The 72,089-nt window shown below is 42.5% G+C and overlaps 1 protein-coding gene across 1 annotated transcript; it reads left to right on the top strand.

Moving 5' to 3' along the window:
* The first annotated feature begins 200 nt into the window (after positions 1 to 200).
* ptp4a2b (protein tyrosine phosphatase 4A2b) lies at positions 201 to 22,983 on the top strand. The gene is made up of 7 exons (XM_086193609.1): positions 201 to 349; positions 18,097 to 18,390; positions 18,718 to 18,826; positions 18,915 to 19,007; positions 19,125 to 19,255; positions 21,386 to 21,460; positions 21,930 to 22,983. The coding sequence occupies exons 2-7, from the start codon at positions 18,386 to 18,388 to the stop codon at positions 22,039 to 22,041; spliced, it is 525 nt and encodes a 174-aa protein (XP_086049735.1). The 5' UTR covers positions 201 to 349; positions 18,097 to 18,385; the 3' UTR covers positions 22,042 to 22,983.
* Positions 22,984 to 72,089: the final 49,106 nt, after the last annotated feature.

Consider the following 72,089-nt stretch of genomic DNA (forward strand, 5'->3'; position numbering starts at 1 on the left):
TCACTAAAATTCTTACATTTTTTGTACCACTTTTCAGTCTTGTTTTTAAGTGATAATGTATGACCACACACTATTTCACATTTCTCATTATGAAGATGCCTAAAATCAAAAACTAACTTGGACAAATACACGTTGAAATGTCGCGTTTGGGCAATCGAGTTAAGGCGCACGTTCGTCTCCAATTTGTCCGATATCCGTGAAGGCATCGTCAAACTGAGAAGACTCCTCCCCAACAACAGTTCGAGCTGCCACATTGAAGAAGAACAAAAAGGCAACCTGACAGCGGTTTCTGCACTCCCTCCACTTTCTCCGGGCCAGTCACGGGATTTCAATGTTCTGCCTGCTCTTTGTAAGTAGAAAATGATTTACGTAGCTGTTAAACCAAAACGGACTTTTTTCACGATATTTCTTATTTGATCATACACGACAGAAACACGTAAGAGCTGGGTTAAGTACTTGCGTTACATATTGCTGGGAGATTAGCACAACACAAGCTAAAGTAAGTTGTATGCTACGAACAACGCTTGGACAGCTCGGCAACGTAAATTGTCACTGGATAAAATTGTTTGAACGGTTATTGGAAGCAACACTTAGAATGTTGCCGGCTTGGGGTGGGGTACTACGATGTATCGAGTACTAACGCATCTTACCCCTGATCTGCCAACTAAATGTGAAATCAAAGTGTGGGAGCTGAGCTAGCCTTCATGCTAAGGTAGCTAGCAACATTAGCTTGCTATCTGGGCTGAGGCTATTTCCTAGACGAAGTACTGTAACATTATTCAGTGCCTCTAATATATGCTCTCGTGGGGTTGCAATTTTAATTTACGGAACATTTCATCTTAATGTTGGATATAGCCGTGTATTTTTAACTGGACGTCGGGTTCAATTTTAAGAAAATAAGAGCTAGCGAAATGTTAGCTATATGAGCTATCGGTTTAATAGTAAATGCAGCATTTGCCATGGAAAACAACTAACAAGACGTTCGCAAAATATTTGATTATGAACCGTGCGTTTAGCTACGAGTGTGGCTCTATAAGGATGTTTTTGAATTTCAAGGAGTGGTTTGTGATTTTCAGTATTTTTATCCATTTATTGGTGCTCTGAGGCAGACGTCTGTAGCTTTGAAAAGCTTGGGTTGAGGTACATGGCGACAGAGCTAGCTGCCTTCCGCCCTTTGTGACTAATCTTGACCCAGAGCATGATTGACCCATTTCATCTAAGCTATATGCCGTTCTAATATTTTAATCGCAGCGTTTGGACAACGCGACACTTCCTGCCTGTTGATCAACGTTGCTTTAACCTGCTTTAGATGTCCGTGTGTATGTGTGGAGAAATTGTCTTTAACCAATAAGGGTTTACTCGATAAAGATGTCGACCTTCCGTGCAGAAATATAGCCAACCCTGAGGTTAGCTGGGTCTATAATTTAGCCATGTCTGGCTTCCTAAAACAGAAAGCAGCTAACCATTTAGCCATGTGGGTTGAAGTGAAATGAGGAAATGCACTTTGGGAGGAAGTTCACTCGAGCAGCTGTGACACTAAAGGCCGCAGCACATTCCCATGCCTCTCAGTTTTCAATTTATGACCTTCCAATGGTTTCAGTCTCCTCTGTGGTAATCATTTCCAGCGTGTAAAAAATACAAATGCATGGCTTTGAACACTCTTAACATGGGTGAATGAGTCAATGAGTAACTGGTGTAACAGTTAAGCTAATTATACATTCCTGCTTATGAATCACTGCAAGGTGACCTAATTTGCTTGGACAGACTATAGGAGATGAGACCTGTTATTATAGACATCCCAGAGTGGTTCTATGTATAGGAACAAGAGCCGATCTGTGGGTATTGTTAAGGAGTCGAATTAGTGAAAATTAAGCTGATCGAAGGTTGATCCTTTCATAACTGCTCTTGTGTTTGTCGAGTACAGCCTGTTAGTGTTGCAGTTGCAGTATATGCATTTTTCTTAGAGGAGTGAAAGAAAATGCGTGTGTAAATAATTACTTGGGCAACGTTGTGACTGAGTTCAGATACAGAGGTTGGCGAAATGCATTGATTCGCTGTGCTCTGGTAGCAATCAACAGCAGAGCAGGGTAAAGAAGCCTTCAAGTACAAGCTTCTCAGTTAGTTCCTACGTAGTGTTATATGTCACTTGGCATTGTTGTAATCGCATGATGTTTTTTTTTTTCATCAACATAGGATAAATGAAAATGATATTTGTCTCCTGTTTTATAGCTATATGCTAAAAAAATGCTCATGATGAATAATTGCCATGTGCTGCTGCTGGCCATTGGTATGTTTTGTGCATGCCACATCAAAAAGCTGGGTATCACACCGCAAACCGCCAGGTATGCAGATGTTTGCACAGAATTTGGGCATACACTTGCTATACATCTTTCGTGAAGAACATCTATAGCCACCATGAAGCCCCACATGCACACAGTTAGTAACAGGGCTCTCGTGCAATGTTTCCCATACATTCATGAGTTGTAGCAGCCCACCTCTATCAGCATTTACCGCCACATATACTAGTAAACTGAATTTTTCAAAAGTTATCACAATTCACATTAAGGCCAAGTGAAGAGGACTCCCTGCTTAAGCTTATTTTATAAACAGGAATTCACAACACTCCTGTCAACGCTAGCAACTTCCTGGACAAATCTTTAGACTCATTCCACTGGCCAAAAAACCTGCTAACACTCGTCTTTTTTTCTGCAATGAGAATGGCTTTCATCAGCATTCACTCCCGGGTCAAATGACCCTGCAGTAGACATGGGTATTCATCAGCATTGATGGGATCACAAAACCCAGGTGAATGCAGTAATTTGCAGCTGGCCTCCGAAGCTACCAATGTTGGATACACCTACTATGAGCAGTTGCTATCAATGATACACATGTAAGCCACAACATTTAAAAAATTTTTTTTAATCTCAGCCAGATATTCAACTCGTGCTCCAACAACATTCAGTTAGCGTGTAGTTAAAAAAAACAAAAAAACAAGTTGGAGCCAAAATAAAACCATTCTGCTTTTATTACAGTTACCAAAGACCTTATACAAGCAGAAGATTCTACACTGCTGTTGTTTTCACAACACTGTTGACTTTTTTTCTGGTGAGATGACTTCCTTGTTGATGGTCAATGTGAAGCAACCCAAAATGTTTAAGATTAAACCCTTTTCTGCAGTGGGAAAGGGGTTTCAGTGACTTTCCCCAGAATCTCCCCCACGCTGTTGAGCTAACTTATACCCTTTTCCCACTGCACATACCCACATACATGCTGGTTTTTAAACCTGCCAAAAAAAGCACTTTGACCCCTTTTCCCATTGTGACTTGATGAGTGTCCTTTTTGTGTGAGTGTGTTTGTTTTCCCCTGTGAGTCACGTTTGACACCACAAACACAAAGCAAAACTGGGTACATAAACAATGCAGTAAAAAAGCAGCATGTAGAGCAGTGATGGTGGTTAGACTCATATTTTATCCTTCGCCTCAGTCTGATTTTCAAATTCATCACATGCTGAACGATATTTGAGTGCTGTGGCTGATAAGAAAAAACGATGGCAGAAGTTCCCGGTGGAGGCATCAGGCTCTAATCACTTCCATGGTGTATATTGTTGCTCATAGAGCCCTGACTGCTCATCCTATGTGTCCAAAATTAGAAGCCAGCTTCACATTAGAGTTCACTTGGGTTTTGTGTTTGCAGTAATGATAATGATGATGCTTCATACCTGTTCTGCTGGTATGATATAAAATGTAACCAGTTTGAGATTGTGTTGTGGATTGGACACAGAAACCAGAGCTCAACTCACTTGTAGATGGCGGCCTTAGAAATATGCACTCGTCCAGAATGCAGAACCTTCTACCTATAATCTGTTTATCGCTACCAATCCAGATGCACCTGCCCAATGAGCGGAGTGGACATTCTCAAATGGTTTGTAGTAATGACATGAAAGAAAACCTGTGTGGAAATACTCAAACTTATCAACTGAAGCAGATGGGAGAAAACAAACTCTAGGTGGGAGAATTCCCTCAGAGCAGTTCTCAGCCCACAGCCTACAGCTGAATACCAGCCTATACAGTATAGTTTGAGGCTGTCATTCATGTGATACCACACTGCAAGACAAACTCCTCCTGCCTGTGTGTCAAGTTCCTGAGTTCTGCTTATTTGTGTATGCACACTATGAAAGTGCTCGGTTGCTCTCAGCTTTCATATTGCTACGTATTTGCCTGATGAATTATTTTAAAAATCTGCTTCAAACCCTTACTAATGGAGTCAGTGCATTTTGGATTTACGGTTTTGTGCATACAATTGATGTTTGGAGTGGGAAGTGTGTGTGCTGGTCAGCGTAAATCTAACTTCATGTCCACACGATATTTTACACCAACAAAAGGAGGGTGGTTCCTCTGTCCACCAGCGGTATAAAGAAAGTCAGCGTGGGGAAGTTCTCAGCCTTGGTTACCGTAATGCTGAAAGGTGAACCCAGTATACTGTAACATGACGCCAATTTACCAGGGAGGGTTACTGGGGTAGAGGAACACCTATGTTGTATCCCGCTGGCATACAGCCCATCTAGCCACAGGGTGGCTGTGCATGTTGAAAGGTAGGGTTGTCTGTTCCTCAGTGACTAGCTTAACAGATTTGGTCAATTTAAAGTGTAATTATGCCCTTGGCTGTCTGGTTGTGCTGAGAAAGTAACATAAGCCTTGGTTTTAGTTTGTTTTTAGCTTGCTAAGATGCCTAGCTCCAAAACAGCTAAGTTTTGTAAAAAGTAGAATGCCAGGATTAGATACCCACACTTTATTTGTTCTCACTTCTAGCCAATAAGTGAAAAGCCATGCATAATTATGCACTAGTAGCCATGGGCACCTCATGCGTTCCTTGTGCTGTGTGTTGGTTAATGAATCATGCCCTTGTCGACACAGTGTTCGTTTACGGTTGTTGCCACAGCACTGGAATAGAGTAAAGGGACAGCCTCTGAGGCTCTGGCAGTCTCTGACAGATTGACAATTCTTCTAGATACTGCGACAAAGCTGCCTGCTGAAACTATAGCAACAGGTAGGAATATGATCTTCCTTTTGTCGTCGGTGTTTACAGGTACCCTGTCTAGTTAGAACTGCCAGAGTTACAAGAGCAGATGAAAACAGTACTGTAGTAGAAGTGTTATTATTGTTATTGTTGTTCTTAGAGCCGTTGTTTGTAGGTATTTTGTGGAAGTTTACTGACTTGTTTGAACTCTACTGACCTAGAAAGTGGAAGAGTTTGGAGGCAGCTGTAGCTTAGAAAATGCCAGGTTTTTGTACATGAACAACCGGTGTTTTCCTATTGTCCAAAAAATAGTTCTCAATGTGTAGCTTTAAATACGCCAGCAGCCTTTTTAAATGCATGAAATGTGTGACTACATCTCCCAGCATAACGTCATGCTGCTCATTCTATCTGTTATTTTTAAAAGACTCGCTACTGGCGGCAGCTGATCTAAGATCATAGGCTCTATTATTGTTACGCTTCTTGTACACAAATTGGATTTTTAAAGGTTAAAAAGTTTCTTGATACGTGCACATGGGCAGCCATTTCCTCTGAACCATGACCCTCCTCAGTGCTGCCTCTCATACTGTTTCTTCAGCTCTGCTCTGTGAATGTTTAGAGAGAGCACCGTTGCTTCTCTGATCTCTTCACATGAGACACCTAAATTCCCTACAGGAGCTCTTGTTGCTACTGCTGAGCTTATTGTTGGTATAGCAACGGGTATCCCCAGATGCTGTCTTCAGAAGGCCAAGTTTGTTTCTATATGTCAGAAAAATTGATGTCACAGTGGGACTCTGCACCCCTCAGCAGAAAAATGCGAGCGGGTATTCTCCCGTCTGAGACTTGGACTGTTTCTCCTGTCCTGAAAGTTGATTGTATTTAATACTTTAATTAAAATGTGCTTATTTCAGTCACACTGAGTATATACTCAACTCTAGTGTATTTGGGCATTTGAATACCCGGATAACAGGAAATGGCTGTCAGTTATTTGCCAGCATGGTAGTAAATGTAAACTGGAATGCGGAAGGAGTCTATACTGATTGACTAATTGGAATACACAGCAAAGCAAAGTCCAAATCTGTCAGTGTTCATTTTCCACATTTTTTTTTTTTTTTTTTTTACATGCAAGGAGATCATGGAGGTATTTTAATATGCCATTTCTAAAATTGAAGAGATTTGAAATGGATGACAATAGACCCTTTACCCACAGTCACCCCATTTAATGAGAGTAAGAATCACATTATTATAAACAGCTTTGTTTGAACATACAACCATTTTAGATGTGAGTGTTAAAGGGAAATATGTGACACCAAGTGACACCCTCTTCCTCTTCAAAAGCTTTACCGTAAATGGTGAATTGATTGCAACATTGTATCTGTGGTTGTTCTGAATGGATGAGCTTCATAAGTCATTTAGTAAGCTTAGGTTAAGCAGGTGTTCCAAGCACTTTCACTGGGGACATCTCCCATTAAGTTAATTTTTAATATGTAAATGCAGAAGTTAAGTAATTTGGTTAGATTTTACAGGTATGGAATGAATATAACCTTCTTCATATCACACTGTGACCAAATGATTTAATTGCTCTTCTATTACTCTGATTTTGATATTGATACCACTGTGTTTATGCATTTGTTGGTGTTGCATTTTTAATCCTCATTCAAATGTTGGTCAGATAAAAGTTATATTACACTTTGTTTCAATTTCACATTCACTAATTCAAATGCTGGTGTTTAATGTAGGGCTGTCATCTCCCAGTCGACTGGTTGATTTATTAGTCAATACGTTCTGGTTTGACCAAAATTCTGATTGGTAGATTTTTTTTGCCATGTTAATTTCATCAGGAGGAAAGTACCAAGTTGTAATGGGGGTGTTTTTCAAAGCACCCTTGTTTTACAGACAACAATCTATCTTTGAACACCCCCCTTGTTTTGCTTTTTTGGACTCGCCCGATCCGCTAGAGACAGACAGACTGAAGAATACTAGGCCAACGTCTGGTGGTTTGATGAATGTATATTTAATTTTGACCGTTTCATTTAAAGTCAGTCCTCGTCCACCATGTCAAAGACGTCTGCAGCGTGGCAGCATTTCATGAAAATAGATAATGGAAAAAAAGTCGAATGCAAAGTTTGCAAACAACAGTTTTCATGTCACAGCTCCACGACAAACACGACGAATCACCTAAAAACGGTAAGCTAACTTGTCCACCTTAGGTTGGCCCATCAGTTTTGAGTATATGAACATATCGGAATTGACATTTCAATGTTTTCAATTGTTTTTTTTATTGTAAAAATTCTTACCTTGGACTTGCCTTTTGCTTGAGTGTAAAGTTTTAATTTAAAAGTCTATTTGTGTCTCAGCCGCAATGCCGAGCTCCTCTGTTCAGTCTCGCTCTGTGTGCAGGACAAATGATAGTGTCGGTCAATTATTATAACGTGACGAAAACAATTGTCTAAATATTCATCAACAGGTTTTGTGTTAATAGTTGACACAGTATATTTTTCATATATAAAATTAGTCGATTTTTAGTCGAAATTTGAGGGCTTCAGTCGACCAAGAATTTCTTTGGTTGATTACAGCCCTAGTTTAATTTTGTGTTACGTGTAATTAAAAGTGCAACTAGGCCACATAAGGGATAGAATATGCCTTTGTTCGGAGATATGATCCTCTTTCCATTCCTTTCTTGTGTAGTGAGCCCAGGTCTCTTTCAGTCCTTGTTGCTCTCGCTGTCTCCCCTGAGCACTATCAGAGGCCTTTGATCGTCACGCTGGTTATCTGTGTTCACTCAGAGGCTGCAAAGCAGTTTTGATAAGTGGGCTATGCCGTGTGTGTGTGTATGTAGCAGGGTGTTCATCTGTTCGTGGAAATACGGGGGTGGTGGGTGTTGCACATTCATTCACCTCCCCTCTTCAGCCCCGTGCACACCAACATAAGATGCCTGAATAACAAGTTCTCTGCGGGAAGATGAGCTCCTCTGGGAGCTGAGACAGAACTAACCTGTTGTGCTGAATGAGAATTGGAATGGAGATGGCCTTTTACCTAAACATCAACCACATTTAGTTGCACAAAAAAAAAAGTGCCTTCATGACTATTTTGCTCTTCCAAATGTTTGACATTTGTCTCATTCTGCACAAAAACATGAGCTGATCGTAGTCTCATGATACATGAGTGTTGTTCAAGAAGTAAGAGTCAATAACACAAATATAATATGAACTTTTAGTGGTGAATCACAACTTGACCACCACAAAACCACAAAATGGTGAGGCAGTGTAGATGAGGAATATAGGAAGTGTCAAGTTGCTGTTAATAAGGAAGATGTAAAATTAGTGCTTGTTATGTAAATGTTAAACATTATCATGTGGTGATTGTTTTTCTGTGTCAGCGTTGACAAATTGCACAACAAAACCATATAATTTTCACATGACATGCTTTCAGACACAAAAGGCAGAAATCTGTGCTTGACTTTGTAAAGGAAAAAGCAGCACTGTCCACCATTTTGATATTTCAATTGAATGGAGTTTTTATGGTTTGGATAGATGCTCAGCCATAAGACATATTAAATGTAAATGAAAGACTAGGTAGGATATTGTGGTAAGTCTTCCTACCTGTGAAATGTCCTGTATGTCCATGGGAACTTGTAGGCAGCCCTGTGGATTTTTGTCTGTTAGTATGGAGTGTCTCCTATGTAGACATGAATGGTTATTCTTTACTGCTGACCTATTTCTAGGCTTCATCAAATATACCCCACTCACAAAAACGCTCTAAGAGGCAGTGGTGCAGAATTTTTAACGATAACCTGGCATATCCCAGGTATGTTCTTTTGGGATTTTTGCCACATTAGAAACTTGGACCGAGGTTGCTTGATGCCGTCATCCATAAAGAAGACTGTGGTGCTTTGGTGTTATTTTAGGTCCATTTTATAGTAGCCCTACCCTTTTTGAGGAGCTGAGCCTTGCTCAGTGAAAAACACAGGTTTAGTATATTTTAAACTGAGACTACCACAAGCCTGAGTCAGACTATTACTCAGGTAAATACAGACATCACCTGTTATGACAAACTGAAAAAGTGAAGGGGGTTATTCTAGGTATTCTAGAGTGCGGGGTTTGGGTTTTTGCATATTGCACAGACATATAATGACTACATTCTAAGAAATGCTTTGGTTGCCATATTGTCAAGTATTTAGTCACTTGTGCACAGTGCCACTTTGAGTTCCACGTTCCCATTTTCAAACCCCGGGAGTGTTCAGCTCTTGGGAGGCACAGCAACAGTTGGGATCTCTGCTGAAGTTGAGTTTTGCATATAAGCCTCAATGCTGTCTTGCCCAGGCATGCCTGGTGATTTTACTGTCCTGCCTTTTACACTAGATAAACTCGCGAGGCCCAGAGAAAGGAGCCTAACTATTCTGGCTTATTCTGTGTGAGTCTGTGCTCACGGGCCTTCTCGCTCGTGTGTCTTTGTGTGTGTGTTCAAGCATGAGTGGCAGTAAGGGAGACCTCCTTTTTGTGTGCACTGTTTGCTGAATGCTGCAATGACCTGTCACCATACCCCACAATGAAAAGCCCTTTTAAATTTGGACTATGCCCCTGAAGGTGCCGCTTTGTTGTACATTAAACTGTTGCTTTGCTTTCATTGCACTTATCCTGACTGAAGAATGGTCTGTTTCCTTCTGTGTGCAACAACTGATGACTTGGCTTCAAGTCTGCATTTTGGGGCTTTTGATGATGAATCCAAGGGGACCTCATCAGCTGTTTTAGAGGTGAATCACATGCCAATTATCTGGCCCCACACCCAAAGCTTTCACACTAAATCAAATGTACTCAGCTTTGAGAAAATGTGTCTGTCAAGAAAACCCCTTCAAATGGCAGAGTTGTGAAAAATGCCGTAAAACGGTTGTGTTAATCAAAAGTCTGTTTCAGAATTTTCTACTTAACGTTTCCTTGACCCACAACCAGCCTTAGTGCCCTTTCTCCCCACAGTCTGTTTGAAGTGAATGAATGGGTGTGAGTGCACAGAAGGGTTGAGGACAGCACCTCCCCTTTACTATCCCAAGTGTTGACGTCATTGCAAGCAACCAGCTGGGCCATTGAGCAGGTGTGATCCTCAGCTTTATCTCCGCTGCAGTTGTATTGAAACTCTTGGCTTCTTCCCTCAATCCTGTGTCATCTCTAGTTCATTCCGTGATATAATGTTGCTCATTCATTTGTCGTCATAGCCCTGTGATGCATTTTCTTTACATTTTTTTTTAACCATTCCTTTATCCCTGTCCTCCTTGACTGTTCAAGCATATCATTTATCTTTTATTGAACGCCCACAGAGGCCACAGGAATGCAAACATGCCCATGTGATATTTGGCCCCATTGCTTTTCATACTGATGATGTTCTTTAGTCTCAGATCAGTGATGGAAAAACAGGCTGAAAGCTGAAAGGAAACACAACACGTGTGTCACCTTTTTATATTCATGTAGTGTGCAAATATGGTCACCAATGCCGATTGTATGAGTAAAATGTCTGAATGAGACACTATAACTACAAGTGTGTGTGTGTGCTAGGTGTAGCAAGCAGGTGGTTATGTGGGCCAAGGATGTCATAGCCTTTATCTATCTAGTACAGCCCAAGCTGCTCCCACTCTAAGAACAGGGCTTACTTACTCCTGCCCCCCCCTCACTGTCCATCCTGCCATAGATGACAAGCGCTCCCCTTCGCTCCTTGACTCGGCTCCCACACAGCAAATTAGCCCTCCAGCTGCTTAAAGGCAGCACAGTCTGGTCATGCCCAGTCTGGCTCCAGACAAAACATGAGCGAGACGCAGGCACAACCTCAGACCACCGAACAGGGTTGCATGTAATACTAACATCTTTCACAAGGGATGAAGAGGATGGACTCAAATGTTCCACATTTTGAGAAAAAAAAATATTATGATGTTTTGCCACTATGGCCTTCCAATTTTAAGTATCCCATGTCCAGACATTTGTGTGTGTGTACGTATGTTTTCCTTTCTAATTATAGAGTAATCCCCTCAGCCTTGTGGCAAATGCACTGCCCCAGTCAGATAATGACTATCGACACTGTGTCATAGGTGTACATAGTGTAAATGTGTTACTGGTGGGAGAGTGATACTCAGTCCACGTGACGGCTATCAGGTGTCCAAAAGAGCTACACCTGGCCTTATCTCTACAATTATGCTGTCTCATTGCAATAAAATGCCCCACACAGATTGAGTCTTTCAATTAGCACTCCCACCATAGCAGTTTATTCCATCTCAACGCACCTTAGCTGTGACCATTTTACAGCTTCCGTTGGCAGTATTCGTATGTATTACTGGGGTGAGGCAATTCAATTGAAATATTAAAATGTGCTGACTATGATATTGGACTACCAGGAAATTAATTGTCATCAATACCAAATTCAGTACAGATGTAGTAGTCTGCATCAATGAAATTAATAATTCCAAATTAATTTAGAGTCGTCTGGTCAGCTTGAGAAAGCCTGCGTGACTGCTTACCACTTTTTAGCCTGAGCATTTTGCAAGCAAAGTACAGTTATATGGGTTAGCATTTACTCATCAAAATATGTCTGAGTTGTACCAAAACAAGTATGAATGGTGGTAGTCTTCCTTGTTGATTCTTAGTAGTAATGGTGGGGGTATATAACAAAAACATTTTGATATTTAAAGTTACGGACGCAACTTTGTAAATAACGGAATACAACATCAATCCAATTTCCCATTTGGGAAAAAAATAGTCTTAAAAGGAAAAAAGTATTTCACATTTACGTTTTATTAAAGGTATTTTTCTTCTTTTCGTACTTTTTAATTTTCATTAATGTGCATTCTTTTGAGGTTACCGCCTGAGAATATGGTCTGCCCCCCTCAAGTGAGTGTGTTAGTGTTAGGAACAATTTCAGTCCTGGCTAACTCTGCATGCAGAACATGGCAGCTGGACTGGGATTTGAGGAGTCAAGGCTTCAGCCAGTGACAAATGTCACAGACGGGTCTGTGCGTTTGGTGGCGTCACATCCGTTGTAATTTTACTTCAGACATCAACAGAGCCTCAGAATTGTTTGGGGTAGTGTATCCCTCACTACACGTGTAAAAAGATCCTGTAACGTTACTGAAAAGGCTGCTGTTAGAGTCAGACCACAACAACGGTAGAACCATGATACTGAAATATGTTGTTAAACGAGTAACCACAGCATCTGCACAACACTGCTGAACACACCAGCTGTGTTGCCACAATGACAGCTGTATCCTTGCAACCAGTATCACACAGACACACGGTCCTTTAAAACATTTGCTACTTTTCAAAAATATATCTTCATATCCATTTCTTTGACACCTTAAAACACTTAAATTTGCTTTGGCCCGGTGGTGAGTCTATGAACAAGAGCAAGGACGAGCAAATAGTTTGATTTAACTGAGAAAAAACAAAATGTGTCTCATGTATGAGCATAGACCTGCAATGAATAGAATGTGCTCTGTAGTTCGTGGACACTTTCTAATCCAGTCCGTGTTTGTGGTTGTTTTTCCACAAGCATACTTACTGCTGAACCTACGTTTGCTGCCATCATTCCACGTTATTAATGGAATTCGCAGTAACTTGGAAAAAGTCACAATTTAAGTAATTTTGCATCAACTTGTTACTAAAGTTTTTGCTTCTTGAATACCTACATAATGAACAGCTGTATCATTGCTTACACAGAAATCATTTTACAGTTGCTCTTGTAGTCTTTATACTTTCTGGAATAAACTGCTGAAGCATCCTAAATTGATGAGTTAGCAGTTGCAGGATACCCATGCCCTGGTTCCCATTCTGTCGTGACATTATCACCTGTTTAGGTTTGCATGTCCTTTTCTGTGCTGAGATACTGTGGTCCTTATCAGCCAGTACAGCCTCTTTTTGCTCTCTCTGCCATTTCCCTTTCTCTCTCTTTTTCTGTTCTTTCTCTTCAGTCACTGTAGATTCTGTTAGAGGCCAGCTGATTTGAGAGAAGTCCTCCGGAAACTATGCCCCCCCCCCCCACACACACACACACTCATTTTCCCCTCCCTCCTCTTGCAGCACAAGTCCAGCATTAGAGCACATGGTCAGGACCCAGAGTACCAAGGGAGCTTTCTCTGAGCCACTGCAGGGGCCTCAAGTGACCTTTGTCCCAGTTTTATATTTGTACGTAGGAACACATACACAGAAGGTCAGACATAACCCAAATGTACTTTCACAGAAAATTCTTAGACATTCTTGTGGCAAAATCAGTGTGTAAACTGAGGTAATACTGAAACAAATAATGGGTTAACTGATAAGTCATTGTTGGGTGATGGGATGCTGCTGCACATGGGTTTTAAACAGTGGCAATTCCTGTATTTGGCCCTGTTGCAGGGATTGTGGCATGGAATTGAGTTGAGTTGAGTTTACATTTCCAGACAAAAGCAGGAATGGGGAACGTTAGCCGGAGTCAGGGCTGTTAATGCAATTACTGAGTTGGCCGATAGTCAATGGTAAATGTTTGATTGAGCTGAAGGTTGTCTGCAGTTTTCAAGGCCTTTATTATATACACCGCTTCTTATTTCCTATGTGGTAAACCTGTATTTACTTCTGCAAACAGAACTGGTGTGTGTCTATGTGTTTAGCTTGAGTTAACTGCAGAGTCGGATTGCAAATTTCATAGTAATTTGCATGCGTTCCAAACACTGCTGTGATGGTAAGCCTGATGTTACCACAGTCGACTCACTTCCTCATTGACAAGCTCATTTAAGAAGACAGAAGGCCTGGGGTTAATTTGTTACAGTAAATTTTAAAATCGTATTACAGCGTATCTCCTCTTGTGTACCGTAAGTGAAGCGTGTGTTGGCTTTTAACTTCTTAGCGTGTGAGGAGGCTGGCAACAAGTTCAGGTGTTGTTTAGTCCGACGCAAACTCGTGTGCAGTATGTTTTCCTACCACTTACTATGCTTTTGCTTTTTCATCTGCGTTTACGGCTACACTCAAGGGTTATCATTGTCAGTTATTCTGCAGGAAAGCAATTGTTTGATGTATAAAATGGTTGAAAGTTAAATCCTCCCACTGTAAACTTTGTGCAGTTGTTTTCCTCTTTGGCTTTTTATGAAGTCATTTCATGCATCTGGGCAACCATCCACAATCTAGTTGTTTTTCATCTCTTGGCATAAGTTGTCATTGTGGTGTCCTTGGTGTGTCTGGTTCTTTTGTTCCACGCTTTTCCCAGTTTTTATCTGCGATTGTCTGAATTTATGGAGTTTATGTCTCCTCCCTTGTGTTCACGGTAGCGTTTAAACAGGTTAAAAGTACATGTTCCCCTCTCTCCCTGTCTCTTCTGACCACCATTTTTATTTCTGGAAGATAAGAAACTCTTGAAAAGACTGGTTTAACTGCCCTTGTGGCTGTTGCCAAGTATAAAAGATGGAGGGGAGAAAATAAGGCAGATCAGACAAAGAGAAGAAATTAAGAGTGAAAAGTAGGTTGATGCATACCCTTTACAGTGACACATTGGTTGGCACAGTATCTAACTCAGAGGATAAGTGACAGCGGGCTAGTGGGTGGGTGGGAGCAAGAGGAGAAGCGGAATAGTGGGGTTTTGCTTCGGCCTTGACGGAAAGATCTGTCGGCAGATGGGATGGAAAGAGATGATAGATGCATGTACCATCACCACCTTGAATTTGACATTTAGAGTAAGTTGTGACAGTTTGGAAGTTGAATGCAGTGTTAAGATTTTTTTTATTTGAGACTTTGGTGTTTGTCAGTCAAATGACAGGATGGTCCTCTCCTTTACTAATACACATATACTTTCTACTTTTACTGCACTTTTAGAGTGAACTGGAAGTATTTTACACAACCCCATCTCTGGTGCACACACACACACACACACACACGCATTCAGGCTGTAGTGTCTGCAAAAATGGCAGAACAAAATTTCCCTCAGGATCAATAAAGTACGTCTAAGGGTGTGATTCCACTGGCTGACCTCTGCTCAGGTCGAGTGGGGTCTAGTCGGTACGGCTCGATATGGGTGTGTTTCCAGTCGCACTGGGTACCACGTCAGCTTGGATGGACTCACCAGCCGAGAGTTCCCCGACTTAATTTGTGTGTGACACAACAACAACAATGGAAGACATGGAGGCAGCGTGATGCCTGTTGCTCGGTCAGTGGTTTTTGTTTAAACTAAAAGTGAGGGACGACAGACAGGCAAGGCTTCCAGTGGCAAAACAGAACAGAAAAGTTTAAAAGACTTACCAAGTTTCCGACCAGTATTCTGCTGAGGCCAAGATGATACGAAGTAGACGACGTAAGCGGGTAAGTTATCCAATCAGTGCCCCACTATGTGTTTACGTCACATTTTAGTCCCCCCTCGGCTCGCTTGGAACCCCAGCGGAGCAGGGACTAACATGGTAACGGTTAGTACTGTGTTGGGGCCAGTGGACACGGGGCCAAACCGTCCCAACCCGAGCTGAAGTGAGCCAGTGGAAACATGCCCCAAGTCTAACAGAGTGGCGTGAGATTGTCCACCTGTTAATTAGTCATGGATGACTTTTTTTCATTCAGATGGATCAAAAATGTCTGAAATGCTCAAATGACTTTACTGTGATGGACTTTGAAAAGTTGAAATCTATGTATTTACAACTTACAGAATTTCCTTATTGTGATAGTTTGCTTGAGTGAAAGCCGGGAAAGGTTAATCTCTCCCTTGAACTACAGGGAAAAAATGGTTGGGTTTGAAGCAGTAGTTGTTCATATCACATTTTATGACAGTGTTATAAATACTTAAATAGCTTCCAAGTGCTTTCAGTTTGGATGCAACCTGTTTATGGATCCCCTACAGATGATATTGCTCTTCTGCTTACCTGATACTTAATATGTGAACCATCTTTAGCTGAAAATGTTGCTTGTTTTCCTTTTGCTGTGTGTGTTGGCTTTGTCTCCATTTTTTGCAGGACCTTGTGAGTTCGTGCGAAGAGTGAAAGTGGGGGTGGGGTTGAAGCGTGGAGAGAGAAAAGATGCAGAGACTGGCATGGTTTTACGAGAGAAAGGAGTTGCGTAACACAGTTTCAACACAACATCCAACTCAATAAAAACTGGATTGTCTCCTCCTATATCAAGTTGTCAAATATCCCAGTATATCTTTAAAAGTGAGTTCACTGCCCAGCCCCACCTGGAAAGCTCACCCAGGTGTGTTATGTGTGGGAAACCCTGGAATGGAGAGAGACATGGTGCAGAAAGTCCATCTCAAAGAGGTGAAAATAGGGAGCGTGGGACTAAAATGCTTTGCCTGTTTGAAGCTTTGCCCACCCTGTAATCCTCAGCTTGTGACTACTGCCTGTGATACAGTGCTAAAGTCCAAGCCTTTTCTGTTTCCCACCTACCACCTTCTGTACATAGTCTGCGTTGCAATAACCAGGTATCATTGTCCCCTTTTCCTCCACTCCTCCCTCCCATGTTGCTGTCAGACAGTTCCAGCCAGTCTGTGGCGGCAGGTTCTAAACTGTCAAGGACTTGGCACAGTTCAGACTGTTGCTCCCTGGCCAGTTATAAACCAGACATTACCTGTTCTGTAAGTCTCTTGTGAAGTGTTGGCTATGAGTGTCCTCCATACTGTTCACAAGACCAGCTCTCATATCTGTGACAGTGAGGTAACTGAAAGGTCTTGTCAGGTCATGACAGACTTGTGACAAGAGCTTAACAGCTACTCAGGTTTGGGGCTGGTGTGGACCCAAACCTTTTCTCGTGTTTAGATTTGGCAACACTGTTTCGACTGCAGTAGCCTTTTCCCGCATGATCCCTGTTGTCTTACATTATCTTGTGAATCCAGCTCACAAGGTATCTGGGCAGACATGGATGAGGAGAGTGAAATTGTTAATGCAATCCACCCTAAGATGAGGGAGAGGTATTTGGAATGTTAATGAAACTGCAGAGGATTTTTTTGACTGGCCGTGCATGCTAACAGCTGTGCTTGATGGAGCTTTCAAAAAAAGCAGGATAAATGAAAGTCTGTGTGGGACCATTTCGTTTCAGGAAGACGACAAAGTCACGTAAAATGTTTGATGCCACACCCCAGTTTATTAGTATCACTAGTTCAGGTGTAGCAGCCAATGTGCTTTCAGCCTTAAGTGTGGCTACCTGCTGTGGTGGAGACTCGGTGTATCAACGGCCATGTTCTCAGTACTCAATAACGGCAGATTAAAATTGCTAGTCAATGTGTGTTAGACTGTTGTAAAATTCACCAAAATGACATTGTTAGTTGGTATTTACATTTCAAATGAGCTCAAGAACTTACTTTAAAATGTATATGCCTAGACTGCATACGGTAATACCGTGAAATGTGGATACGGCACTGCTCAGCCCTCCCACACCATGCAGTGCTCATCGTTTAAGGTGCAGAAGCCTGTGACATTTTAAAACCTCCTTAACCATCTCTAATTTATCTGTCATTCTTTCTGTCGTTTTGAGTCACTACCCCAGATTTCAAAGTTGGCATTGCACTTTGTTCTTAAGGGTTCGTGCTTTTATCTCAGAGTTCTCACTTTGATATGACTTAAATCATTCAAACCCACTGACCTCCCATCAGAATCCTGATGGTCAGGACCGTCACTGTGACTTTCACCTCAGATCGTGGACCCTCAGACCCCCAGAGACACGATATGAGCTAAAGTTGCACAGCTTGTTTCAGCTAATGAAGACTGGAGTGTGTGCACAGGTTGATCAGAGGACTGTGACATTAATTAGTTGTCAGTAGTCTGAGGAAAATTTCTGACTGCATTTTTTTGCAACAAATAGTAAAGTTAACACTTTAAATTCCTGTTCTTGTGTTCTTTATAGAGAAAGCAGCAGCCAAGTGTTCTTGTGTCCCATCTCCCAGAATAAGTCGTCCTGTACTGCAGCTGAATAGGTTGTCTTTTCAAATCAACAGCTGCAAGCTTAAACTTGTACAAGCTGAAGTTTGTTTTGACACCTAATTCTGCAATAAGAAAAACAGAACTTGCAATTTAAAAACTGTGATTTCAGACTGTGTGTCTGTGCGTGAGAATTCATTGAAATTCTTAATATATGTCCTCACTTTGATGTCTTTGTTGTCTCTGCACAGGGTTTCTGTGTCGACTTGAGCCGTACCTATATGGCGTGTGTGAGCGGAGAATTTTGCCAGGCACAGCACCTCACCTCAGTGGAGAAGTGAATCGGCTGCCCCCCGAGGGACTACGCTACCCAGAAACCTCCCTGACTGCCAGCATACTAGGAACTGCTGACTCTTCCAAAGGCCACTCTGGGATATTGCGTAGTCCTTGGCCAGACCGCCCTGCCTTGTCCCAACCGATAAGAAAAGTCTTTGGTTTCCACTTTCTCCTTGAACAGCCAATCACAAACAGCTCTCCTGAATGGGGTAAACTGATTGGATGACTCCTGGATAGTCTCTCCATCCTTTTTTTTTCCCCCCTTTTGTTATTCTTCTAAATCTTTTGGTTTTGTGTAATTTTTTTCTTTTTTTTTTTTCTTTTTTAACATCCCGGAGTACTGTGGACTAGTTTATCCTTTTTGTTACCCTTCTCTGTGTACATCATCCCCATAGCTGCCCCATCCTTCTCCACGTGTTGTCATTTTTATTTATTCAACTATTTCCTGAATACATAAAACATAAATCTCCTAGCAGTCTTTGCTGACTTCTGAGCCAAAAGTTTTGTAAGAGTATTGTATTGTAATTGTTTTTAAGCCGTCTCGCCAACATGAACCGCCCCGCTGCAGTCGAGATTACCTACGAGTGCATGAGGTTCCTCATCACCCACAACCCCACCAACGCCACGCTCAACAAGTTCACCGAGGTATGCCCTCACCCATCTCTGCTGGTATGTCAGTGCATCTGTGGCTTACCTGTTAACCGCAATTCCTCTTTTCATTGATGGCCAACAGGAGCTGAAAAAGTTTGAGGTGAACACACTGGTGAGAGTTTGTGATGCCACCTATGATAAGGCTCCAGTAGAGAAGGAGGGGATACAAGTCCTGGTAAGAGTTGACATGCAAGCAGAGAGGGTTTGCCTTTAGTTTACATGTATGCTCTCCGGTGCATACATGCAGACACATACATAGCCTTACCCTGCAATTTCATGAATGTGACTGCAGGACTGGCCCTTTGATGATGGCGCCCCTCCACCCACCCAGATTGTGGATGACTGGCTCAGGCTGCTTAACACCAAGTTTCGAGAGGAACCCGGCTGCTGCATTGCTGTGCACTGTGTGGCAGGGCTTGGCCGGTGAGTTGAAAGCATTCTCTGGCTGATTTTTCTTTTTCTTTTTTTTTGTATGGCATCGTCCTCTTTCCACCCAACACCCATTAGCCTGCTACCAACCGGTTGGTTTTTAAAATGGTGTGACATACGAGGGGAGCTTCACGCCTGGCAAATGAGAACTTGAGTAAGTGGCCACCAAGTTTTTACCATTAGCAAAAGGATGCAGGCCAACAAGCGGTCATTGAGGTCCCATGTCAGCACAGCAGCCTGCTTCTTGGCGAGGTTGTGAAACATGCACAGGCTGTGAGTGAGGAGCATCCTGGACTGCTTTGTCCAGCACTTGGTGGTCAGAGCTCGCTCACCTAGTAGCTTAAGTCACCTTTCTAGGCCTTGTTTTCAATGCTTTATGCCCTTGCTGTTGTTAGTGGCGAAGCGTATTCTGGCACCAAACTAGCTCAGTGCTGGTTCTGTTTTGTTTTGGTAACCAATAGACCGCCATGTATAACTCAGTAGGTAGCTGGTTAACCGTTGACATCCACAGTGCTGATTACAGTCGTGATGCTCCTGCTCGTGAGCTGAAACTTGGCTTGGTTACAAAAAAATCCATCGGCAGTCATGCCAGCTTTGATGAAAGACAGGTGTACAAACATCTGATCTGAAGATTATGCATACACCCATTCATCCATTTCCTGCTGCGTATCAGAATCCCAGTCACGGAAGCAGCAGCAGGGTAAGCAAATTAGCCAAAGAAGTCTTTCATTCCCAGCAATGTCCTTCAGCATTTCCTGGGGCATCCCAAGGCATTCCCCAGCCAAGTAATTCCTCCAGCTGCCTGGAATACCTCCACAGGGCCGGCTCCAGATGGTGCCGAACTTGCTGCTTTGCTTATTTGTAAACAAATCAAATCTGCTACGTGGTTGCCACATTTGTTTGTATTAAACCTGGTTGTCAGAAACACCTCCTGAGAGGCAGCGACACGCATAATCAACCGTAACACCAAGGTTGTCCATATTTCCGCTTATTCACTCTGTAACATAACCCAACTGACCTAATTTGGCATGTTCCTCCGTGCGTGATGCTGCGGTCGGGATGTGCTCAGACTAGGGTCCGTTTCATTTCCCCTGCTTGGGAGCGACTCCAGAGAGATGCGGGCTCAGCGTAATAAAGCTCCACTCACGCACAGTGGTCTCTCTGTCAGGCGTCCCAGAACGGATTTATCAAGTGACACTACAGCGCTCGTTCGCCTCCCCTGTAATTTCTCCATTACCGTCATGAGCGACGAGCGTGCAGATAGACACGGTCCGACGCAACAGTGAGTTAAAGCCGAGTTATGCTGGATAACAACATACGTGTGAAAACAAAGAAGGCAGAAGAAGCACATGATGTGGGCGAGCTAGTGTGAAAATGACTCTCCCGACCACAAAGGCACAATAAGCCAATCAGATCTCTGTGGCTTCCAGCGTTTTGCATTGCTGTGGTATTCTAGAGGTTTTACGATGCCCACTATTGGTCCAACCGGCATTTTCTCAATTCATCTCCTCTTCCTGTCTGTCCCCTGTTTACTGCAGCAGTGCTGGGTCACTTCTGTAACACACCAGGCAGCTTTCCTTCACTGTGCAAGGCTGCTGCTGCTGTTGTTTAGCCCTTGATTAACACACTGTGGATGTTTTGTTGTTTTTTTTTGTCATCTCATTTTTGAGATAACCCCGCACCACCACCACCACCACCACCCTTTTCCCACCATGCAAATTTCGTGTGAGAAACTGGAGGGCAGTGCTTTCGGCGTTGAGATTTGACCCGCCGAGTGGTGTAGAAAGTTTTCATATTTATTTATTTTTCTCACCTTCTCTCTGGTGAGAAAGGAGATAGTTGATTTATTGTTACTTATCACTGTATCGTGTGTGTGTGTGTGTGTGTGTCTGCGTGTGAGAGGGTGTGAGCGCAGTGCCCCAGCAGGGCTGCAGTGAACTGCTGCACCCCTGTTGATTTCCCAGGCCTGTTTCCCAGGTTGAAACACCCCCTCCCCCCTCCCCCATACTACCATACTACGATGGAACCATGTGAACCATGGCATTTAATCTCCACTTCTTCTGTCCTTCTTTGATTCTGTCACTGCCTCCCTCAACCGCTCCACTGGATTCTTCTCCATCTCAGGGCTCCGGTCTTGGTAGCCTTAGCTCTTATTGAGTGTGGGATGAAGTACGAGGATGCCGTGCAGTTCATAAGGCAGTAAGTACGCCTCTTGATTTTTAATTTACCAGTTTTAATAAACAGAACACACACGGTGTGTACAAACAAGGTAATATCCTTGAGGTAAAATGAAGCCTTAAATGCAGTCTTCTTGGTGCCCACTTGGATCAGCGGATAATCTGAAACCATAAAGACGACATATTGCACTCAACTTAAGCACCCTTTGTTAAAAATGCTCTGTTGCACGACCAGTGATCAGAAACTCTTGCTTAGAGGAGTAAACGGCACCATTTATGTGCAGAGAGGACGCTGCTTCTGTGTTACTTGAAGGTTATGATCAGACAAATCTGCTCCTCTAGGTTTTTTTAGTCTGTAGTTTTTTTAGAAGGGTAAAATCCTTGCAGTTGTTAAGCCTGAAGCAAAGCTGGGCTGCTCAACAGAACCTGCTCTTTTGTGGATGTTTGTTTTAACCCCCCCCCCCTTTTTTTCACCCCCTCTACTTTCATAGGAAGAGACGTGGAGCCTTCAACTCCAAACAGCTGCTTTACCTCGAGAAATATAGACCCAAAATGCGTCTGCGGTTCAAGGATACCAACGGCCACAACTGCTGCATGCAGTAGGCTCGCCCGTCAGTGCATTCGTCTATGCACATCTAGTGAGGGGGAATCCTCTTTCACAGGGGGAGAAAAAAAATGAAGAGAGCGCTATCAGTAATTATTGTGGTGATTTGTCAATACTGCGTCATGGTTAATTGATCAAGAGAGAGCAAGCGAGTGAGCGAATGAATGAATCCAGATCTGGGGAATTCACCAGCCGAACCAATGAATGGAAGGTCAAAGCACACAGATAGGCCCGCCTCCCGGTTCTACTGTCAACCACGGGCCAGAATTGTTTTCAACTCGAGTCCATCCTGTTTTTCTCTTTTTTTTTTTGTTTTTGTTTTCTTTCACTTGTAATCATGGGATAACATATTACCATTTTGTGACTTTTTAATTTTACACAAAGGTGATGAAAAGATGTAATATTAAATGATATTCAGATTTTTATTTCCACACATTATTGATATTATGATTGGGGCAGAAACATGTATCTTTAAAAAAAAAAAAAAACATTTTTAAACTTTGAAAAACGTATTGTGACTGTCCTTTTTTTGGTATTGGGGTGTTTTTTTTTTTTTTAATGATTAATTTTTAATTTAATTTTTTTTCACAGACGCTCAAAAGGGGGGCCACTTGACAATGCAGTAATGTTGTACCCTTCACTCGCTTAACGTCACTTTCAGTTTAGGGGTTCACAGAGTTTGAAAATGTCTGCAATATTTATTCACAAGATGATATGTGTGTCATTTAAGGCGTTTGGGAGGGGCCAGGACACTGTTTTCCAATAGTTGTGTTGTTTTTCATCCTTCGAGAGCCATGTCTTTTCTTTTCTTTTCTTTTCTTTTCTTTTTTTTTTTTTAAATATTGTTGGAGTGCAATAATCTGTCCACCTCAGATAAAGCCCACCAAACCCCGGTGACATCACACACACATAAAATACTCATCTAGGCTGTTCAACAGGAAGGAAAAAAAAAAAAAGAAGAAGCAACAAACGTCTGTGATCGGTACTTCTCCTGCTTTCATTCATTCTCCTCAACAGGGCAACAATAGGACTTCCCAAAATAGGCTTATTTAAACTCAAACACACAAAGAGCCTAAGATCCAGTGTGAAAGGCAAGGTGGAGAAGAATGAAAATGGTCAGTTTTTTATAGTTGTACCCATTTTGAAAACATCCCCAATTCGTATTGGTTCTTTAAAGATAAATAAATTGAAATAAAAAGCAAAAAAATGTCTTCTCTCTCTTTTGAACGTGCTGCTTTGAATGTTGTGGTTTGTAAAGGGGGAAGTCGGCCTACAACGCTGCTATCTAAAGACAAATCAGCTGCTTGACAAGCAAACAGGTGCGCTGGTGCGTTCATCTTCTCTGGTTTCAAATCAGCTGCGCCAGTTTCTCTCCAGCCTGTTTCTAACCAGTTCTGTGCTTTTTTCTTCTTTTTAACCTGCTCATCAACAGGATGGGTTTTCCCCAGACAGCGTGCGCCCATTAAACATGCCGGCTAAAGCTTACCCTATACATCCTTTCCCCAGCGGATGGTGACTCAGCACCACGTGGAAGGCACAGGACACCATAGTACAGAGAGGTGACTCACAACCACGGCTGGTAATCAGGACGACAGTCAGTTCCCTAACAAGTGCTCAGACAGCCCCCTTCTGGCCAAATCTTGTCATGGCAATAGGAATGAAATGAGCCAACAAGGCAAGTGAGTGCCACTCACGGTACAATAAAAAGTACATGTACAGCAGATGGTGATTTTAGTGTATCTTCATACAGATTCAGTGAGTGGAAAGAAGCCAACCATATGGACATCTGGTTACTAAATGAGCATAAAGCATTCAAATGTCTTCCACTCAACGGTAAGGTCACCAAACGGTCGTCAATCAGAATTTGTTCAGTCTTGGTTGCTACAAACGTCATTCCACTGATGCGTCTTTTAGTAGTTGGTCACAACACCATTCCTACATGGAACCTCAAATTCAATGCTAGGGATAAAGAATGGATGAAAAATAAAATGAAACTCTAACTTTGTTCAAATATCACCTAAGCTTTTTAAAAGTCTTGTATTCAAGTGTTTAATAGAACCTGAATTGCCACGCCGATCAAATCCCCCTAAATGCTGCAGTTTTGTATCAGTTAGCTTTAGCTTAACCGATCAAAGGGTGCTGAGAATGTTCCATAGGTTTGTCCTGCACTGAGACCATCTTAACGCCTCTCATAGACGAGCTGTGGCTCCACTTTCTCGTGATACAATTTTCCATATGGCGGTTTGTTATTTTCACTCCGTTTGTTTTGAATCTTGAGTCTTGAATGAGTTCATCTTCCCCTCACACACGTCTGCTACACCAACTCTCATCTGGGAGAACAAGCGTCACCATCAGTTCCATGTATGTTGGACACATACGATATTCCTTAATACCGATGGGTTATTAATGCCACACTGTTGCATCCACTGCAATGTGCACTGTGCCCCAGTGATGCTGGTTGCTATGGAAACCATTCAGCAGAATCATTGACATCTTTAGTGAAAATTCTGAGTATATTCAAGGCACCTTGGTTCACACCAGGTCTCATCTGAGGACGAGGGGGCGGATAAATATGCAAATCATTCAACTTCAGTCTCAAGATGTTCCAAAGGTAGCGTTTTCCAACCAAGGAAGTCTAGTTATACTATGTCATGTACGGAAATCAAACTCCTTTGACTCTGCAGTTGAGTTTTCTGATTCAAAGCTAAGCAAACATACCTTAAAGTAGCATTCTAGCTAACGTTCAACCAGCCACAAAGACGGTCTCGTACATCTCTCTGAGGCTGTGACAGGTGAAACGTTACGGCTGATCTCCGAGCTTCAGGACCTTCGTTCCACTGTTTTCTTCTTTCTAGCATCATGGACGACACAATCATTGAATCCAAGCCCCTGTTATTCTTGGAGCAGCCATTTCATGCTAGCTCCCTCTAGCATTAATGGACGGCACAATGGACTGCAATAGAGAACCGACGCTGCTGTTTCTAGAAAAATGTGAGCGGTGTGTGTGTTATTTTGAGAAGTCTTTTTGTATCATCGGTATTAAATCAAGAATACAAGACAAAGTCCAGTCCGGATCTGTCATCAATATTCTAGGAAGTCTGAAGCCCCCCATTTTCCAATCAAATTTCCAACAGTCGGACGCTGTTTCTCCTGTTCCTTCAGATGGATTCTACACACATCGCAGTAAAAGGTGTTCACAGCATGTAGACTGAGGAGACATTTTGTATCCAGCAGTCAAAAAATATTCATACTTGTCAGAAATATCAACGCAAAACTGAAGTTTTTTTTTTAGTTTTTTTTTTTACTTAAAGGCATGAAAACCGGGATCATATAACTTATTGTACACACACGATTGTTTTCTCACAAATGTAGTGGGGCTGTTAACCAGCACTTCACCTTCACCAAGACAATTCATCCACCTGACAGGTGAAACAGCAGGATTCTAGTGCAGGTGATTGGAGGACAGGTGCTCATCCCACGTTCTGGGGCAGCGCGAAGGGAGGAATGAGCTACTTGCTGTAAGCGCGTGATGGAGTCCTTCCTTGGCCCGTCCTTCGTCTTTAAATAAAAAGTGGTAGTTTCTGCTGACAAACACCAAAAAGACCAACTTCCCACTGAAGCTACAGTAATCATTTAAATCTTTTCATTCCCATGAAAAGTCCTGTTTCGAAAATAAAACTAAACGGATGTGGCCAGAGACAGCGTCTGTGAACCGTGAAGTGACCGGCAGGGAAGCTCTCAGTGCTGAACTAAAGAAAATAAGCTGCTAACAAGAATAACAAAGGGTGAGCCAGAATTTACGTAAACGTATTTTAGTATGATAGGGAATGTACACACATTGAGCATCATTCAACAGAGAATGCAGAAATAGACCGCATTAGCATGTAGGTGGAAACTCTTGGTACAGCTGATCTGAGAACTGTCAGGAGGATTCATTGGTAACCGCGCTCTATACTTTCCTCCTAAATACGGCCAAAGCTTTTCCTAAATCTCTTCAAGACTCTGAATTGCATTTAAGCGGTCTTACGAAAGCCCATCACTACTTTTGTGTTTGTGGTAGTTCATCGTAGACGAAGGAGAAAATAGAAGGTGTTCTAAAGCCTTTCACGCGGAGCCTTGATCTCCTGCGTCTCTGCGTAGCGGATCTGGGCCACACGGCGCTACGCCGCCTTCGTGAAACGTGGCGCTTTTTAAAAATGCATGTTTGCTCTTGGCTCTGTATCTGTAATGAGGTGTGTCTGAAATATTTGATAGCCTCGCGCTCATTTGAAAAACAAATACGTTTATTTTCATTAATATTTGACACGGAAATGAATATATGTAAAACACATACATTAATTAGTCTGTTTTGATCAATTGTCTCTGTCTAATGCAGACAGTATTTCCGCACAGTAACTCCCCACAGGCTACGCTGCTGCATATCATTCTCTGCTGCTTCTCACTAAAATGATTTCATTTTCAAAGTGGGATTTAACAACTTCCAACACTTTGTACATTCAAAGAAACGATCGGCTTCCACAATTATGGCGGAAAAACTTGTAAAGCGAATGCTTTGTCACATTAGCATGCGTTTTTATTCTGCATTCACAATCGGTGGTGTCACTGCAGACACTTCAGCTACTTTCAGCAACATCACTTTTGCACTCTGTAATCTTTTTGAATGTAAAACTGCATATTTTTCTGCAAAAATTGCTGGGCCGCGATCCGAAATTCACTTCCCACCAAATTTGGTGCGGGCTCTTTAATTGGTGCAGTTCAATTTTCCGAGTCTCGGTTCTTGTCTACCGAACCGACTTGCGTTCTTTCAGCTGACCCGTTGCGTCATAGACAGTGATTTGAGATGCTGAAGAGATCATATCTGCAGTAAAGGAAATCCATGAGAGAGCAAGGGTGTATTCAGCTTCCATCAACTGCAATCACAACCCAGCAACATGTGACGGACAAAGGAGGTGCACCGAGTAGTGGGAGAACCTCTTGTGTTTAGCCAACCGCATCCATGTTGTCATGACTGATCTGCAGGTGTATCTGATGTCCATGACTTATGATGCCCTTCCTCATGGGCCAATCAGGGCCAGAGTGTAGTCCGGTCTGTTCCTATATGGGCACCAGCTTCTCTAAGGTGTCGCAGACAGAATCTACAGTTCAAACCATCTCGTGTGTCAGCAGGGAGGCCGAGACGCCGTCTAGCACGTTGTGATTTCTGAGACGCCTTTCTGATTGAAAAACGACCAGTTTACTGCCGTGGCTGGACTTGACGTGCCGGCGTGCGACGTGTCCCCTCCCTGTTGACTTGTGACATCTGTGGCACTGAGATGTGAGAAATCTGACGGATATCGGATGACCTTTAATCGACCCCCTTCCTGAGGAACACCTGTGAGCTGATGACGGCCATGAATCAGTATCTTCATATTCTGCACCTGTGCAAGTGATGGCTTATCTCTGGAAAGAAGAGAACGCCTGCAGTGACAGAAGCATTTTGTTGTGTGATCAGGCATCGGACAAATTCAGTTAAAGCAGTTTGACTCGGTGTGTTCTGATACTCATTGCCTCACTGCAGTCAAACAGAAGAAACAGTAATGTCCTCTGTCACCACCAGATGGTGCTGGAGATCTATGTGAGGTAACTTCCAGCACCTGTGTTGACCACAAGAGGGCAGTACTACGTCACAAAGCCTTCAGATGCCACCGGTGAGCAGCAGCGATGAGGAGAGTGATGTATACGCTCTGGCAGCACCTTGGACAGCACCAGTCTGGTGACTCATACTGCCACTGTGTCCAGGATGTGTGGATTCAACAGCAGAGTAATTAATAACCCCGCATTTGTCGAGCAAAGGAAGAGGGAGCATGTTCAACTCCCTCGTTACTCACCCTCACCCAGCTTGGCAGTGGATGCCATATCAGTGGAACGCAGGGTCACTCTGCATGTGGAAGTATTTATCATAACTTATACATGCGTGCTTCTTGAACACAACCACCCAGAGACAACAGCAATTTCAGTATTGTTTGTTTATTTCAGAAACGGTTGACACAGGTCTCAGATGTTTTGCCAGAATAACATGAAAGCATATTGAAAAAGAGCTGAGGATGAGGAATTACGTATTCTAAAAGCTCCTTTTATGCAGTGTAGTCATTTGGCGTAGAAGAGCTTTATGTTGGTGAATCTTATTGTGCGGTGCTGCTTTCTGCCCTTGGCACCATCGCTGGGGAGCCCAGCCAGCATTGATGAGTGTGTGCCGATGGTGAATGACAGGCCGAGGCGCTGCCAGTCAATCAGCGAGGAAGTCTGGCCCCTCTCCTTCCCTCTCCAGGGGATAAAATATGTGTCACCCTCCCATGTGGCATCTCACCGCGGCGCTGCCTCTATCCTCCCTCTACTGTGCCAAGTCCTCCCGCCCTGTTCTGCCTCTTATCTCCTCTCCTACCTCCTCCTTCCCATCTTTATTCACCTGTTTGCTTATCAGCACAGCTCTCATCTTTGACTCCAGCTGCTACTTTCCATCTTCCCATTTTTCCTGAGGATTTGCTGCTCTGCAGTCCTTCGCAGCCTCGCCCTCTAACCTGGTGTATCTCATATTCACTATTCATTTTCTCTCCCTCATGCACCATCTCTCCTCCCTCCTTCATTCCTCCCTGTTCTCTCAAAGCAGGTAACAGACAAAATTGAAGCAGGAAGTACACGGCAGACAAGTGCTTTTTCAGTTGGCTTAAAGTGGTACTTCACCCATAAAAGTGTATTTTAACTATAAAGTACTCACAACTGGGCATTTTGAACTCTCAAATGGTTTATTCCCTCTTGCAGTACTTCTTTGAGTCTCCAGAATGTAGTAAGAGTCAGCCACGTATATGTAGCTTGAAGCTAATATGAGACTGACTGATAACAACAGCAAAACTGCCCAAAACCTTCAAGTGCATTATCTGGTATAATCCAGCTCAGCAACCCACAAACACATAGATTTGAGATTAAAACAAACCCTGAAACTTGAGGATTCTAATCAGCAGATTCTTAAAGTGCTTTTAATGAGAGGAATAATTCATAGTAGCATTTTTTTGAACTTTTTTAAGCATCTTTTAATTATATGAAAGTGAAAACATGTAATCTGTGTGTTTTTCTAAAATCTAGATAAAAACTACAACAAAGCGCGCAAGCTTAAACATTTCTGAGACATTTTAGCCAGAGGGCGAACCTCAACATGGTTCGACATGGAAGGCTTTTTCTTGGCCACAGACCATCAGTGATTCCTGCCTAGTGGCAGACAGCTAGCGAGCGTGAAGCCCAGCTAGCTAGCTAAATGCTAAGCTAGTAACAACAACAACAACAACAACAACAACAACAAAAACAGCTCAGAGGAGGCAAATCATCCTGAAATTCAGCAAGAAACCCTAACCTGATTGAGATAGCACGCCCCGCTAGCGGTGAATGTACCACACTTGTTTGCGGTAGTGTAAAAATGGAAGGGCCATCGTTTGTTGTGAGTTTGTCATTGTTTTGTCGCTCTAGCTTCTGTTAGCAGCCATTTGGTTCAAGTTAAAAACTTGCTGGCTCTTTCTGCATTCTGGAGTCCCAAAGAAGTGATGCAGGATGGAATCAATTCAAGACACCGATTTGTGAGTGCTTGAAAGGCAACACAGACCTTTTTTGGCTGAAGTATCACTTTAAATTCATTCTTTGCACATTGAAAGCTAGAGTCGAATTCCACAAAAGGGGACGGTTTAAACAGGCTAAAGCACTTCTCCTGTCTGAATGCACTTTTCGGCAGTTATGTCAATAGCCTCAAAGCAGCCATGAAGGGCCGGTCTATGCTGACACAGAATGTGTTAAGTAGCTCCCTTAACAAGCGCTGCAACTAATTTACTGTTTGAGCTTTCTCCATTAGCATTTAAGGTCATGCTTCCCCAATGCGCAGGTGTTTCAATTTCTTTGTTTTTAACACCCGCCCCCACCACCACCACCATCTCACTTGCTACATCTGTTTCTGTAAGTATCAGGAAATGTCGTTTCTCGCCTGAGTGTGTCCTCCACTTCAGCATGTATCTGATTCGCTCTGGCGTCATGTTCCTTTAACACCTGTGAAGAAATGAAATGGGGGGCAAACCAGGTCGCACCCCTTCAAATAAACATGCTCTCACATCCACAGATACACATATTGTTTTGGACAGAAAGTTGAAGACAGAGATGCACCTGCAGGCAGATGTTCACAGTGAACTGAGGTGGTATTGAGTTCTGTGCATTAATGGGAGCAGCTGCAGGCAGCTAATCACTAATAACAGTCTGCGAGAATGCAACATCGAACGCAGATGTAAGGAGTGACAAGAAGCAAATACAAATTTTAGATGAACCCCACAGAGAATTGGGGTTTTAGTTTCTGACGAACATAAGGATACCTTACCCTCAACTTCACCTGAAACTTAGATTACCAGTAGCTTTCTAGGGAATCTCACTAACTCCTCCCATGTGACCATAATTGCAGCGTATTACTTGAAGCTTCTGCCCGGGTTCATGTGCAATGCAGATTGAAAAGGATGTTATAGAAGGCACAATCCACCCTTTTATCAGCTGAGTGGATTTAAAAAAAACAAACAAAAAAAATGTATTATTTTGCCTTGCATGTCTTCATCCAAAAAAAACCAACAACTGCAATTTGCATTTCATGCACTTAAAGTTTGGTGTCTTCAACCAATGGTGTTATCTACGTGATACGCAGGACCACGCGGTATAATTCGGTATACCTACGTAACACTGTGCAAGGAAACGTGTCAACATAATTTTCAGACCAAACCTTCACACAAGTTCTGAACTCCAAACCTTCCATAAGGACTTTTAGTTTCATGTTATTAAAAATACATACTGTTTCATGTTCTTTGGAATGGCTGCCATTGCACGTAAATAGTAATAAGTACACATACAGTGGCTGTTGCTAATAGTGGTTTCGGGGTTGTTGGTCCGTATGTGTGGGGAGTTGGGGGTTGGCAGGAGTCGGTACACCAGTCCACCCTCTACAGCAACGTAGACTCCTTCAACCCTCTGCATTACATATTGGGTGACAGAAAACGCCAGCCAGCTATTGTTAGCTTAAAGCTAACAGCCACCAATGACTAGCAGCAGCAAAACTTTCAAAAACTTCCATTAACAAATGGCCAAAAATATGTCCTCCAATTTCATGTAGTGATCTAACCCTTATTTATCAAGATATATCCTCAATAATCTACAAACACTTTGACTTGAGCTGGAAACCAAGATGAACCCTTGTGGTTGGGCCTGAACGTTCACTGCTGTTAGCGATCAATCTCCATTAGCTTGAAGCTGAAAATATTTGGCTTGAGTTTGCTGACTTGTTGAGTCACCAAGAAGTCAATGCTTTTATGAGCTGAGTTTACTTAAAAGTCCATACGCGAAAGCCAATGATACTTTTCGGGTGACGCTTTAAATATTATAAGATAAATCAGCCCTGTCAAGGTGTATTTGTCACGTTTGTCCATTGGCAGACACTGGAGTATTTCATATCTGTGGTACACTGGTATTTCCGATCACCTTTTCAGGGGTCAGCTGTCAAAACACTCTCTGGAGATGACGTCAGTATCCCTGGTGTAATCTCTTCTGCCAGACAGTTGATCCCCGCTGAGTGAAATGGCTGCCAAAGAATCTGTTTTGAATGCCAACACTCCCCTCCAGTGTCTCGCTGACAACCGGCAGCCAAGTCCATCTCTGGGCTCAAACTGCTAATCAAAACAAAAGCGTCTCGGTACAACAAACAGTCCTCCTGCTGTCTAACAAACTTGCTTCGCCAGATGCTGTCCTCGGGACAGCCCCTGCTCAGACTTCAGCGCTGAACCACGTAATTCAAAGCTAATCTCACAGTAATGGTCAAATCATTGGTTCAATGATGCTGTCTTTTCAGCGATGCCCTTTCCTCTCTCTGGACTCTCGCTACAACGCTTTGTTCGTTGACTGCAGCTCGAGTGATATTGCAGGGAGTGGATGAGAAGGGTTGGAGAGGTGATCGCACCATTATCCCATAAGCTACTCCGCTATTGTGGGCTGATCAAAGTGCTATTTATGTTCTCTGGGTATACATATTCCACACTGCTGTGAGGAGCGACACTCAAACGCAATTGGAAAGCCTCTCCATTAAAGCAGGAAAAGGTTGCCGGTCCAAATAGTCAAATGGACGTTTTCAAGGACTTAGCAGGCCCTGAACAATACAGGGGAGCACTGCATCTGCTGTATGGTTATTTTAGAGGAAAGTAGAGCAGTCTCAAAGGTGCATGTGTCGGGGTTTTACATACCAGGGGGAAAAATGCTTAAAAGTAGAAGTAGAGAAGGGTTTTTTTGTGTGTGTTTTTCGGTGTTTCACCGTCTATATCAGATACGCAACAATAAAAACTTCATACAGACGGGCGTGATGCCATTTTACATCCCTTTACTACAGTTTATTTTTAAAACACCCACCAAACAGAACACGGTTTGAACGCAGACAAAAAGTCTCAGAAACAGCAAGCAGACGCAGCACTGCTTCTTTTTCTTGACTGCGTTCGCCCAAGTTTTCTGTTTACACCAGTCAGTCAGAGCCCATACAGTAAATACCTGGTTCTACCGCAGGTCTTTTGACTCCGTGGTGAATAAACGTTAAATTTATCCACACTGCAGAAAAAAAAACCCAACAGTTTAGCGATAGTTAGCTTTCTTTTTGGCCAGAGGGGAAGGGGCCTTAGCGAGGTTTCGATGGTCCCGGTTGTCAGACTGTGTTTCCATGTATTATGCTCTGCTAATCTAAGCGGCTGTTCAATACAGGCCATTTAAATGTAATTTCACAAAATTAAACGTTATTTTTGTCAGTTCTTTCTCCTTACAACGGCCATTTCGTGGTTCAAAATTCAAAAGGCGATCCGTCTGTCAAAGAGCCATTTTAAAAAAATTCTTTTTTCCTTTTTTTCCCTCCTGATGTAAGGTTTCTTAAGCGAGTAATGAGCCTGAAAGGGAAAGGTTGCGAGAAGCATTAACACATCAGTAAAAACTTGACACGCAGCTCCTTGACACCAGTGCTAAGAACATAAAAACACTTAGCACCTTCAAGAGGACAGAACTGAACTTTCACATAGAAAACTCTCAGTCAGCGCAAAAATATCATCAAAATTTCAAAATATATGAGGAAATCAGCTTCCCTGCGGCCTTCAGGAGACCCTAATTTCTCTTTATCAATGTGCATTGTGAGTTGTCCAAAATTTCTTTGAGGTGAAAATGGTCAACACAACGGGGAGCACACGTGCGGAAACACATTCCTGTGTGATGATGTTACTTTTCATAGTGAAGCGTTCATAATGTAATGATCAACTCAAAAAATCGGGTGAGCTCATGTCAACGTGAAGACACGTGAGTGGAATCTGTCTTCTCATCAAAATGTCATCAAGATATATGCCCCCCCCCCCTCCTAAAAAAATAAAACTATCCCTTTAAGATCTCATTTCACTGACATAAATTGATTCAAAGTAGTAGGTAGAAAGCTTTAAACCCAGGGATTAAGTCACATTTTCTGGAAAATGATGCCTTTTCTCACTCTGCTTACTAAGAGAAACTCGTGCAGGGAATCGCTTTAAGAACAAAGACCAGTAACTTACTCAGCTGAGCAACTTTAAAGCAAAGTTATTGAAATCAAATGCGAGCTTGACTGTAGCAGGCACAGTCGGGGGTACATGTTGAGCTCATCAGAGTGTGAGATTGAAGCATCTGTAGCTGCACAGCTTCTTGCAGTGGCTCTGATCATTAGTGACGTCTGCCTGTTTAGGACATGAAAGTACAGGTTCTGATGTTGTCATTAAGTGGCAGATAACACGCATCTGCCTCGAAAAATATGCCTTTAATCTCTGCAAACCACTAGATTCTCTCTCCGGGGTGTATTGCGCTTCCTCAAAAAAAGGTTTTGACAGCAACTTTGGGAACCTGTCATGAAAAACACCTTGGCTTTTTGAGAAATTCTGCCAGAAAATGTTACTAATTTAATTTTGTAAGATGTAAAATAGTTTGGCAGCGTCAAAAGTTCAATCATACTCTTTGGATGTCAATGCACAAGTAACTTTATGGAAATGAGTCAAGAACGTCTGTTTTTTAAGGCTCCACGTTCCATCATTTAGCGCTCAACTGCATTTATGTTTGCATATAAAGCCTCAACGTCTGCATTCCCTGATATTCGTCTCCTCTACTCTTTACCTGTTAGTTTTCAGTTTTCCATCGGTTTGCATGTGGTAGATTTTTTGTCGCCTGCCTGTAAAAGAGTAGAGATGGTGGCATTTGCTGATTGCTGATAGCGAATGCGCAGCATGCAGCAGGGCTTGCATACTTAATGTCGGAAAGCTGGAACTCAGATTGCAATCAGAGCGGGTGAGAACGGGAGCTGGAAGGAGGTAACAAACAATAATACATCCAAATTCAACGAGTGCGGTAGATAAAGGGCACCTGAGACGGGGAGAGCGGTGGGTGAATAGGAGGACATTGTCATTGACAGCTGATTCTACTTCGCCGACCTCCGACCTCTGCTGCTTTGTTTCTCTCTTCCCTCTTTCCCCTCTCCAAGCACATATTCACATTGATCTCAAATGCATGTGTAATCCAACCCCGTCTCTGCCGTGGAGCCGGTACAGAAGCGCTATGTAAACCTATTTAGTATTCTAACAATTTACTGCACTGAAAACAAATACAAAAAAAACAACCCACCCACCACTGTCAAGACGTATAACAGGTTTCCTGTTGGCGTAGGTAATAGAAGCAGCTGGGGAGGAAATCCAGGGGTAACAAGAGGGTGAGGAACTCATGAACTTCATTGCCAGTGCTCAATTTTGGGTGTGTTTCCGCAAATATATTTGTGGGGCATCACCTTGATGGTAATATGCACTGGCCATGACCGTCTTGGAGGCAATTTTCATTGGAAAACAAAGGCGGGGTGCAGAAATAACCTGAAGACGGAGGGCACATCAGAAAATAGAAGCCTGTGGGGATCTTCGTACTCACACGTGTATGTTTGGAATAATGTGATGCAATGTCTTTGCTAAAGCTCCATAGTTGCATAGCGCCCGCTGTGAGAGGATGATTCTACATTCAGGTTCGAGCACCTCAGGCTTTCCTCTTCAAATGTCTCCAGAAGTGAAAGGACCAAGACAGGAAAGGGTCTTGGGAAGGGTCTGCCGAGGGCTCGGCCTCTTGTAGCTAATCAGACTCTCTTCAAGCTGCTTGTCCATGCGAAGCCTCGGCCTCAGTCAAACTACAGAAAAAGACTTGTTAGGACATAAACTCCTGGTGACAAACTCAGCGCCGTTACCATCGGCAATGGTACATGTAGGGTTGTGCGTAGGTCACACGCAATAAAGTCATGCGGAGAAAAGAGGCAACAATAGAACCCTTGTACTCTGTCCTTTTCCCATGCTGCAAAATAAACCAACTCTTTCTGCAAAGATAAAGAAATTCTCCTCGTGCGCCTTCCTCCTCTGAGGCATGCTCACGAGGTGGAGTGGCATGGATTAATTTTAAGTGACAGCATTCAAAGGCCTTATAGTCCTGAAATGCCAGTCGTGGTACCTTCACACACAAAAAAAGGGGTGGCATAGTGTGGATGTTGACTCGGTTTGAGTGTCACTCTGACAAATGTAATTATGTGCTGACAAGTTCCAAATCAGTGGCTTTGAGGGAGAGACTTGTGAGAAGACTGTTCAATTCAAGCTCACTCATTTCTTATAAGGAAATTGTACTCTAGAAGATCACATGGGGAGCTTTTGGTTTTTTGTTTTTTTTTTGATGAGCAAGTCCATTACAAGTTTGGAATCCTCCACCACCTCTGCTTCCACTTCAACCGCTGCAGGCAATAAATATCTGAGACAATCTCCCCTCATACCCTCATATCAGGCACTCTCTAAATCCAGTTTGGGATGCATTCGGTACTATCTGATCCCTGCTGTCACATTCCTGACACACACACACACACACACACACACACACACACAGTGCCAACGCATTGCCTATCCAGCTTGTACGGTTGCCTCTATATTTCATAATACTTCATGTACCAGAGTGAGATATGGTCCCTGATTTCATTTATGTGGAGCAATGGTAGCTTTCTTATCTGCACCGGAGTGAAATAGCTATGGATCAGTGTCGTTAATATGTCAGTCTCAAACTGATGGAGTGTTTACACGCAGCGGCGAACGACAGTAGCATGCGAGAAAGTTCAGATACATCTGGGTGTCTCTTGGGTGTTACACACCGACTTTGTGCAGTTTGAAGGTCACCGTCACAGCGTTGACAGAGTACAGCCATGTTTCAGTCACATATTTCCAAGTGCACTTTAAAGTTTTGGCGCTCGCTTTATTTTCCTTTCTCGCAAAAGTTAATAGTAAATGTGCAAAATCTGGCACGGAGTCCCCCTTTTTTTAAAAAAAAGCTCCGGCTTTTGGAATCTTTACCTCGTTGGACTGAGCGGCTACTTCTGATGGATGCTCTTGAACTTTGTCTTCGTCTCCAGCTAGCTAGTGGGAACTAGCCGGTACGAAAGAACGTTTACATCCGAAAGTGCCTCCTCAAGATCTCTCTCAATTTTTGTATAAGTAGATAGCTTTAGAAAACTAGTTCATCTACACTTTCACAGCAATGCGTAGTGTTGCCTATACTGCCACCTGTTGATAAAAATAGGCATTTCATAGCCTAGTTTACCGTATTGTCCGCACTATAAGGCGCATTGTCGGTTTTTAGAGAAAATTTAAGGCTTTTGGGTGCGCCTTATAGTGTGGAAAATACGGTACTTGCTCCGAGCCACTTGACGGAAACATGCCCCTTTCACTTCTCTTGTTTGCAAAATTTCAAAGTACCCCCCCCCCCCCCAAAATAAAACCCTTGACATTCACTTAATGTCAACACAATTGTTCTTCAGTTTGCTATCAGTAATGTTCTGTTTAAAGTGATATTGTGCATGCGTTGTCGAGCCATAATCCAGTTATCAAAATTTACAAAGATTGTTCTTTCGGTTAATGAAGCCACTCTGGAATGTTTGAGGATCTTTTTCACTCCTTTTTCTTTCAACACTGATCTCCCGTGAACATCTGATCAACAAGCAACCATAAACAAAGCGGATGACTTGTAGTCACTTCAACTTCAACGAGCTCGGAGGGGCCAACCCCCCCCCCCGCTTTGCTGTCGTTGTGAATGGACGTCTTCAAATCGCTAAATTAAAAACAGAAATCAAATAGAAACGTATTGGAAACAATCAGTGTATGATTTGAATCAAAGTACTTCATGAGCCAATTCTACTATCTTAGAACTGCTTTCTCTTTCCTTTCTTTCTTTATTCCCTCACCCCTTTCCGTAAAATCTTATTATTTTGTTTCATCTGTTAGTGAATGCTGTGGAGTTTTGTGCTGCTGTGGGCTTTGTGCTCAGTAATTGAATTTGATGGTCTGGTCCAGATGGAAACTTTGTAATCTTAGAAACAACAAGCCGAGCTATTGGCTTACAGAGATAGCAAAAGAAAGCACAGACATCTAGCCAGCCATCCCTACCCCGCGAGCATAACTAATCATCGCGCAGCTTACTGCCTCTCATCAAAGCACAAGAAGCATGTAGGGATTCTTAAGTTGACTGTACTTGAAGTGCACTCTGTGAGATGTGCAAGCATCAATGTGCACGCCCAAATATAGACCAGCTCTGCAACATACCCGCGCTAAATCAGTCAGCTTAAATTTATTCTCCAGCCTGAGTTTGAGCGTCACTCTGTGAATATAAACATGTGGGAATCTGTTATCTGTCAGGATCAGCTCCAAATTCACCAACGGGATCAGAATCTTCACTATGTTTGAAATATGACAAGTGCGTAAGCCAGATATCGCTTTAGCTTCACACAGCGTGATAGCGGAACACTCCACCTAACCCTCTAACATGGCTCAACTTGAAAGACCTCTTGCCGCCACTCGGTGCTTTGTTTGGCATTATAAATTCCGCTCGTTTCACCCGTTGTAGCTCTTGTTCTACATAAGCAGTCCACTCACTCCCCTAGGTTCAAGCTAACCGTATAATAATGACTTTGAATACCAGATATGGAGTTTTAACATTTGAAATTATTCCATAATTTCGGACTAATGCGTGACTAATAGCTTTCTTGCTCTTTCCGTCTTGTAGCCTAAGTCGTCCCCCCCCCCCCCCCCTCTCTCTCTCTCGGCTGTTAGTTTCTAATAGTGTGCTTTCACTGCTTCTTTCCTGCAGTTTTGTTAAGAGATGTGGTGGAAAAAGAAATAAAAAAATTGGGAAAACGAGGGATAAAAAGCTGCCACTTTGCTAAAGGAAGTTTTAATTGGGGCCCAGGGGAAAAATAGCTCCCTGTTCTCTGTGCTCTTTATGGAAGGAAGCATTTTAACGCCCAGTAGAGAAATGGGATGCAGTTGAAAAAAAATAAAAATAAAAGGCACATGTTCTTAAGATGCCTGTATATGTTTGTATTAGTAAAACAGCAGGGCTTTATTAGTCTGCATTAAAGACATGCTGCACTCCTTAAATATCTACTGTCACTCAAAATATCATCACCTCCTCGGGGATGAGCTGATGCGATGTGCTTGTAAATAGAAGTAAAGACATACTGCTGGATTAATCATACTGTATAGGGACTCCTTTTATTTGTTCCTCCCTCACTTTGACGGCCCTCTCCTCCACCTACCATTGCTCTCTCTCCTCCTCTCCTCTGTCTCTTCCCTAAAGTTCACTCACAAGCACTGGCCCATATTGAGTTTCTGTCCAGGCGTAGCCACAAACTGCCAGCAACGCTCGGCCTAAACTCGAAAGAAACGTCTATCAAAAGTCAGGGGCAGCAGGAGGAGCAGCGCATAACAACAATGGCGGCGGGGGTGACCCCTTGACAGACTGACATCACCAAGAGTAATTGCCTGTCATGTGCCGTACTGTTTCACATTTCACATAAAAGCCCCCTCCGTTATTCATTTCAAGCTAAGCTGGGGTAGCCAAGGTCGCCGCACTCGTCCTGTAAAGAGAGGGATAATTGAACGGCGCACCTCTCCGGGGCTGCTGCGGGACCGAGTGGCAGCAGCGTAAAGAATGACTGGAGGTTAAAAAAAAAAAAAGAGAGAGATTTGAATACAGCTTGGTGTTTACACAGTGGCACGCGGGCTCGGCGTGAGTCCTTCTCTTGCTTCATCAGTCTCTGGGACTCTCTCGCAGTGGCTGGTCACCCCTCCTCGGGTCCGGCTCTCCTCCTTTCGCTCCAGCTGAAGCTCAAATTTGCCCTCATGGAGAACCAATCGCTCACCAGCTACATGACAGTCTCAAACTTGCACCGGTTTTTCAACGCATTTACTCCGCAGGGTCCCTCCCGTCACTGAGAAAATGATTAAAGCTCATCAAAACAGATTTATGAAGGAACTCAAAGTTTTTTGTTAAGAAAATGAGCCGAACCCTAACTTTATGGTACCATAAAGCACTAACATCCTGTCTGTACAGCAGCTTGTATACTCTAATAAACAATGGTGAGCAGACAAAAATATCATCACGTGACTTTTTTTTAATAGAAGATATTTCTGGCTCCAGTGCACTGAAAAAAAAGTAGCCATGACCCAAAAGGAATAAATTATGTGCTCAAAGTATTGATTGATTTTTCTCTCTATCCCTGTTGACTAAAAGCAAGTCTTTTATTGATATCATCCCCCGTATGAACAGGAATGACAGAGGTGAGATATCATGTGACTCATGTAATCGATCAATACCTTCACACACACAAGCACCTTGTAACTCCATGAATAGAAATAAAGTCTTAAGGTTCTGAAATGATGAACTTCTATTTGAGAGGACGGAACATTTTCGATGCGGCCGTCTCTCCGTCATGTTTGGAGGAGGCAGGATGGATGTGACCAATTTGATATTTATTCAATAAAAGAAACAAGGAGTCCAGAAACAACAGGAAATAAATTCAAGAGTGAAGAGAAGACAACAGGCATGAAAGATGATGCAAGGATGACTGCAAACCAAACCAAAATAGCAACTGAAGGTCTTATAAAATTAAACCATTCCAACTCTGCTGTTCCCAACTGAGAAGCCCATGATTAAAACAAGAAAACTGAAGTCCAAACGCTGTCTTTCTCGATATTATTTGAATAATAAAATACACAAAATGTAACAGAAAACAACCACACAACCAATGATTTCCTAATCCAGAGCCCCAAAGAGAATTAAAATGTCTTTACAAACTCTGGACGGCATCATGTTTCATGTTAGTTTTTTAACTTGAATTTTGTGTATATCAGATGTTGACATCTGTAAACATTCAAGACTTGGAGTACACAAAAGGAAAATAAATTGTTTACCTTGTTATCGATTGAATAAATATTCGATTCCATTATTTAACTGGTGTTCCGGTTCTTCTTATTTTTGGGTTGATTTGTTTTGTGGTAAAGGGTTTCATTTGTTTCATCCAATTTTGTCACAAAGCTGATATCTGTTTTTCATTAATATGGCAAACGTGTAAATATTAATATATAATTCTTTAAAAAAAATTTGCAGTGTGTGTGTGTGTGTGTGTGTGTGTGTGTGTGTGTGTGTGTGAGTGGGCCGGGAGAACAGCAACGGTTGCAGGGGTGATGTTATAAAATATTCATTGCGCAGCAGAGCCCAGGTCAGATGGGGCTCCTGCAGCCTCTTTATATCACCAGGAGCTGCTTACCCAGCTCTCCATAAAGAGGCTGGGAATTTGTGTAAGCGTGTGTGTGTGTGTGTGTGTGTGTGTGTGAGAGAGAGAGAGAGAGAGAGAGAGAGAGAGAGAGAGAGAGAGAGAGAGAGAGAGAGAGAGAGAGAGAGAGAGAGAAGTATAGTCAGAGACAGAGGCAGATAGATAGAGTCTTGATGAAGAGCCGTTCATGCCTGTAGCTCAGTAGTTTGCCGGCGTCAACATTTGGTTAGTTCTATGGTGTTAAACAACGCCGTTGTGTGCTTGCATGTGTTTGTGTCAATACACAAATTGTACATCAGCTCCTCTGTGGTTACGGAGCCCCTGCGTGAACATGGTATACAGCGCTCGGTGGGCTGTATGCACATGGGTCCCGACAGATAAGAGCATGTGGCAACACTCCCCACCTTTAGCCCATAAAGCAGTTTGTCTGACAGTGCCAATGAATATGTTACTGAGTCTGTGAGATTAAGAGGGACAGGCAGAGTGTTCCATATCAAATCAGGTGGAAGCCATTTCCACCTCTGCCATACATTTATCATCTCATGTCAGGAGTCCCCCCCCCCCCCACCACCACCCCCCCTAACCCCCCACCTCCTCTCTCTGCTCCCTCACACTGTCAAAACAACACCTTTGGCATCTATTGGATTTCATTACTCTTTCTTCACTCTCTAGAGGGGAAGAGTGAATTAGAGGTGGGGAGAGAGATGAGTGATCTTCTGATCACCTCTCTGTGATTTATAATGAGCTGTGTTCCGCTGCAAAACAAGAAGTTTCATTCATTCCAACTTTTTTTTTTTTTCTTCCCGTGGATTCTGTAATGATGATGTATCGCAGGGTGTTAACTCCCGCCCGCTCACCCCACCCACCAACCCCCAAAATCTTATTTGGCACAAGCACCTATTGAATTTTTGGTTTCAGGTTCTTTTGCAGCTGGTAGACAATGTGAGAAAATGTTCATTCTCCATACTGTTTAGGCCTGAGAAAGATGGGATGGCATGCAGGAGGAAACATCAAGGTATTCTGTTGTTGTTGTTGTTAGCATTTTCCAGGAGGGAGGCTACAAGGCATTTTGCAGCACTGTAGCATTAGAAATTTGACATATTTCAATCAAAATTGCTGTCAAAATATAATGAAAAACCCAAAATTAGTCTTTTTCATTCTCTCTCCAGCGTTCATGTGCTCCTGCATGCTTGTTTATTTTAGTGTGTGTATGTTGCTGTGAGCGTGTGCATCTTTTGCCATGATCAAATATCCATAATGCCGGTGTTGTGCTGTCACTTTTCATTATGTTGACAGCTCCAAACGACGCCTGAGGCCTTGTGTATTTTCACCCTCGCTCCGGTTCGTCTGTTGCCTGCTCCCACTCATTGTCTTTCTCCTCATCATGTTGCGAATGCTAAATATTTCTCAGTGGATCTGATATCGCCGGTGTGTTTTGATTCCAAGAGACTGAAGGAAAGTGGAAGAACCTGGTGAAGAAGGATTAAATACAGGGGGACACAAGGGGAGCCTCACAATTGCATTACTGCACACGCGCTCACGCACACACACACACACACACAGTGTCAGGTAGTGGTTAATCATCCCAGCTATATTGGCTGTATATAGGTAGCGGCTCTTAAATTGATTGCTTCTGTAGACGGCAGATGAAGATGTGAAAGTATGACTTGTCGGAGATTCACAAGACAACGTTATTAGACTGCGCTAACAGGCTGGCAGTAACACCCAGCCTCTGCTGAAGAACGTCTTCTATGGTGCGGGAGTGAACTTTCTCGGTTTAAATGGGACCAAAGGAAATTATTTCGGATCCTGTAAGAAAGTGGTTTTATACTGTCGCTTTAACCGTTGGTCTTTTGTCAAGTTTTTTTTTTTTTTTTTTTAACCCCCAAAGCTTTTGTAAGTATTTTTGACATATTTAGGCCTGGTACTTATGATTATAATAAGTAGTTCTAGCTGTGTGTAGGAACTCTTCTTCTGGGAAAATGAATCACATTTTTGAGGGTCTTATCACGCCTGCGGGCTCACGCAACTTTTCACAGACGTCGGTTCTGGGAAAAATGTGTGCATTTACGTCCGGTGCACAAGTGTGCAATCATCTGTGGGAGGTAAATGTCACATGACCCACATAAAGTCTATTCCTGCCATGATGTCAACCCAACAGCAAGTCCAACATTTTGATTTTAATCTTTAACACTGATGCACTTTTGGCCATTTCCTTCATGGAGGTCGCAGGTTTCATCGGATTATCTTCACGTTTGCCCATTTGAGTACAAGACGCTTCACAAGCTTTTAGAACGCTTTTTCAAACAGCAGGAGGTGAGCCTGGTGCAAGAACATCACATGACTGGCACAAAACACACTGTTGTCTTCGTGCCATGTACAGCAACAAAATGTGTGGTTAGTGTGTGTTCTTTAGCGTTGGTGTGTGTTCTTTAGCGTTGGTGTGTGTTCTGGTGGACGCAGGACTTGACATTTGCGCCACATTGTGCATCCTCACACACCATCCAAACCCAGCATCATCAAGTTTCACAAACTGGCGCTACAAAACTGTTGCCGCAAAACCCCTGCGGGTGCAAGCAAGGGGACCAGCCTCATATCACTGCTTGCAAGTTCCTGGATGTTCATCTTTTAAATTTCACATTTCATATTTAAGAAAAAATAGGGATCAAAAATGTTGACTTTAATCTTCGATTCTCTGAGCTTTGATCCTGGAGTTTTTTACAGTAATCTTTGACTTTGACTTTATTTCTGAATACTATTACTGACAACTATTCTTGCCCCATTAACAGCAAGCTTTAAGACAATGGAGGGGGGGGGCAAACAAATGAGCAAGTGGCCTTTAATTTGCTCTACCACTGAGATATAAAAGCTGTTTTATCGGTAGTGTGACAACGAACAGAGACATTAACGACTTAAGCAAGGTCCCCTAGAAACAAAATCACACTCTCCTCTAGAGCCCACAGTAATTACTTTTAACGAGACAGAAAAAACACTTGGGTATTGATTACTTTGATGTCATTTTCATCTAAAGAGGCATCTTGAGTCGAATATGGCAACAGATAAGCTAAAGATCTTCAGCAGAATGGGCTTCTTCAAAGAAACATGCACAAATTTTATTGCAATCCAAATTTCTATGTATAAGTGATGTAATATGAGGTCCAACGCTTGCGTCCTGCAGGTCATTGATCCCTGTTGCTGTCGGTGAAAAAGAGGAAGCCTCTCTGTAATTTACACACTCCGATTTACTGCTGAAACTGGAAGCGTGTACAACGTGCTCCTTCGCAGAGTGGGGCTCTGTGTGTTCTGCAGCCCCTGCAGCATAAATAAATAGAGCCTTTACAATGGAGCTTCTGTTATTTGGAACGCCTGGACTACCACATTATTACATGATGAGAAAAGAAAAATAGACCCGCCACGAAAAAGATAGAGATGCGTCGTAAAAGCACACAACACGCAGGGTCAGTGTATCGACTCCAGCTGATCACAATGGCGACTGACTGCAGCGTCAAACCAAAGGGGAACCCTCGTGTTGGCTGAGACCAAGAATAAATACCCTTATATCTAAGAACGCGCCACTGCAGCTGCTATGTTCCCGTGATTACTGCATGATGGCATTCATCTCGTGAAAACAGCTCAACAAGTAACCTGGAGGAGGACCGACCTAAGATGAAGGAGAGGGAATTTCTTATTGGATTTGCACGGAGGTGAAAAAAACAAAACAAAACAAAACCAACGGCCACGAGAGAGGAACCTCTAAGTCATGGGTGCGTCTTGCGTTTCCCGTTGGAATCATCACCTGATCAACAAACATGACGGATCAGAGAAGCCTTCTACTTGGCGACACCAGCAGGAGGTGGTTGTAGAATGGAGCAGCAGGGATTAGTGGCATCTGTGTTCCTCACAGCCAAACCTCCAGTATTACCAACGCAGGTGACCTTTACAACAAGTGCTTTCTCATTAGTTGTGTTATAACTGGACTTTAGACGTTTACACAGAGTGACATTCTGGAAATGTCACATCATTCAACATTTTCTAGAATTTGCCGGTGCTGTTGCGATGCACCCTTCCACGGTGATGTAAGTGTTTACAAATGTGCACAAACCTTCCTTCTCATTGGACTAGCTGGTTATATTCAACATTTTCCTGCTCAGTAACAGCAGCTGGCTAAATTTGTCACATTTATATCACAAACCGGTGATGCGTGTCTTTTGTTTTGTTGAATCACTTCCTGCAATTAGGAGTTAAATGCTCTTCCACGAGTAACAGAAGAGAAAATGATCAGGCCAAATGTTCTTGAGCCTCTTTTTCCAAAAGAATCCTAATCAGAAGAGAGGAGAGTCACAGAAAATATGTTGAATAGGTGGGTTTTCTCTCGCTGAACTCCGTCAAAGGGCTTTAACCCTGGGACACCAACGCCAGGTGATTTTCACCCACACGATTCTGGTCATGTGATTTTCAGAAACAAGTACCCAGCTCCGTGATTTTATTTTTAATTGGAAATTTCTCGTTAATGATTACCTCATTTTGCAGGTTACACCATGGTATCTTTTTTGTTCATTTTATGTGACATTCCATGTTGGGAAGTTAAAAAAAAAAAGAAAAAAAAAAAGATTAATGTTGGTTTCCAAGCATTAGGACAACTAAACGAAACATTAAAAAAAAAACTCAAAAAGTTAAATCCATTTCCCGGAATTGGGATTCCAAATGAAAGAATCCATCAAGAGTTCCCAGCAGTACGTCAGATGAAATATCCTGACACTCTTTACACGCCCACGCAAGCAAAATGTCACACGCTTGTGATTGAACCGTTTGGCTGCCCACTTAAGAAAACCCATGTTTTTCAATGAGACACTTGTAATCAAATGAGTTCCGTGATTATTCTGCCACCAAACAAACCGAAAAAACCCAATGAGAGCATGTGTAGCTTGCACCCCACCTCTATAGTTCCACCTCGGTCTTTTTCTCTAAAGATGAGCTGCTCATAATTTGTCTGAATAATCTCTGACTCACGTTCCTCTTTGCTGCCCATCGCTCTGTTGTCTCGCTGCAGCCCCCCCCCCCCCCTCCACCCCTATCTCTCTTCCCAATCTCTCTCCTTTCTCTGGTCATTATTAATTCATGTGATGCAGCACAGCGGACCCTCAGTGAGTGATACACTTCAGCCATAACAAACAAGTCCAAATATCTGCATTCAGCAAGAATGATCGGCATCGACAAAGTCCCAGACAAGAGAGGGAGAGAGAGGGAGAGAGAGGGAGGGAGAGGGAGGGAGGGAGAGAGAGATGGGGGTGAGAATCACAAAATGGTCTTTCTTTTCAGTTGAACTCGTCCCTGTTTCATCATGACCTTGTTTTCATGTTCTAACTGACCCCCAACTTAATCAATTAATGAGATTAATAGCCATAAAAACATCACCACTGCCATCGCAATAATTCATGTTTTGTACGATTGGTTTGAAGTACTACCGTCTTCATTTATTTTGAAATATTCAAATGCAGTTATTGCAGTGATGAATAACTGGGAGCTTCAATTCCACTCCATTTTTCCATTTTCTATGCTGCTTATCCGTTGAGGGTCGTGGGGGGTGAGGGGTGGGGTTGCTGGAGCCTGACCCAGCTGACATTGACCGAGCGGCGGGGTTCACCCTGGATGGGTCGCCAGTCCATCACAGGGCCATCAGGAGCAATTAGGGGCTCAGTAACTTGCTCAAGGACACTTCGACATGGTGGAAGTGGAAGATCGAACCAGCAACCCTTCGGTTGCTAGGTGACCACGCTACCTCCAAGCCATGCTGCCTGGAAGCTTCTGTCTTTCCATAATTAACATTCTTTCCTTTTTAATTTAACAGTCATCTAAGCAGGAACATGCAAAGACTAACGGTTTCCTGATCCTGCCTGTAACATGAGCAGAGCTCCAGCTTGTTTGTAGTGCTAGAAGCTAGCTGGGAGCAGAACACATCACATGAGTATACCGTCGTCTACACTGGACCTGCAGCACTTCTTGAACAGGAACAACCTTAAATTGAGAAACAGAAGAAGAAAAATGGCTTCTGGCGAGAATCTCTCCTTCATTTTGATGAGCCGGACCTTGGAGACGTTGCTGTTACCAACTGTCATCACCGAAGTCCACCTCACTAGCAGCCTCCAGAAATACCATCAAGAGTGAAATCGAAATGCATCTCCCCAGACTAGCTGATGGCTTCCTGGTCACGTTGATCTATGCGCCTCACCTCAGTGGTCCCGCGGGACTGTTTCAGTTGGTCTGAGGGACGGTCAACTGTCCCCCTGGCAGCTGACAACCAAGAGGGATAAATGTGGAAAAAAAAACAACATGTGAAATGACCAACATGTAATTTTATTCATTTTTGGGGGGAAAAACGAGTGCAGCATCAGGACTCTCAGTCACGGGGTGTATCGTCGCTCTGTAATTAGCCGCTGCTGATATCCTACCAGTGTGGCTTTCTATGATTGACAGTTTAAGAAAGCCACTAAGGTTTATTTATCGTCCACTCAGTTCATCAAAACAAGCACCTATAGCCGCTCTCTTGATTTCTCTTCATTCTTTTAAACTTTAGCTCAATACTTCAGTTCAAAGCAGAGTCCTGAGTAGACGCCGTCCCTCTTACTGTCCAGGTGTTACTCACATTTGAACAAAGTAACACCGCTTTATATTAGAAGGGTCTTTACTATTGTTTATTTAAATTTGCGCTGATATATTTTTATTCCTCTGAGGATCTTCATTACCAGCCTGGAACTGCAGTGACTTTTTGAAGCCCTTGCACCATAAATTCACAATGACACTGAACATCTAATTTTGTTTAAAAATGTTCGTTCTCCCATGATCCTTTGTGATGTCTGTCAATCCAATCAGAATTCTATATGTAGCGCATAGGAGGTGAGGAGCTATGGGTAATGGAGTTTGTTCTTCAGTTGTTTTCAGAGTCAAAAATACTTTATTGATCCCTTACATATACATACGTTTATGTATATTTACATACAACACAAGCAAATGTGTATGTGTGTAAAACGTATGTCTTATTGAGCCTGATACTGAAAAATACACAGTCTTCACATTTTGTAATATTGACAATGTTGTTTGATCAGAAGGCAAGGAAATATTATCTGGTAGGAGACATTTACTCAAACTGCTGTGAGTGTTGTTCACTTCTAACATTTTTGAGCAATAAACTCTTTATTTTATCAAATCAAAAGTGGCATATCATCACAGTATTTAAGCTCTGAAAAACATTCACTTTGATTCAAGAAATGTAACCTGATCAATTCCTTTCATTTTTCAACTCTGTCAATTTTTTTGGTGGTTTGTGTTTTAGGGCTCGACAATTAAATCCACTGACGCATCCTCACATTGTTTGTGATTGTATGAAAAGAGAAAAATAGGTTTTTGGATCAACAGGAATAGTCGAAACACGCACGCACACACACACACGCACACGCACAAGCACACGCACACACACACACACACACACACACACACACACACACACACAGAAGCTTAAACGAGAGGGCTGCAACCTTCTCAGATTCATAATGAGCTGTTGGTGTAAAAATTACGACTCCGATGAAAAGCCCTAATTTGACTCAGCTTCCTGATAAGTGCCTCATCAGCTTATCGTGCCCTCTTGCTGACGGAAAACTCTCATTTTGGGTCACAGATTTGTTGAGTTTGACGGGAGTAGCTTTCATTCACATGTAAAAGCTTGTCCTTGAAGCTGCGGAGCCTTTTAGGACATGGAGCAGATTTCCTCGGAGCACTGCTGGATCGTTGCCCCCCCCGTCCTGTGAGGACAGACTAGTCCTAGAAGCAGGAACTGAGGGACTCTGTTGCGTTCCTGCGTGGTTTCCTGCCTCTTATCCTGAGTGTGACGGCTGAATGTGTGTGTGCCTTCACAGCAGTCAGCAACAGGATTAACTTCCTTTAATTAATGACACAAAACAAACTCAGCATGAACACTCAGCTGCCAGTGTACAGCCAAATACTATTGCTACTACTAGTGCTACTACTGCTGCTACTACCACTGCTACTGCTATTACTGGTATTGCTATTGCTACTACTGCTACTACTGCTACCACTGGTGCTACTGCTGGTATGGCTATTGCTACTACTGCTATCACTGGTGCAACTGCCACTGCTACTTCTGCAACTGCTACTACTTCTTCTACTACTACTACTATTACTACTTTGACTTCTGCCACTCATGCTACCACTACTAGTGCTAATAGCACTACTACTGCTATTACTACAACTAAAACTGATATTGCTGCTACTGCCACTACTACTTCTAGTACAATTACTACTGCTACCACTACTACTGCTACTAGTACTACTACGACTGCTACAACTGCTACTACTACTAATGCTATTATTACTGCTACTAGGGCCACTATTATGAATACTACTACTACTATTGCTACTACAACTAATGCTACTACTACTACTCTTACTAGTGCTACTCTTCCTTCCTCAAAACAAACCCTGTAGCCCACATCCATTAATATTAAATGACATTTTTATAACATTACCACACATTACCCCAGGCTCATGCTCTGGATAATACAGAGGCCATCTGTTGGAATAGCCCTTACACACACACACACACACACACACACACACACACACACACACACACACACACACACACACACACACACACACACACACACACACACACACACACACACACACAAAGGTACTGGAAAAATAAATAGGGAGGAAATTGCAAAAAGGAGAAACAGTGCTGACTTAGATACATAAATACATCAATTTTAAAAGTACATGAATAAAATTTACAATAAATAAAAAAGTACATAAAAGTGGAATTAGTTAAAAAGTAATGACGTATTTTAAAAATTTAAAAAACTGATAAATTATTCAAAGATGAAAAAGAACAGGTGGAAAAAAAACAAATTACCCATTTATAGCACTTTTGTTATTAAGTAATTCATGCCTTTATTTATTTCTAATGTAATTTTATGACAAGTTTTAATCCTGACAGTTTTACTCTTTTTTACTCAATATTGCTCTACAGAAAGAAATGAATAGAAATGCTTTATAACTCATTTATAATTGATAAAAGGTTATTATGACTCACAGAAGAGACAGACAAGAAACACTTACACCAATTTGTAAGGATTTGTAAAGAGAGAATTAACTTATATTATTTATACTGGAAAAGGTCTCCTCGGACATTCCATATTCTGTTCAATTTAGGACATTCCATTGACTTCCGTTCACTTGCATAGCCTAAACCAAACCCCAATCCTTACCAGTGGATGGCTAACTCTAACCCAACCCTACCGTTAACCTAACCTCCATTCTCCAGTTCTCAGTTTAACTTTAACTTTAACCAGGAACTCAGAAATTGTGTTTTGCTGAATTAGGACCGGTCTTTGCTCCCAATGGAGACTAGAGGTCGTGATAAGGTTGGTGTTTATACCAGATAATGTCTCCAACGGTTCACAAAAGACACACACACACACACACACACACACACACACACACACACACACACACACACACACACACACACACACACACTTTCTGGTCAAGTCAAATTCTGGTCAGGGGTGGAGCCTATCCCAGCAGCCTTCAGGTGGGAGGCGGGGTTCACCCTGGACAGGTCACCAGTCCATCTCAGGACCAACACATAGAGACAGACAACCATTCACACTCACAGTCACACCTACAGTCAATTTAGAGTATCAATCAGCCTCGTCCCCTCTTGATGTCTTTGGACTGTGGGAGGAAGCTGGAGTACCAGAGAGAACCCACACAGGAACAGGGAGAACATGGAGACTCCACACAGAAAGATCCTGGAGCCGGGGACTGGAACCTGGAACCTTTTTGCTGTGAGGCAACAGTGCTGACCACAACACCACCGTGCCGTCCTGCCCTGAATACGTCTTGAAAATTTTTTTGGACAATTTTGAGACTGAGGCAGATAGCTACTAATAAATGACTATGTGGGGCAACCCTAGAGAGATTTTTGAAATACCAAAATGATACATATATTGATAGAAATGTGTGATGTGGCAAAACACATGCTAAGAGTTTCTTGCCTCATGTCAGGGCAGTAATGGCTCTCACTGAGAGTAGGTGATTGGTAGCAACAGCCTGGGAGAGTCTGACAACAGGCTTCCTGCACCACACCAAGTATTTCCACCTCGCTGAGGTCACTCAAGACAGAAAACTACCATGAACTCTGACGATGGGCCTGACGTGGTCGTGCTAGGAAACTAACTTGATTCAGTGAATCTGGTTTTCAGTCCATCCATCAACACTGTGCCTGGCTAATGGCAATTACAGTCAGATTCACTTACAAGTTCTTTATCCAGCCAATGATTCGATGCTTGTCCCACAGACGCAGCCTCCGGGCCAAACGCAGGACCTCATCTGAACTGTGTTCTAAATGACGCTGACCTCACCGTGAACTGAGTGGATGTAGAAGTTGTGGGCTGACCCCATACTTTTAAACTCTTTTCAGGTCCATTTTAATACTCTCTGGATGGTTAAGTAGAACTTATTGGAGAGTGTAACCCTAACTATTCCATTACTGCTCTTTACCTTTTGTTTGCTGCTAAACAGAGATTTTTAGTTAGCAATTTGCCTAATCAGCCATAAACAATTATTGTCCCGTCCCCCAGGAGGCTTGGACTCTGTGCGGAGTTTCAGCACATTCTTACAGCATAAAGAAATGCTCAATTATGCAATTAGCCCTTTACCCTCCCCCTTTTTTTCATCCTTTCTCAACATTCATACGTTTCCCTCCCCCACCATGTCCTCTCACTCCCTCTTTCAACCACATCAAATTCAGTGCTTCATTACACTTGCAAATCATCACATTATTGCCACCATAAGACGCCGTCTGATAAACAAAGAATGTGTGTATGAGCTCCTGCCTAAATGCAGCGTTATTACTTCAATAAAGGACTGTCACTGCTGTCAAACCGCTAAAGTCTCCGCGCATGTGCTCCGTTTTGCAGTCTTCCTTTAATTTGTCACAACCATCAAGGGGTGTGTATGTGTGTGTGTGTGTGTGTGTGTGGGGGGGGGGGCAGTGACAAAATAATTGAACGAGACAGAAATAATGAATTAATATAAATGCATTAAAAAGATCCTACTTTGGAAAAAAAAAAAAACTTTAATAGCTTAATTAGTCAGGACTAATTTGACTGAAGGGAAACTGTGGGTTAGTGCAATTACACTACAACTTTCAAGGAATTATTTTTCATAGTTTTTTTCGCCACTGTACGGGATTGTGGTTGACGGCCCCTGATTAGTCACCCGTCACACCGCCGCAATGCTAATGAGCCAAAAGGAAAAAGAAAGAAAGAAAGAAAGAAAAAAATCACTCTAATTCTAATTTCTGTCCTCATGAAGGGAGATGGCGCCGCGACGCATGCAGTGGTAGAGAGGACATGCAGCAGCTGGTGAAACGTTAAGAATCACAGTCCAGTCATGACAAACTGTTAATTAGCACGCAGAGCTAGCTGAGGTGCACGCGGGGTCATATGACGCACAGAATGATGTTTTGTTTTTTTTTTTGCTTTGATTTATTCGGAGTGTTTACGCAGGCCGAGGACACTTCATCTTGAGATTATCAGTCAATTATGCTGACTGGGTATTAAAGGGTATTCTTATATACATATTAAGGTACAGTTTGTGTGGATGTTTTTATTCAACTTCACTAATTATGTGCTTTTTCTAATAAAAGCACCTCAAACAAGCTTTCATGTACTTTATTACGGGGATCAAATGACAATGAAATTGATCTTACTAAATGTCCAGTAGTACACTTTATTATTTGGAGTATGACAAAGGTAATTAAATTGCACTTCTACGTTGTACTGTTTATGGATTCGAGTTGGGTCGACACAAATTTACTGGATGGAAACAAGAGCTGCAATTTAAGAGTTCATCCAGTGAGTCAGACAAAAGTGACAAAAAGCTCCCTGACAGGAGCCGTGGCTTCGTGTCTCGCTACTATTTGTTGGAGAAAAACAAAACATGGGTTTTATTTGCAAATAAACAGACACGCCGTCTGTGCACATTTATGTCAGCTCAGATAAAATAGCGTGAAATGACAAACGGAAAGCAAAAAAAAAAAAAAAAAAAAAAGGGTATCATGGCATGCAAACTGAGTTAAGAAATTGGAATTTGATTCATTCTGTTTGGTGCTCGTTGATGATACGCTGCTGGTATTTGAGCCAGTGATGGACAAGCTGCTTTCTCCACAGATGCATCACAACAAATAGTAAAGCTCATATGAACTTCATTTAAATACTAAGAGTCTCATGGTTAAATACATGCTGGCAAGAGAGATGTGGAAGTCTGTTGGGAGCAGAATCTTTAAATGGTTCCCTTGTTGTTGTTGTTCCTGATTGACTCGTTACACGGGTTTACTTCCTTCCTCTGGCTGACGTGTTGTGGACTCGCTGGGCTCTGCTTCCAGTGACTGAGACTGTGTTAACTTCAGCCCCGACCAGAAATTTACTGTTAACTGTTAAGGAAAAATGGTGTCGCTGCCGTGTGAACTGTGTGGCCTTTGAAGGAGCGATGCTACTGATAGTTGACGTCAGTCCGGAACGTGCCCTCTAAATGACGCTGGTGTGCCCCTGCCTACTCTTCGGAGCAACACGAGAAGTACGTGGAAGCTCTTAGATGAAACAATCAGCCTTTGATGTTTGAGTTATGCCTTCCGCTAATCAAAGCTGATCTGTGACTGCCTGCCAGAGAGCCACCGCAACACAACGCCACCACAGCGAAAACAGGCTCGGCCTCACGCTACCGATCCCAGCATACAAGCATCAAGCAGGGCAGCGGACCCTCACTGGTAGACAGGGACCGGCTGAACCATGTGCACACATCTGGCAAGATAAGCCAAAAAACACTTTCACACAGTTGGAAGTGGGACTTTGCCTGACATGCTTCTACTACCCTTGAGCACAGACAGGTGGCGGTACCACTGTTCAGGGTCGTGTGCATGTCACACACACACGCACGCACACACACACACACACACGTTCTCAAAGGAGACATAAATGTGCTTTTGTTCTTTACTGGAAAAGATTGAACAATCCGAGTGACCCTCTTATTCTAGAGGCTCACCAATGTCTCATTTTTATGATGGAGGGTGATGTTTGCTGTCCACGGTGTCCTTTCTTCCTTCTTCTCTTTCCGTTTTGTTATTTACGTCGGGCTTCCTCCAGCCTTTATTGTGGGAAGCTGCGTGAGCCGTCTCACTGTAAAGTAAAATGGTTGAAAGAAAGAAAAGGTTCCCCAGATTTCACAAAAAGAAGAAATGCCAAAGATGGTCCTGGATCAGTTTTTCCATTGCTACATCTGACAGCAACGACGAGGTTATGTTTCAACTTTAAAAAAAAAAAAAAAAATCTGCCAGGTACTTTTCAAAGTGTTGATAAAAGAAAGATTTAGGAAGCGAATAAAATATGTATTTATGCTGGGAAAGAAACTTAATATTGGCAGATTTTCATTTTTAATTTCCAGATATCCACAGCGTGGTCGAGTTCAGCAAAAAGGCTGTGATGAGCCGTGAAAAGCAATAAAGATGATCTTTTGACTTTAACTGTTCGGCGATGTATGTATTTCCAATCTTGGGGAAGTTTGCTGAAGCTGCCTCTTCATCCGAAAATACCTGTGAGAGTCGAGACCCGAAAACATCCTCTCAGATATAGAGCTCAGAGCCACGGTAGGCTTAGGAGAAGAGAAGAGAAAGAAAAAAAAAAGAAAAGAAAGCCTTTTTTTTTTAAATTTTCTTTTTTCTTCAAGCAGGATGAAGACTACCTCCATCTCAGGTAGGGTAGTCACTGCAGCTCACGGTGCATCTGTTTTTACGTTAATATGCGTATTTGCTTCCTTCCTGTGTATTCTGAGTACAGTGTGAGAATATTACAGTGGTAGAATATGAAGTCCATGTCTCTACTGTGAGTGTGTGTGTGTGTGTGTGTGTGTGTGTGTGTGTGTGTGTGTGTGTGTGTGTGTGTGAGAGAGAGTGTGTGAGTGTGAGTGTGAGCAGCACATCAGTGTGGCCACACAGTCGGGAGGAAAGAGGGTCGGAATCACAGGAGGGGAGCTGTGAGCCAGTATTTGTGTCTCAGGTGCGCTACAGGAAATGAAAAATGAAAATGCAAAAGGGGATGGGAAAAAAAAGAAAAAGAAAAGAAATGCGAGGAGCACTTGTCATCTCTGATAGGAAATGAATAATGTATTCTTGCAAATTTGCTGTGTTATTCTGGGTGGGAGGCATGGTGCTGTGGACGAGAGGAGGGGGGAAATGAGGATCAGCTGAAGAAACGAAGACAGAAGCACACACACACACACACACACACACACACACACACACACACACACACACACACACACACACACACACAAACCTGCATACAACTGCTCTTATTGTCAGCTCATCCAAATGAATAATATATAAAAGCACATGAGCTGTAATTGCTGTGTGCACAGATATGTGTGTGTGTGTGTGTGCGTATATAATTTTTACCCCTGTGAACTTGCCGCTGAACATTAAGTGACCGTAATGGCTGACGTGTTTTGTGAGTGATTGCGATCAATGGAGAATATTGAGTTGCTAAATGCGGCAGATCTCCAAGGACAAGCTTTGATATTTAGAGGGATGGGCCCCTCGGAAACAGAAGAACTAAAGCCAAAAGGATCGCAAAACGCTTGGGGGAACGCTCTCCTTCCCTCGCAGCCAACATCATGCAGCTAGCATTTGTCAAGCAAAACCACCTCTTGAAATTGCCTCCGAACTGTCGTTTTAAGCCCCTATATTCTCATGAACGTGTATTGAAGAACAAAACAAAAACATTCCTACGATGATGGGTACGCATGCCGACTACGGCCGTGTTTGTCATTGCTGTTTTTCTTTCTTTTTTTTTTTTTTGAAAGCAGTTATCTCGAAATCACAAGTTAATTATTGGTTTATTTTAAGATAAAGCAAATTTGGCCCATTAATTTATCAACACAAAAGGACTTTTTTTTTTCTTTTTCTTTTCAATAAACTTGTAATCTGAAGAAAAATTTCGATTTTCTCAAGACAACAGGAAAAAATTGGGCTGGAAAATGACAAAGATAAACCTTTTTATCACGAGAACATGCGATTAGTTAACTCAAGAGAACTAGTTTAGGTATCTGGAGATGACGAGAAAAATGAACCCATCACATGAAAATGGATTTCAGTATCTTAAGATCATAAGAAATAGTAATATTTAATCTGAAGAAAAAGCTTAGTGATCTTAAGATGAGAAAAATCAACCCGTGGTAAGGAAACCTGCTTGATCGTGACCTTAAGATGACAAGAAAAATCAACCCTTTACCGAAACAATGCCAGCTTATAGATCAGGAAAATGAAACCCTTATCACAAGAAACGGAACTTCGAGGAAAAAAAAAAGACAAAAAAAAAAAGATCCTTTTGTCACAAGAAAACAAGCAGTGATTTTGCCGTTGAAAAAAATGAACATTTTATCAAAAGGAAAGAGACTAAATTACCTCAGGATAATGCAGTAATTAACTTGTGGTCTCAAGATAAAAAGTTATTTTAAAAACTGACACTCAGCTTGTGTAGCTATGCCTGTATGAACTGAGATACAAACACACACACACACACACACGTCGACATTTAGCTTTCATTTGCCTGTGATTGTGTCTGGAATCCATCGTCAGTAGGAGCCGTTTTCCCTCTCAGTCTGCTGGGTGTGAGGGTCGCCTCTTCCTGCTTTAATAACATCCTCAGGTCCACTTCCGTCTGTTGTCTTAGCGACCGCATTTCTGTGAGTAGTAAAAGCTCTTAAGGCCTCCGTGTCCAGATCAATTTCATGGCTGGCTTGGTCATCATGGCTTCGCGTGTCCAACATACATCAGCTACACTGCAGTGTGGTCATCTGAACACACACACACACACACACACGCTCACACATACATCTGCGCAGACTTATGCCGGCACTATGTTTCTCCATAAAAATGCAGCATCGCGTTCACCATCTAATGTGTGTTTTCACACTTTGAACTTCTCCACCCGACTGGCTCCCTCTTCATTTTGATGTGATCCACCTCAATGATAACTAGTGGGGTGTGAAACGCTGGTCATACTGGTAGAGTATGGCTGCTGTTGGGTATAACAAGGTGAGATGATGGCTAACCAGTTTCAGGTAACTGAACCGAAGTCAGACCTGTGATTTAAATAAGTCAGCATATGGAAAGAGCAAACAGGAGGAAGAGCTTCTGAGATCCTTCATATCATCCATGCACTTAATGCACACATCCATTAATTATTGACACAGACGCCTTGTTCCAACATTTAACACTCGCCTGCCTGTCAGAAGGGATGACTCAATCTGCTCGGCAAAGTGAGATGAAGACCAGGACTCCTCGGATCTGACCTGGATCCTTTGGAACAGAGTAACACCGCAGGAGGGATTTCAATTAACCCGGGGTTCACTTCTGTGCAGCTGGGTTCACATCAGTCACATCGGTAGCCTTTTCTTTGCTCCTGCTAGCCAGGAACTGGAAGTAATAGTTTTTTTTCTCAAATACAGTGTTTGTGAATTACAGGTGGAGAGAGAAGATGTGGATTATACCAGACAATGTGCTTTTGAGTGTGTAAAAAGATGTTTTTGTGCAGTTTTGTGGTCACTAGCCTTTAGGCTGGCTCTTCCCGCATTCTGGAGTCGCAAAAAAAAAAGTGATCCAGGTGGGAAAACCCTCTTTTTGAGCTCAAGACACCTGTTTGGGATCAACTGAAATTCAAGAAAAACATTATTTTGGTGAGGTATAGCTTTAAAACAGCCATGCGGTGACATAAATTCAAGTTCACGCGAGAGTTTTATTAAATCTATAGGAAGCTGTATAAAAAAAAGTGGAGATCTTCAACTGAGATCAGCATCAGTGGAGATAAAAGGTGTCAAAGCAAAGGCCAGCTATATTAACACACCACTTCTCTAGAATCTTCTCTCTGGCTCCATTAGCCTGCAACCCATTGATTTAATTCCACCTCAGATGTATGGAGTGCATCCCAAGGTCACATGTGGTATTTGCCCTTGAAATGAGTAGGCTGTTGTACCGACAGATCATGCTGGGAAGGTTTGTCCCGTTGGATGCATGTGTTGACTGCACAGACCGAGGGAGGGGTAAAAGCGACGGCCGACTGTTTTTGTAACGACAGACTGCTGTACGGAACAAAGCGAGTCACAAACATCATGTGCCGTTTACAATTATTGCATGGTTGGAACCGGTTTTCCACACGTTTTCTTTTTCTTTCTGTCTCTCTTTGGTTCTCATACGTACACACAACCTCAGGAGAGACGAGGGTTTTGAGTAATGCATCAGAAGTCTTTTTAAGCAGCTAACAACCTAAACCTAGCAGCTGCTTTCTTTCTCCAGGCCGTGAGATAACGGCACAGCGCGACTCCTTGTTCCAACCTTGACAGCCTTCAATGAAAAAACAAAAACAACAAAAACAAAAAAAAACGAAGAAATGATGAAAATGTTGTGATTTTCAAGCCGCCTTTAGTTTGGTGACACAGTTCTCCTCTTTGCCCTTTTTTAATGTGTATATTCAGAGGCAAACAAAAGTAAAAATTAATTGATCCTGTACAGCAGGTCGCTGAGGTTCATCAGATACTCAGGGCGGATGTGGGTGTGAGTTCATATTGCAGGCAAACAGAAGAGTAAGATGCATCTATAGTAAATTGAAAGGATCTGTGTTCAATTATTTTTGTTTTGCTTCTTTTTTAGTTTGGATATCTGAACTCTTTTTTTGTTTTGTTTGTTCTTCTGACTCAGTCAAACACAGGAAACAGTTTCAGCTGGTATGATGAGCGTCTGATAGGATCCAAACTGCCATGACTTTGAACATTTATTGTCCCTCCGCGTGTGCGTGTGTGAGTGTGTGCGCGCGCTCTGTAAAACAAATGACACAATCACAGGGAGAAAATGGAAATAGCTGAAACACAATTTTATGTTATGTCATCAACTGATAAACAAGTGCATGCACGCCAAAGGTGCATATTGTAGTCGGTTTACTCTCACCGTTCATTATTCTCATCAGCTTCTCCTGTGTTGTGCTTTTTATGTAAGTTCTCCTGTTCCTGTCGTAGAGAGGTGAAATGTTCTATTAGAGTGAGATGCCCAGATCAAATGAAAAAATATAATATGTGAACAAAGATGATATAAAACTCAGCGGCAGGTCTGGGTCTGGCAGTGACAGAGGGGATCCTCGACTTCTTTGAAACTAAACTTCAAAGTTTTCTTGAACTCTTGTACTGACCTCAGATCGATGTGGCCCTCATTAGGACCCGAGCACCTTGGCGCTACTCTCACTGGAGGTACGAGGCATCCTTGTTTCTGTAAGGATTCTTTTTCTTCCTCTCCTTTTCAAGCATGGACTGTTTTGAGGTGGGTGCTACATGAGAAACCTTTTTTTCTTAATATCCACACACGTCAGCACTGCAGATGGACTGAGTCCCGAGAGGCTGCATAACTCAGGGGGTCAGGTGGTTGGGCCTCGTAAGAGGCGCTGGTTCGATCTTTGTTCCTCAAGAGACTTGAGAAGTTGAAGTGTTTTTGAGCGAGATACTGATATTGTATACTTTGTGTGTGTGTGTGTGTGTGTGTGTGTGTGACTTTGAGTTCGATAGAAGTAGAAAAGCACCTTATACATTGGGACAGTTATCGTAGGTGTGAAGTTACACAAACGTAAATAGAAGCTAATGTCAGTGACGTTTCCTTAAATGGGACAAGATGCTTCTTTGCGCCTTTTTCCTCATTCTTGTAGATTATTAGTCATTAGCTCCAGTAATAAATGTCATTGTGAGCCTTTTATTATGCAGGTATTGTCCCACATGTGGCTTTGGTTCGCCTGTATCAGTTGTTGCTTTGCAAACCTGTCTGTCTGCTACTACGACTCACGTCTAGTTTGAATCACTTTTTCTCAAACCTAATGTTGGTGGTGTTCAGGTGTGTCTTCCCTTTGAACACGGTTAGAAAAACTATTAATTCCATTAAACAAGGGGATTCATTTTCATTAAATTGACATCAGGGCACAACCCGATAGAGGACAGTTACAGCCAAATTAGTATCTTAATAATTCATTAAGTACTAAATTAATCAATCAATCAAATTTGTACCTCAGCTTGACAATCAAACTACAGCCAAAAAAACCAACCTATATGTGCTTTTTAAAGCATTTATTTTGATAAATGTAGATAAACACAGTGTGTAAGAGCTAGTAAAATGGGAGAGAGTGTGTGTGCCCGTGTTAGATGCATGTTATGTGTCTGCGTTCGCTAACTTGCTCCAACACAAACGTGTCCTCACTGTCTCTATGAGAACCCGTCAAGACGGCAGAGCAATAAGCAGCGCTGCACTTACAGACTGAGCCGCGCGGTCGGGAGGGCGGTTTCTTCGATCGCTGCAACTCTCAACCACCTCCTCTCACATTGAAAGAGCGATTTATTTATTAATTTTGTGTCTCAATCAAAATTTGAGAGGAACAGATTAAAATAATCTCCGTCGTTATGAGAACCATCAAGAAGTTTCTGACATGTAGATATTACAAGTGAGCTTCTTTTTTTTGGGGCTGTAATTGAAGTCCTCCATCACCGATATACATGTGTGTGAGAAATACCGTCACGTGTTGGAGTGGGAAGATTAGAATGTGGGGGAGATTCGATGAGATTGTAGATAGTATCATCTAGTTGCTTCGGTCACATCTCAAGGGAGAACAGGGGCACGCTACAATGAGCTGTAGTAAATGATGCCTTGCTAAAGGTTAAGGGGTGCTGGATACTCGCAGTGAGTCTTCACACTCTCTGAAGCAGGTTAACCTTTGCTTCTCCATATTGATTTACCCCTGCGAAAGAATGATATTGATTTAGCTTGCGGACCTCCAAAAATCAGTGATTTTTCTGTAAACAGACCAAGAATACATCACGTACCCGCAAACATACAGAATCCAATTTTAACGCATGACAAGATTTCTCCAGTGGGTGATAATTACCCACAAAAAATGAGTGGGTGTTTTCTCTGACATTTGTTTTTATGGAAGGGAAGAAGACTTGGAGAGAGGAGACGCAGCTCCTGTGGGAGGTAAGACATGTGCTGCAAGCGTGTGTTTTGGGTCCGACGTGTGATTGACGGTGTGAGCGGCTGCCAGTCCTGATGTGTGTCAGCTTTTTCTTGGCCTGGTGTCTCACTGTGGAACTGTGATTCAATAAATAAATAAATACACTCAGCACCAGGAAAGCTTGATATCTCATGTTCGCATAAGCTTTTTTTTTTTTTTTTTTGTCACCTATCAACATGAACAAAACATTACATTTACAAATGAATATGGAAATATCTGAGCGCTGTAGGTGTTTTTGACTTCAAGCTAGAAATACTGCAGCGTGACATTAAACACTCAGGTGAGACGACAAGGTGAGGGTGTCACTGCACCCAAATCTCTCCAGAGAAAGCAAAGTAGGGCTGAACTGATCCTTGGAGTAACTCAACTACACTGACTGCTGACTTTACTACAGTTTATGACTTCTCATTGGTCACGAGTTCTGCGCAGGTGATTTTTACAATCACACCTGTGAACCGAGAACCCGTCACACCCAAGAAACTGGGATTTATCGCGAGTGATGTGGGCCACACTCGGGCCAAACATTCATGGTTATGTAGCTGTCTGTTGTTGAAATCAAATAGTTCAATACGTGGCGCCACCGCTGAAGGGCTGAAATTCGATGTGTTCCATGAGCGTAACGATGGTCATGTGACAACACGGCCCTCCAGGGATTCAACATACCAGGAACTCCACAGAACCTAGCTTAGTTTGTGCACCCTAAAAATCCTGCTGATGTTCTTTGTTGTGGCCGGACGCAACGTTTTTCACGTCTCACACATTTTAGTTTCGTTTTCTTAACCGAATAATCAATGGAACAATTCGTGGACTACTTGCTCACGAACATAATCAATAGCTCCTGCCCTGCTGCACATACTGCCATATTGATGCCCTCATTAGAAAAATGCGACCGATTGTTGAAAATGGTTAAAATGGTTTAATACTCAGGCATCAGGAGGAACACTGAGCTTTAAAGGCCACAGGTCAAAGTCTTTAGTGGTGAGGAGTTTTACTGACATATTCTCACACATATTTAGCCGTACCCTCACACCTCTCTGCCTTAGATTTCAATTGATATCCATTTTACCGCATTTTTAAAAAAAAAATTTGCGGCCCACTTTTGCAGACTGAGCTGAAGTGTGACATCTTCAAAGGTCATCAGAGGAACAACAATGCGTCAAGCACCCAACAAATGTACATGACACCCGGTGACACTAACCATCCTGCTCTCCCTTTAGAACACCACTGAAGTATTTGGCAATTTATTAGAATAATGTTATTAGTTCTACTTAATATAACGTGTTAGGAGGACATTTGAGAGGAATCTGTTATCCAATTTCACAGGCAGTCTAAAAACGGCTCTTGGAATCTCTAGTGTCTCAATCTGCTCCTCCCTTTCATTCTAATCTCCTCTCCTCCAGCTGGAGCCCAGGGAGCGGGGGAGCTCCAGTGCCACTCCAAGTAGGGGCTAATCTGGGCATAGGCCGCCCAGGATCGCTTCTCTGGTACTGGGCCAGTCCTCTTGGCTAGCTCCCTGCCCCAGTCATGAGGCCCACTATGCTGCGAGCTTGTTTTGCTAAACAGCATGGTGACGCAGCGATGGATGGAGGGGTCAAGAGGTTAGATGAGGAGGAGGAGAACGGGTGGGGAGGCGGTGAGGAAATAATAGAGGGATGATGGGAAAGGCAGGATGGTGGTAGAAAAGTGAATATACTCATCTGTGACTGATGCTGTTCACAGCTTGGGAGGTGTGTGTGCAAATGGAGGCTTCGAACACACAGTCTTGACTGCTGGGATTTAGGGGAGTGGGCAAAAGAATCAGGGAAACAAATGGTAAAGAGCAAGTTGGATCTTGATGGCTGAGATGATGTTTGTCCACTTCTTTTTAATTGTTCATTCATCCCATCAGTTTACCACTGGCCAATATGACAGGACAGTCTTGGCTGGTGTTGGGTAAATGATCTGATGAGATCTGCTCTGATGCCAGTATCACTAACATTTAGCCAAACATGGTTGCCTTTAAAGCTCCATCTGTTATTGGAATTCGCCATTGGTTTTAAAGACAATGTGTGCCGTCTGTGTCCTTCAGCAGAAGAATCCAGCCGCTCCAGTGAAGTGAACATGAAAGCTCCATTACACTGCACGAGCTGGCATCTCATCATAACAGGAGTGTGTGCTCAGAACAAATATCCTTAAATTGTATTCAACCGCTTGACTTGGACTTCTTTGGTTAGGCCTACATTGTATAACAAAATTTTATGATGAAATCAGGTTGAGAATAATGTGATTATTTGATAAAGGGAACAACTGGATATGTGGGTGGTTTGAAAATGAACCTGTATCAGCCATTAACGTGTTATACATATAACATCACCTGTATTTCAGTCTTATATATGAACCCGGCTGGTGGTCGCTGGTCAAAAAGGACCAACTTGGCTGGTGCATGTGTCTACTGCAGGGGTGGGCAACCATGTGCCATGGAGAGCCGTGTGTATGCAGGTTTTCCTTCCAACCAAACACTTTAACAGGTGATTCCACTGATTAACACACCTTCAGCCACAGAAGAGTGTCAATCAGTGAGATCACCTGTTAAAGTGTTGGGTTGGAAGGAAAACCTGCATACACACGGCCCTCCATGGCACATGGTTGCCCACCCCTGGTCTACTGCATACAGATGTGTTTTTTTTTCCTAAAGTGATACTTCACCCAAAAAGTGTGCATTGCCTTTCAAGTACTCACAAACACAGTAGATGTCTTGAGCTCATGAATATGATTTCTTTCTCCTCCTGTGACTCCAGAATGCAGAAAGAGCCAGACACGCATATGTAGCTTGAAGCTGACGGCAGTTTTCTCCAGTCATCCACATCTTCTGTATCCAGCTGTATCCTCAGTAATACATTAACACTTTGATGTATGTGGGGGAAATAAAAACAACAAAATTAGCCCTCTTGGTCTGGCGGTTGTAACCAACTCACTAGTGCTCATCTGCGCTCTGTCATGATAGCGCCGAACAGGAAAGGTCGTAGCTCAAGTCAGAAGGTTTGTGGATTACTGAGCATTCAGCTGGGTAAACAAGATGTAGATTAGACCAGACGACGCGCTTGAGAGCTTGTAATCAGACATTTTTTGGATAGTTTAGCTGTTGTTAGCTTTCAGTCACCATTCGTTTTCCGCCAAAGATTCATGGCTGGCTCTTGCTACATTCTAAAGTCATTAAGACGTGATGCAAGAGGGGGGATTTCTGCGAACAATTTTGTACAAACATAGCCTCAAGTGTAACAGATGATCATCGGACCAAATTGTATTGGATGGACTTTTTCAAAGTGAAAAGCCACTTTTTGCTGCCCTGTCATGGATTCAGGCTAGACAGCTGACGGATGGTAGCTTCAAGATAGAATGATGCATGACAATATGCTGCTATGATGCTGACATATGGTTTATCTTACTAAGCTAATATAACATTAGCACAAATAAAATTCCCTTAAAACCTCCCATGTTAAATTTTACATTAGGTATTCCACTCAGCTCTCTGCTGATTGTTCGCCATATGTCGGACTTTTCTGTAATGTCTCAGAAGGTTTTCAAGCTCTGCTTGTATAATTCTGGGTGTTGGTGCGCCAAAATTACTAGCTTCTAGATGTGTGAGTGAGGGAGCTACATATCATCAGGTTGTAAATTATGTGGCATAGGATGACGAAAAGTTTCAATGTCAGATGGCAATGCTGCCTGCCATTACCCTCTGCTGGCCTCACTGAATTATACTGTCCTGCTTGCGTCCACTTTAATGATTTCCAGTTTGTTGTCAGTCTGAATCCATATGAATTTACAGGATATGAGGTCATGTTTCAGCAACTATGAATATAAAAACCACTGTGGGTGCTGCAAAACATTAAAAAAATGTTTTTTTTTTCTCTAATAACTGTCTGGTAACATTGTTTTAGCAACTTGTCAAACATGCTATCATATTTGATAGCATGTTTGACATTTGATTTTATCAAAAACTTTATTTAAAGGCTTAAGACTTTTTGAGACACATTCTTATGATACAACTTTAGGACACGAATCAAAGATCTGAAAAGGCACGTTTTGTTGTTGAAACTGCATTTAAAACATCTCTTTCGGAACCATGTTGTGTGTTCTACTGCCTCATTACTCTTCAGAGACTAATATGACTGAATAGAAAACAGATGAATATAATATATAATATCCATGAATACACACTATGGACCCATCCCTGCACTTTGGCACTGTGCGTTTCACCTGGTCTTGCTGACATGTTAAAAAGATAAGAAAATGAAGTGTCTGTGCTGTACTATTTTTTTTCCCCGCCATAACTACTTGCAGGTACTTTTATTTATGTTTAACCCCTCCATTCCCATGCCTCCAAATTCCTTCTGTAGCTGCAGCTTTTGATCATTGTTTCACTTGTAGAATTTTTTTTTCTACAAGTTTCTCATAGAGGGTCACTGCTGAGGAAAATAGGAAGTCTAAGAAGGCCAAGAAAAACATTTTTGTGATTTATTGCAAAATGTTCCTTTCTTACCATATTTCACATAAACATAATTCAACAAGCGAATTGGAATTTCTAATTCCTATAACGCAATAAATGCAGTTTCATCATCTGGTTGCTGTGGAAGATGAAATGAAGTAGAAGGGTTAACAGGGAAAAAGGGCGACGCTAAAGGTCTGAACAGTGAAAGTGAGGCGTTGCCTGGACAGAGAGGAGAGCAGAGGTGCATAGAGACGTGACAGGGAAACAAAAGGAGGGGCCAGGCAGATGAAAGAAGTTTGCAGTCTAAAAGAAGAGGACAGAACGTGGGAAAAAGAGGTACTGATAGTGACGTCTGTGTGTGGAGGGGTGGCAGGAAAAGAGCTTGCAAACAAGACCCCCCCCCCCCCACCCCCGTCTGCATGTCGTTCTGTGATAACAGAGTAAAAGCGAAGAAGTGGGAGGGCATGAGTGAAAGTAGAGGACGGACACCTTTTCAAAGAGGAATTATGGGAACAGCATTTTTCCTTCCTCATCAAAGCCTCAATGTTTACTTTCAGCTCCTATATGGAGATCCTGCCTTTTTTTTTTAAGTAAAAGTAATTACCCGCCTCAAAGAAACGTTGCATAATGAAGAGGATTTTCCAAGTATCTCACTATTATTATGAAATTGCTCCTGTATACACACACACACACACACACACACACAGACATTAAATCAGCTTTAAATATGCCTCTGCAAGGCAGCAGTGCAGATGATGACAGACACTGGCACCGAGAGCTCTTGGAGTAGCTGGGCAGCTGGCAAAGCTAAAAAACCTCTACAGGTGGTTGGACAGATGCCTCTCTCTCTGTGTGTGAGAGAGAGAGAGAGTGTGTGTGTGTGTGTGCGTGCATGCGTGTGCGCTTGTGTGTTACATGAGGGTATGAGGCAGCATGTATTTCCTGTATTACAATGAGATTGCAGCAGGTGGTCTGTAGCGAAGACGCCTCACACACTGTAATATACACACACACACACACACACTTTCATCATAATGTAGACTAATATGGTAATAAAAGCAAGCACTTCTCAGGAAACTGTTAGTTGAGCTGAGACGTGGCACTTGTGAATGTGAGTGAATACATTATAGCAATGATCAAAAGAGTGCATCATTTCTGATTTTTTGCTTCAGCATTTTATTTATTTATTCATGTATTTAGTCATGGGGGGGGGGGGGGGGTGTTAACCACTGAGGCAGTGCCGCAGTTTCATTAGATGATCAATTACCAGCACCATCTCTTCGTGTGTTCATGAGATCAGGCAAACATTCATACCAAATATTAATACGCTCTTTCAAAGATGTCATTAGATATGCTGCAACTCATCTCTGTATCATCAGAGTAGCTGTCAAATGCAGAAAACTACACTCACAGCCTGAATGATGATATTGTTGTTCCTGGATCTTTTTACATCAGTCAGTATTCTGGACTGATTCCATAATGGAGAATATAAGTGGAATAACTCCACCTTGGTTGTGTTAATTCTGTCTCAGTCCTTGTGAAGTGGCTCATATCAGTATTGGTGATATAGTCCCAGACAGCTTATCAGTCAAACCAGGTGTCGGTCTTGGTTTGAATTACTAATAATGCTTTGTATGGGATCTGACCAACTTGCTTAGCATGAGCTGAGGGTGGAATGTCAATGAAGGTGAAAAACTAATTCATTTGGATCTTCGCTGGGTGCCAGACCTCAGGAACAAAAAGGTTTCACACACCCTTCAATAGGGTCATAGGATCTAAAATAAAGATTTAACGAACGCTTTAGATCACAAATTCTCAATGAGCCTGTCAGAAGCTTGGGGTAGTGGCCGCAATGATAAGGCAAACTACATTTTCCAGGTTAAACATCACGGTGTATCCCGTGGAACGTTACAGAACGTCAGGCTGCTAAAGGCCGACCGCTGAAGGAATGCCACCCTGACCACATTGTGCAGGTGTGTTAGTGCGACTTAAAGAAAATTGATTTACGATGATTTCAGAGTGACTTACATGTTTAATCTAGGGTTGGATGTTGGTAGTGGAAAGACAAGTTGAGCAAAGAGTCATGAACATATAGAATCTATAAAAACAGAGGTAAGTAGCCATTCCAGCTCAGGTAGGACAGATGTAGCATTGCTCTTTGCAGCGGTTGCGGACTTGAATAATTGTGGCGCTGGTATATGTAACAAAAGGAGAAGTGGAAAATCCTGATTAATGGTGTCAAAATGTAGAATGATCATGTCTGGACAGGCTAATCACAGTCCAATTACTGTTCTTGAGCAATCTTAATGTACAACATCTAATTTCACCTTTCGAACATAAAGGAAATTATAAACTTTTCGATAGGTGAATATCTCACCTTGAACAAAACATCACCTACCACGTAGTTGAAGGGAATGATGGCAATCCAAGCCCACGTGTGACGGGTGTTGATGGAACTGTCACTTTCTCTGACAGCGTCGGCGACATTCGTACCATCCAATAACATTATGTCATTGAGTTGAAAGGATGTATTTTTATTTTCATGGTCATTAAGTGTCACTGGTGTAGTCAAACCGGTGGTAGCAGATGGTGGTGAATATCTCAGGCCCTGAGCTGAACAGTGATTTATTTGTATGTGCAGGAGGAGGTGTAGTAAGTCACATCTGTCCTAGATATTTTATTTGCTACTCACGTGTTGAAAGGATGTATGCTAATGACCGAGCATACAGAAATGACCAGAGCCTGCTACATTTAACCATATCTTTAGGCAAAGAAAGAAGCTCTAACTAGAAACAGTAACTGGTTATCCACAGTTAACATGTTTTTTTTGGTGTGTATTTCTCTTTCTGTAGATTAATGCATCAAATTTTATCCAGCTTGTCACCAGTAGTGGCTATCAGCAGGTGTTTTGCAGGAGCCCCTCGACGTTCTACACACCAAATACTTCTCCTTCTTGACCGACGGATCCTGCATGATGAGCTCCAGAAGGAGAGTTGCCACATCAGCTTACTGGAAACCAATAAAGCCCCGATGGGGAGGGAACAGCCACTAGCAATAGGGTTGAACATGTTACAATATGTACCAATCACTGGGTGGAGAGGTGTTGCAGTACTCGACAGGGTAGAGGATGCAACACAATCCACTCTTTTGATCCGTTACCACAAAACTCGTGATGGCTTTGCAATTGCAAGCAATTACAATTTTGTTAGTGTAAAATACCAAAACAGTAACAAAGGGTACACGACCAAATTACAGGTACTGATGTCACTACTGCTCAAACGTGAATGCTAGTCAACATTAATATGGTTTTTTAGACCTAAAATTGAAATATTTGTTGCACAATTGCAAATGTTGGTTAATTGTATGGGAGCAAAAGTATGGTAAAATGTCATCTGCATGTACTAATTTAGTATTTCAGTGTGTAAAACCATGAGCTGGTATGACTGGGAGCAAAATACATGCAGTTATTAGAAGCTGTAATGGCTCAGTCAACATCACTTGGGAGTGTCTTTGATCCTTTTGAAATATGTGTGTGTGTGTGTGTGTGTGTGTGTGTGTGTGTGTGTGTGTGTGTGTGTGTGTGTGTGTGTGTAAGTATCTTCCATCATTCATCTATGTTAAGGTCAGCATTTTCACTGGCCCATTACACATCATTATGAGACATTGGTTTTGCGTGATTTAGACAGCTTAGACCTCTTACACACTGCTGCTGAACTACACACACACACACACACACACACACACACACACACACACACACACACACACACACAAATGTTAACAAGCAAATGGAGGGAAAAGATACCCAATGATACTGATGCATTTGCCCATTTTCTGTGGCTCATTTCATCTTTGCTTTTCCAATAGTAAAATAGCACTCCACTGACCGATTTGCTCTTCCGTGTCCCGTCACATGTAACTGTGCCAGTCGTGTCCTCTTGATTTATGTAGGGCCTCTTTAAAAGAGATTTGATTGTTTTCTGTTCAAGCCATTGTCTTGAAATAACCCAGCAGATGTAAGTCTTGAATGCGGTCTGAAAAGAAAACGTTTTGGTAAAAGGGAGGAAAGACGTGAGCTTTAGAGGAGTCTTATTTAGCAAGACGATCAAGAAAAGCTCCGTGTTTGAAAGTGATTTTACAAAATGGTGCACAGAACCAGAGCAGGCAAAACCTTTTGATGAGACAAAATAATACCTGAAGTGACTGAATCAACAGTTTTTCATATTCCATCTCACATTGTGAATAATCCCTCATTTTTTCCTGAGTGGTCCTTTGCTGTCTCTCAGTCTGATGAGAGGAGTTAAAGATGTGTGGATCAGCAGCCTCAACGGTCAGCAAAAACCTGAATCCTGCTCAGTGAGGAGTTTCTTAAGGTCTTTAGATATATTTTCCTTCATCTGTCTCTTTGAGGGAATGAAAGGGGTCAACGGAGATCTTTTAATGGGGTAATAAGGGAGACGGATCTTGGTTTTAAGAAGACCATCAAATATAACTGCACATTTTCACACTGTCAACATGGGTTCTTTCTCTGGATGTAACAAAGACACTTATTTATGCTTTTATTACATGTCTGATTGTACTATAAGGATTGGTATGTTTGTGCTATATATATCAATACATTAAAATGTTATTATTTAAAAGGGAGCTATTTTACTCATTCCCGGGTCTTTGTAATAGGTTTTGGACTCCTGTACAGCAGCTAGACACAAGTGACCACTGAGAAAGCTTTGAAGGTCTTTAGGGTGTTGTGCCTCTTGCTGTCTTCCTCGTATTTTCTATAAAATTTCTGAAAATTGTCAGTGTAATGTACAACTTCCCTTTGACTCCTCTTTGTACTCCTGTTCACCCAAACCAACTGTGATTTGCCATACTGAGAACTTTCAAAGAGCTGGCCAGCACTGTCGACCACCCCCTCCTCACTTCACCAGTGCAGGACTTCAGAGCAAACTGAGAACATTATTTATAACCCCTATTGTCAAATTACTGACACAAACTAAACACAGCTAGGACACTGATAAAATGTTATTTACAGCTCCAGCTTCTGACTCTTCAGCAAAACCAAGTAATGACGGAACAGCGCTTCCCTTTAGCTCCAGGCCAACAGCTAATCCAGCTTCCTACTGACCACTGTTATGAAAGCCGTCCTACGTGCAGTGACATGAACAGACAAACATGAAGCTATCTTCTCTTTTGTTGGCCTGGAAAAAGCAACTCTATCTGCTTTTGCGTGGTACTTGGCACTTTACCAAATCTAAAAAAAGTTAACTTTCTTTCACACCCGGAAAAGCATTTTCTGTTACACCATGAAGCTCGCAGCGGTAAATCTTGTGAAGCAAAGTGGGGGGGGGGGGGGGGGGGGGGGTCACCAGTCCATCACAGGACCAACATAGAGAGAAAAACAACCATTCACACTCACAGCCACACCTACAGTCAATTTAGAGTATCAATCAGCCTCATCCCCTCTTGATGTCTTTGGACTGTGGGAGGAAGCTGGAGAACCAGAGAGAACCCACGCAGGAACAGGGAGAACATGCAGACTCCACACAGAAAGATCCCGTGCTCCAGCTGGGGCTCAAACCTGGAACCTTCTTGCTGTGAAGCGACAGTGCTAACAACTGCACCACCGTGCCACAGGATGCCTTCATGTCACTGGTAAAACCCTTCTTTAAAAAAAGGGTGTGTAAAGCCAGCAGAAACATCCTGCAGGGCTTACTTCCACATGCATGTACCTTGTTACGTGACACTTAAGCATTGTTTAATATGAGTATCTGACATTGCATGAGCATGTACAGGTCAGTAAAGACCCATAAATCATATGGAGGTTTTAACCCTGGAGACATTCTATTAGCACACATGAAGTGGTGTGTTTGTGGAGCAACAGTAGCCACGGTGTGCAGCTGAGAGCACGTATGGCAGGAAAACCTAAACTCTCAGGTGAAGGAAGAAAGGAATATTTAGTGAAACGTTAAAATTCAGTCATCACCTACTCAACCTCATGCCCATGGAAGGTCAGCTGAAGCGTTTTTCAGGGCCACAAAACACTGGTGGAGTTTCAGAGGGTAAAATATCACTGGTGCTGTGTTTTTAGTGCAGCTAAAAAACCCAGCATCAGTAATATTTTTTAAAAAGAAATACGCATGTTGAGGCTTCAGACACTTGGACTGCTTTGGACCAGCAGTATGGAAGCATTTAATAGATGTGTGGTGTTTTTTTATGTTTGAAAATTGCTCTCATTCCCTTCAACTATTTACTGCAACATCTTTTCCTGTAGAAAATATTTTGACCCAATCTTTCATCAGCATGACTGTGAGTAGATAATGACTGAATTTTCATTTCTGGGCAAAAGAAGAGAGAACAACTGACAAACAGAAGACAACAGATAATTAGTGTAGCTTTTGTTTGAGAAAGACTAAAAGAAGAGAAGGGATTGAGGGCAGACGAAGATCCCTCATTATTCCTCTTGGACAAGTAAGTATTTGTAAAATATTTGGATTAAGCTATGTCGCTGTTACTATTACCCATGCTTCGTAATGGATGTGTGTCTTGTAAATATTCTGCTTTCTTAACTATTTCTGACAGTGGCCGAGAGGTGCACACGCAAACAGATAAAACAACAGTACATTAGGAAAACAACTTCAACGGTTTTACACAAAGGATACACGCCGCAAACACACACAGCACCACCTCAGACATGACTACAAC

This window comes from Aulostomus chinensis, chromosome 22 (assembly GCF_037954235.1).
Source record: "Aulostomus chinensis isolate RoL2024-O1b breed Wild chromosome 22, RoL_Achi_v1.0, whole genome shotgun sequence".
NCBI lineage: Eukaryota > Metazoa > Chordata > Actinopteri > Syngnathiformes > Aulostomidae > Aulostomus > Aulostomus chinensis.

Bases quoted from the DNA above. Each gene is read 5' to 3' on its own strand.
- ptp4a2b (XM_086193609.1), top strand. The intron at 19,256-21,385 runs GTGAGTTGAAAG...TCTCCATCTCAG, and splicing joins TGTGTGGCAGGGCTTGGCCG to GGCTCCGGTCTTGGTAGCCT. The intron at 21,461-21,929 runs GTAAGTACGCCT...CTACTTTCATAG, and splicing joins GCCGTGCAGTTCATAAGGCA to GAAGAGACGTGGAGCCTTCA.